Source organism: Staurois parvus, unplaced genomic scaffold (genome assembly GCF_062004578.1).
Source record: "Staurois parvus isolate SC_StPar_1 unplaced genomic scaffold, SC_StPar_1.0 ptg000953l, whole genome shotgun sequence".
Lineage (NCBI taxonomy): Eukaryota > Metazoa > Chordata > Amphibia > Anura > Ranidae > Staurois > Staurois parvus.
Genome location: NW_028318749.1, coordinates 949,987 through 1,022,075, shown reverse-complemented (window position 1 = coordinate 1,022,075; position 72,089 = coordinate 949,987). Strand labels below are relative to the sequence as shown.

Sequence of the window (72,089 nt, the reverse complement as noted above, 5' to 3'; positions counted from 1 at the left end):
AAGGATTACAAAAGGTTTATGAAAGATCTAATCTCAGCAATAAACTCTATTTGATTAGAAAGCTATACTAAAGCTGATGAAAGAACAGGATATGCAGGATTACATAAGGTACACCCTGGAAATGGTTGAATGCCGGAAGATACAGGAGAAGATATCACAGCACTATTACTTAGTGGTTTGCCAGAAAGTCATAAAACACTTGTCACAGCACTTGATGCATGTCCAGATGATGAACTGTCATTGGCATATGTAAAGGGCAAGCTTGTGGATGAATATAAGTGAAACCAGAAAGCATTAATAGTGACAGTGCTGACCTGTATTTCTGATAATGATGATTATCCTTTACTGTGCTTGTAATTTTCTGGAAGCACAGACGTATGATATTGTTTATCCTTTATTTCTGCCCTGTTTTTATTTGCGTTTTCTTTTGCTCATGTGAAAACTGAAAATAAAGATGTTACAAAAAAAATAGGGACAGTGCTTCTATCGCAGAATCTGCTGTAAAGACGAAAAATAGGAATAAAAACAGTAACATGCAACCAGAAACATGTGAATGTTTTGTGTGCAAGAAACAAGGTCATTTAAAAGCAGATTGCAGAATCTGTAAGGCTAGAATGCAAAAACAAATTAAACTACAAAAGGCCAAAAGTATGAAGAAAGAAACTGATTTTTCTTCAGATAATGAATATTTTTTTCAGTCCACAAGTTGCACCTCATCTTTGCAAGCATGGTGTGTTGATTCAGGAGCTACAAGTCACATGACAAATGACAAGAAAACCCTTTCCAAGGCAGAATAACAGCAGAGCTAAAAACAGCTCTCCACCCAAAAGAGGAAGTTCCGCTTTAAGCCTTTGTCCCCTGGATTGGCACCTTTGGGGAGCGGGTACCCGAATTTGACAGGTACACACTCCCACTTCCGCTGCGATCAACTAAGGCAATCGGAAGTGGAAGTTGTCCTCCCCCCCTCCCTTCCCGTAGTCTTCTGGGACACGTGACAGGTTCCAGAAGACAATGGGACTATTCACAAAGTGCAGCGCTATTTGTGCGTGCGCAGTGGGCACCTGGCTATGAAGCCACAACCTGTCACAGCCAGGTGCCCACACTGAAGATGCCGGCACCGGGGAGAGAAGATGACCCAGGAAACCAACCGTGGTGAGGACACCGCTGGACTGAGAGACAGGTAAGTGTCTGTATTTTAAAATTCAGCAGCTACAGTTTTGTTAGCTGCTGACTTTTATTTTTATTTTTTCAACTGGAACTCTGCTTTAATTAATTCAGATCTATGCAGTCCAATGGAAAAATTGACTCCAGGAAAGAGGAGGTATTTTCTCACTTTTATAGATGATTACTTTGGGTATACTACACTATATCTGTTACAAAACTAAAGTGAAGTACCAGAGTAACTTGAAAAGTATTTGGCTCAAGTAAGCATCAATTTTGACAAAATGTCAAGTGTATTGCGTACAAACAATGGAACTCAATATACAGGTGATAACACACAAGTGATATTCAGAAAGTATGGGATAATATTTAAAACTACTCTGCCATACAGCCTAAGAGGGGTTTCAGAAATAATGAACTGTACTCTATGTGAGAGTGGAGGAACCATGCTGTTTGATGCAGATATGCCTACTAAATACTGTGGGGAGGTAACTATGACAGCATGCTATCTCCAAAATTGACTACCAGGAAAATCAACTGAGAAAACTCCATATGAACTGTGGAATGGAAAAGCCCCGAATTTGGACCATCTAACAATTTGTGGAAGCAAAGCCTATGCATACATCCCAAAAGAAATCCATACAAAATGGGATGCTCGCGCAAAGGAAGGTGTACTTGTGGGGTACAGTGAATCTCAAAAGGAATACAGAATTCTACACCAAGACACAAACAAGGTAACCATCAGTAGAAGTGAAGTGTAACACAAACGCTTTAAACTGAGGGAAATTTCACATCAGTGTCACATGAATATACACAACAAAGTGACACAAATATAAATTAATTCAGAAAATCCAAATATTGTAAAAGAAGAACCAGGCCACAAGAGGCTTCAATCAGGAAATCCACCAGAAGCAATAAAGGCATCCCAGCCAAACGTCTGTCCTATGCTACCTACATAGCATTAAAACCAGAGCCAGATTCATGGGTGAGATGCAAAGACTCCCAACCCATGAGAAATAAATGTCGATCAGAGCTGCTGATGAACAGATGACATCTTCTAGTGAACTGAAACAGATTTATAGAACTGAGATCCAAATTGGGACTAATATAAGGAGTAGTTGTTGAGTGACGGTGTTGGAATATATTGTTCATGCATTTTTGTACAACTACATCAGTATAAATATTAATTGGAGGTATATCTTTCAACCAGTAGATGGCAGTGTTCATAGGTTTGTAGCTGCATCCATGGTTAAACGCTATGTCTTGTTAAGTGTTCTTGCATGGCAAGACCACTTACTGTTATCTCACATATATATTCTTATTATTATAGCCAAATTTACCACCCTAACTCCTCCCACAGTTTTTACACTACATAGACAGAAATATACCAAAACGTGTGGAATGTTCCTGATTGGTGAGCTATTACTTTGTGGAACGTTTCGCTGAATGGTTCACGAAATATCGGCGTTTTTGTGGTGAAATTGGTCCCATAGGAATGAATGGCGGAATGTTCAAAACTAGAGTGGGAGTTGACAAAAGCTAGAGTGTGAGCTAAAAAAATCAGGACATGATTTCTAAACTGCCACCACTCCCTCATTTTCAAGCCCACCTACACAAATCTTATATCAAAACGTTCAGCTAACCCTGCTGCCACTAAAAATGCCCACGGCTAAGCCATAGTCCTGATAGTTTTCACAATATGACCATTTGTTTGCAACACACGCCGCCCATTGACATTCATTGAAACTCCACTCTTGCCACCTCAAATTTGAAGGGCAATTTCTAAACTGGGACTGTGCCTTCATTTTTAATATTTCAGAGACATACAGTCATGGCCGAAATTGTTGGCACCCTTGATATTTTTCCTGAAAATCAAGTATTTCACACAAAAAAGGTATTGCATTAACACATGTTTTGCTATACACATGTTTATTCCCTTTGTATGTATTGGAACAAATATAAAACAGAGGCAGAAAAGCAAATATGACATAATGTCACACAAAACCCCAAAAATGGGCTGGACAAAAGTATTGGCACCCTTAACTTAATATTTGGTTGCACACCCTTTGGAAAACATAACTGAAATCAGTCGCTTCCTATAACCATCAATAAGCTTCTGACACCTCTCACCCGGAATTTTGGACCACTCTTCCTTTGCAAACAGCTCCAGGTCTCTCTTATTGGAAGGACACCTTTTCCCAACAGCAATTTTAAGATCTCTCCACAGGTGTTCAATGGGATTTAGATCTGGGCTCATTGCTGGCCACTTCAGAACTCTCCAGCGCTTCTTTGCCATCCATTTCTGAGTGCTTTTTGACGTATGTTTGGGGTCATTGTCCTGCTGGAAGACCCAGGATCTTGGACGCAAACCCAGCTTTCTGACACTGGGCCCTACAGTGCGACCCAAAATCCTTTGGTAATCCTCAGATTTCATGATGCCTTGCACACAGTCAAGGCACCCAGTGCCAGAGGCAGTAAAACAACCCCAAAACATCATTGAACCTCCACCATATTTTACCGTAGGTACTGTGTTTTGTTCTTTGTAGGCCTCATTCCGTTTTCGGTAAACAGTAGAATGATGTGCTTTACCGAAAAGCTCTATCTTGGTCTCATCTGTCCACAAGACGTTTTCCCAGAAGGCTTTTGGCTTACTCAAGTACATTTTGGCAAACTGTAGTCTTGCTTTTTTATGTCTCTGTGTCAGCAGTGGGGTCCTCCTGGGTCTCCTGCCATAGCGTTTCATTTCATTTAAATGTCGACGGATAGTTCGCGCTGACACTGATGCTCCCTGAGCCTGCAGGACAGCTTGAATGTCTTTGGAACATGTTTGGGGCTGCTTATCCACCATCCGGACTATTCTGCGTTGCAATCTTTCATCAATTTTCCTCATCCGTCCACGACCAGGGAGATTAGCTACAGTGCCATGGGTTGCAAACTTCTTGATAATGTTGCGCACTGTGGACAAAGGCAAATCTAGTTCTCTGGAGATGGACTTGTAACCTTGAGATTGTTGATATTTTGCCACAATTTTGGTTCTCAGGTCCTCAGACAGTTCTCGTCTCCTCTTTCTGTTGTCCATGCTTAGTGTGGCACAGACAGACACACAATGCAAAGGTTAAGTGAACGTCTCTCCTTTTTATCTGCTTTCAGGTGTGATTTCTATATTGCCCACACCTGTTACTTGCCCCAGGTGAGTTTACAGGAGCATCACATGCTTGTAACATTCTTATTTATCCGCAGTTGTGAAAGGGTGCCAATACTTTTGTCCAGCCCATTTTTGGAGGTTTGTGTGACATTATGTCGAATTTGCTTTCTTTCCTCCCTTTTTTTGTTTTGTCCCAATACACACAAAGGGAATAAACATGTGTATAGCAAAACATGTGTTAATGCAATACGTTTCGTGAGAAATACATGATTTCCTGGAGAAATATCAAGGGTGCCAACAATTTCGGCCATGACTGTACTTTGCAACAAAATGTAGGTCTGGGTCTTGTGATTCTCACAATATAAAGCTCTTCGGTGTAGGATTTATAATTTTTAAACTACAACCGTTTGAAGATGGCAACCACCAGTGAAGTGAGCAAGTTGGAGCAGTTTGAAGCAGTTTTATAGCCCTTGCTATAGAGTGAGTTGCCATAGGAATCCAGGTGTGTGAGCAGGCAGCAGACTGACAAGCCACTCCACCCAGTTACTCCGCCAACTCCAGTTGTAGACTACTGGTGGAGGCAAGAACACTTCACACAATTTCCCCAGAAATTGTAGCTTTTCTAGTTTAATAATAAAGTTCCTGTTTGCAGAAAAGCATCAGATAAACACATGTCGACTGTGCACAGTCTTTTCTGTAGGGTGATATACAGAATCTCTAACAGTCTCTTCCTAAATTTCACCTGTGCACAAGAAGCCTTGAGCAGGTACCCCTTCACAGAATTCCCTGTGACACCACTGACTATAAGTCCATATTTGGAATCCATTCAAATATTGTCAAAAGTCATTGCATCACTCTGTCACCCAGAACCCTTTTACACATCTGCCACTACACCTTGATGTAGCCCTCCATTCCTAATGTGAGATGGGGAAACAGCTCTCATTGTTTGAACACTGATTGTGTGGAGTAAATTAAACGTTCTGGAGTGACATTCTGCGGTTTAGCCACAAGATGTCACTGTTTTTCTAACACAGCCTCAGACTGCATAGATATTTCTATATTCAATAAGAGGTTGGGTTTTCACATGGAGTTTAGTGAACAGGAAGAGGAGACTGCAGCCATGTTCTGGATGATGCTGAATGAAGGGGCCGTGTGAGCTGAGAATCCGATGACATCCAGGTGTGAGTGCATCCCTCAGTAACCAGAGCTGTGGCTAAGTGAAGCTGATTGTGTCCAAGACCCTGATCCTGTTCAGAGAAAGGAAGATTGCTGCCAGGAATGCTGATGAGAGCAGAAGAACAATGCAACATATACTGCAATATCACATGCTTGTTGGAGAGACATTTGTTCTATTCAGAGTCACCAGCAGATACAAAGCAGACCCGGGTCGGTAAGATTGTGCACGCACCTCATTTCAGTGTTGGCGCCTAGAGACTGAGTCCAGACCTATAGTTAGTTAGTTAGGGTCTCTGTGTCAGGCCACAAGTGTTGTTACTGATCATTGGAAGGACTCCATAACTTAAAGTGACATTTCACATTGGAGAGCTGATAAAATCCTACAAACTCAAGCCAGACTGGCGTTTTGCTCAGAAGGAATACTCAGGCACGTGCTACAGGATCAGTTATGGGAGAGGGAATACTGTAGATTTGTGTAAGATTGTAAGCTGTTGTGCTGCACCGCAGGCTAGCCCATACCATCCACCCATACACTGATTCCTGCTCTGTTAGGGTAATAACGGGTAAGGTGTGGCAGCTTAGTTGTGCCCGCCAGTAGGTAAATTACTACACTTTCTACCTTCATCCATCAGAAAGCGCCGTGCTGTGCAGCACAAGAGTCTCAGCCTTTTGACTGGGTGTATGTAAATTTATTGTATGTTTTCAGCATTTGTGGTTGTGTTTATTTGCCACATTTAAGTAAAATTCTGTTGTGGCAAAAGCTGGTGTGGGGGTTACTTTCCTCGTTCGTGACTTCACTGTATCCTGGGGAGCCCACCCCGGTACACGGCTTACACTAACACCACAGCTCCCTGCCAACAATCCTAAAGCTGCGCTTGTCTATCATCCAGCACCCTTGTTGCATCCCCTGTCATCCATCACCTCTGCTGCTGCATCATACTGTCATCCACAGTGTTAATCTCCTTGGTCCCCCACAGCTCCCACTGATTTATCTCTGTCCATGTCACTACTGTGTCCTTTAATAACATAAAAGTCAGTGGAAGAAACCAGTAAGAATTGCACAGGTATCAGGATGTATGTACACACCTCCTTTACAGGTAGACCTTTTATTTTAAACTTTAGTGTAGCTCCAGGGCCAATATGATCTTGATGTGGAGAAATATTAAAAATAGCATAAAAACTAACCACAATCTGTCTGAAATTCAGTTCTAGTATGATCTTACTTCATGGCAGATAGTAACAAATGCATAGTCAGGACTACAGAGATGTCAATCTGAAATTACAGTTTATAGGGTAAAAAACAGACACATGTTGTAGCAAAAAAAAGTTTGTGCTTAAATTATTTAAAGGATCTCTCTCTCTCTCTCTCTCTCTCTCTCTCTCTCTCTCTCTCTCTCTCTCTCTCTCTCTCTCTCTCTCTCTCTCTCTCTCTCTCTCTCTCTCTCTCTCTCTCTCTCTCTCTCTCTCCTGTATTTGGGGGCATGGCAGGGGTTTAATGTGTTTAGGAAGCTGTGGCTCTGTTACCTCTCTGTTACTTCCCCCTGTCTTCTAGAACTCTCTGGAAGTTTCCAGAACATAGTGGGTTTGGAGACAGAGGCTGCGGCCTGAATATTCATAGAGCTTCCACCAATCCATAGGAAGGCAGGCCTAGAAGGTGGTGAAACAGTTCATAAATATTCTGAAGCGTGGCAGCCTGAGAAGAGAGTGCAGGGTCCATCCATCTGGAGGCTACCCCTGTGCTGGGGGCTTTGTCCCCCTGGAGCAGAAGAGAGAGAGGCAAGCGCAAACTGAGCAAAGCAAACAGGTACTTGTGGTTGGCAGACAGGCAGAGTAGTTAAATGACAGTCCAGGTCAAAAGGCAGGCAGAGTTCAGAGAATAATCGATATCCGTTCCTAGATCATACACAGGGAAATCCATTCAGCAGAGCAGACAAACAGGCAGCTTGAAAAATGTGTTACAAATGCAATATTGCAAGCATCAGACTGCAGGCTTGGCTGCCTTAAATCAGGTTTGGTCTCCACCCAGAGACTGGCCACATCAATCACCTTGCAGGTGGACAGAGAGAGAGGGATGCATCATAGCTAAAACTAGGATGCTGAAATATGACCAGCAGCTGTCAAAGAACAGGAGTGTTTACATGCTCCTGACAGAAAGGTCCAGAAACTCACCCTGCTTAGGTCTCAGCTAGGCCTAGCTGCAGACCCTTAGCCAAGCCAAAAGCAGCCTGTCCAGGAGAAAGGCCAAGACAGCAGCCACTCTGAATCCTGGGAGCTTCTTAAAAGGTGAGTGAGTACACACCAGCCATCACACCCTAAGGCACAGGTGTCAAACACAAGGCCCATGGGCCGAATCCGACCCGTCAGGCCATTTCGTGTGGCCCTCGCACCTCTCCTGCAGCTGTGGCACCTCCCTCGTCTTTGCCCCCACTTTGTCTCAGCAGTCGGCAGCAGAGGACAGAACTTCTCCACCAGATCCTGTGACTCTCTGTGCAGCCGCAGCACCTCTCCACTCCGCCGTCTCTGGTCTTAGCATTCAGCAGATTCCAGCAGCTGACTTCAGACCTCCTCTGTTCCTCCTCCAGATCCTGCACTTTCTGCCTCCCAGTTCCATCCCCAGGTTCTTCCTGGCAGCAGCGCAAGGTAAGGGGGTGCACTGTGATGTAAGCAAGGGTGGGGGACTCTTTACTTCTGATGGTGTGGGGGGGGGGGTTCTTGACATCTGATGTAAGGAAGGGGGGTGTCAGGAATGGACTCAGCACTGGTGGTGGGACTCACCTGCCGTGTGGGCTGCAGTACCAGAGCTGACCAGCGGGTGCTCTCAGCAATGGACTCAGCACTGGTGGTGGGACTCACCTGCCGTGTGGGCTGCAGTACCAGAGCTGACCAGCGGGTGCTCTTAGCAGCCAGAAGCTCACAATCAGCCAAACCTGGGGCTGATTGCAGAAAGGTGTATTTAAGCCATGACCAGGCCTGTGCTCTGGGCCTTGGTGTATGTTTTCCCATGAGCCTCTGTACCTGGTATCCTGTGTTCCTGCTTCGTTGCTGACCCGGCTTGATTCTGACCTCTGCTGACCGTCTCCTGTTGAACCCCTGGCTTGCCTGACCATCCTTCTGCCTGATCCCCTGTACCGCGCTGTCCGTGAGTTACTGAACCCGGCTTGTGACCTTGACTATTCTCTTCCTACTCCTTTGGTACCTTGCTGCCCGCACGTTGCTGACTTGGCCCGTCTGACCACGCTAACTACTCTGCCATCCATCCATCCTGCACGGATCCAGCCGTACCTGCACATACCTCTGGCGGATCCCTCTATTACTAGCAGGTGTACTCAGGGGCCGCGACCTGGTTCCTGTCTGCTCCAAGTCCATCCCCACCATCAGGGGCCCTGGTGAATAAGCAGACTGGGACTTAGACTCCACGCCCTGGGGAATCCTGTCCTGGGGACCACTAGAGGTACCACCAAACGGTCATTACAGAACCCTACGGCCGGCCTGACCGTTCCACCTCTCCAGCCCTGACTACGCCTGTGTTCCTGCACCTACTAAGATTAGTGTAAGGTTGGTTTGTTCACTGTGCGTTTATATATATATATATATATATCTGGGTGGCTAATAATAACCTGTATTACTGTACTATACCTGAAACCTGCGTTTCCCTGTGTCAGTCCACACCTTTCTGGTCATTCCTTGATTCCTGACAGGGGGTGCCCTGGACATCTAGTCTTACAGATACAACTGGCCCTTTGAGGCCAACCACAATGTTAATGCAGCCCGGGATGAAATCGAGTTTGACACCCCTGCCCAAGGGAGGGGGAGGACAGTGAAGTACAATACCTCGCGTGTCTGGGATGAAGTGGAGCTCTAGTGCAATGCAAGACAGCCAGGAGCATGATCTTTCTCTAACCTTGCAACTAGAGCAGCCAAGCACTGTGTCTTTAACATAACCATTTGAAACTGTTATTCCTTTTCATTTTCTGTACTACTACTCCCACAGCTGTGCAGTTCAGCTTGCATCTTGGATTAGAGCAGTCAAAGACTTAGCAGGTCCTCAACTGTGTCATAGTTCTACGGTGTTTCTTCAGTTTGAGTATCCCAGGTATCCCAAGCACCCCCATTCCCCAATCAAGCTCATCATTTCTAAAATAGACACAAAAAAAACAAACCCCCTAGACTGTTTATTGAGCTATCTGGAAGAATGTTAAAATACAGTTTGCCTGGCTGTGGGTGCCGTTAGTGGCATTTTTGTAAATATTTTTTTCTATCTTTTCATGTGACAACACTGAAGAAATGACACTTTGCTACAATGTAAAGTAGTGAGTGTACAGCTTGTATAACAGTGTAAATTTGCTGTTCCCTCAAAATAACTCAACAAACAGCCATTAATGTCTAAACTGCTGGCAACAAAAGTGAGTACACCCCTAAGTTAAAATGTCCAAATTGGGCCCAATTAGCCATTTTCCCTCCCCAGTGTCATGTGACCTGTTACTGTTACAAGGTCTCAGGTGTGAATGGGGAGCAGGTGTGTTAAATTTGGTGTTATCGCTCTCACTCTATTATACTGGTCACTGGAAGTTCAACATGGCACCTCATGGCAAAGAACTCTGAGGATCTGAAAAAAAGAATTGTTGCTCTACATAAAGATGGCGAGTCTAGACCTACTAGCCAGGCACAAACCTTACTCTCCACCAGTTGCTCCACCCAACTTTGCCCAGGTCTGCCTCCATCCCCACCCCTGGCCCGCCCCTAACCCCTCCACCCAACCACACCCCCTTAAAGCTTATGAAATTACATTTTTCTTTAGAATACAGTCTAATAGAAAGCTGGTCTACATAATCAAGTCTTATAGTGGATAAGAGGCCAGACTGAGCCTAGAACCTAATTTATGAAATCTATTTAAACGTGTAATGTGTATTCACAGCATCTCTGTTATTATATTAGAAAGTCACATAACACATTTTCTGCCATTAAAGTATTAAAAAAGGACACAATGTGTTAATAACTGGATGTAAGGTCTATCCATAGACATAGGACCATTGTCACCGAATCCTGGCAGACTGCCAGAGGCATCCCCTGGTGACCATTTGTTGGATATACTATGTGTATGTTCATGTCACTGATGTGTAAAGGTATGACACCATGTCTGGTGAAGACAACTCGGTATTCTAAAAAGCTTGCACTAAAGTATATTAGGTTAACTAGCAAAAAGGTGTTGCTTACATTTTCACATCCTTTCTACTATCTATGGCTAACGTGGCATATTATTATTACCGTATTTCGTACAGACACCAAGAGAAAGCACTATGCAAGTTTTCAGGTACTACTAAAAGCTATACAACGTGTACAATAGGGTGTTTAATAAAAAATTAAACTTTATAAAAACTGTAGGAGTAGAGGATGGACCTCTAACCGTACACAAAGAATGTACAAATAACCATACATAAACTGAACAAAATTTCCACAGACCATACCCAAAAATACTTCAAGGTTCCCCGCGGTGGTGGAGAGCGGGCCTCTCCTTGTGTCCCCCGCGGTGGTGGAGAGCGGACCTCCCCTCGAGTTCCCCGGTGGAGAGGGTGTCTCCTCTCAGCGGAGGAGAGCGGACCTCTCCTGCACCTGTCCCCTCAGCAGCGCTGCCAGTGTAATGGCGGTGCCGAAGAAGCCGGAAGTTGGAAACCGGAACTCGGCTTCACAATGAGGCTTGGAGCGCAGGTGCAGCTGCTCCATCCATCATCTGTGCTCGCCGCTCGCCACACAGGAATTTCTCCTCGCATTTGGCGAGCAGGCGAGCGGCTTTTTCAAACCCTGGCCTAGGCTACAAGAAGATTGCCAAGACCCTGAAACTGAACTGCAGCACGGTAGCCAAGACCATACAGCGTTTTAACAGAACAGGTTCCACTTAGAACAGGTCTCGCCATGGTTCACCAAAAAAGATGAGTGCACGTGCTCAGCGTCATATGCAGAGCTTGTCTTTGGGAAATAGACGTATGAGTGCTGCCAGCATTGCTGCAGAGATTGAATGGGTGGGGGGGTCAGCCTATCAGTGCTCAGACCATACGCCACACACTGCATCAAATTGGTCAGCATGGCTGTCATCCCAGAAGGAAGCCTCTTCTAAAGATGGTGCACAAGAAAGCCCGCAAACATAAACGTTTGCTGAAGACAAGCAGACTAAGAACATGGATTACTGGAACCATGTCCTGTAGTCTGATGAGATCAAGATAAACTTATTTGGTTCAGATGAAGCGTGTGAGGCGGCAACCAGGTGAGGAGTACAAAGACAATTGTGTCTTGCCTACTGTCAAGCATGGTGGTGGGAGTGTCATGGTCTGGGGCTGCATGAATGCTGCCAGCACTGGAGAGCTACAGTTCATTGAGGGAAACATGAATGCCATCATGTACTGTGACATACTGAAGTAGAGCATGATCCCTGCCCTTCAGAGACTGGGCCACAGGGCACTATTCCAACATGATAATGACCCCAAGCACACCTCCAAGATGACCACTGCCTTGCTAAAGAAGCTGAGGGTAAAGGTGATGGATTGGCCAAACATGTCTCCAGACCTAAACCCTATTGAGCATCTGCGGGGCATCCGCAAATGGAAGGTGGAGGAGCGCAAGGTCTCTAACATCCACCAGCTCCGTGATGTCGTCATGGAGGAGTGGAAGAGGACTCCAGTGGCAACCTGTGAAGTTCCGGTGAACTCCATGCCCAAGAGGGTTAAGGCAGTGCTGGAAAATAATGGTGGCCACACAAAATATTGACACTTTGGGCCCAATTTGGATATTTTCACTTAGGGGTGTACTCACTGTTGTTGCCAGCAGTTTAGACATTAATGACTGTGTGTTGTTGTTATGAGGAGACACCAAATTTACACTGTTATACAAACTGTACAGTCACTACTTTACATTGTAGAAAAGTGTAATTTTTTCAGTGTTGTCACATGAAAAGATATAATAAAATATTTACAGAAATGTGAGGGGTGTATATATATATATATATATATAATTGTCCATCTACAACTACCCTGTTTTAGTGTTGTCGCCCTATACAGGAAGTGTAAAAATAATGGATTTACTAGCAGAGTCAACAGGTAATAAAACGAAAGGAACGATATATAGGCGATATATGTGATTTTATTGAAACAATTAAAATTAGTACACTCATGTATAAAGTTCTTGGCAAGCAGCTCAGGTACAGGTACATCATGGGAATAACATCAAGTGAGTTTAGTGCACAACCATTCGAAATCCCTCAGCCGGCATATCGAGGGACTGAATGTTGACAGCTGTCAGAGACTGCTAATGGCTGACACTGCTAACACTGCCTCATGGATCTCCGTACACTGTTGGAATGGAGGAGAGGGAGGGCAGGGAGGGGGCGGTAATGCGTTTCAAAGGACACACCTTCTTTGTCATAAATCTCCATACAATCATTAGCAGCCTCGATTCAGTCCCTCGATATGCCGGCTGAGGGATTTGAAATGGTCATGTATTAAACACACTTGATGTTATTCCCATGCTGAGATCTGTACGTGAGCCACTTGCCAAGAACTTTACATGTGAGTGTACTAATTTTAATTGTTTCAATAAAATCACATATATCGTTGACGGATATCCCGTGCTGCTGTTTCTTTTGTCTTTCCAAGCTATATTGGATGTTCCCAGGTCTACTGGTAACTGGTGTCTATTTCGTGATTTCCTTCCCCCATCCCTGCAGCAAACTGGATATTGGAAAGCTGGGTGTGCTAGATGGGTTTGTGAATTGTTTTAGGTAATAAAACTATGTTATAGAGTGGGCTAAGAAATTGAAAACTACTGTGCTAATGAAATTGAGAGACTGCAGCATATGTCAAGTTAAGTTTTGCCCACAGTTCTACTGTATGGGGAATGGCTTATCACATAGTACAAAGGAGGAATTAAGAATCCACACAGTAAAATAATTTTGAGTAGACAATGTAGTTGTGTAGTATACTTAGCAAATAAGAACAAAATGCAAAATATCAGTTCCAGGAAGCAAGAAAAGTACTACCATGAATGAGAGCTATGCCCAGCATATAAAATAAAAGAAGTTCTTCCATTGCAGCATTCGTAAAAGTTGAGTAAAGAGAGATATTGAGAATTACACCTTGATTTTAGGGGTAGGTTGTTATACATAGAAATAAATGAAAAAAAAAGTGGTGTTACTTGTCTTAGATTCAAAGGAAGAAATTTAAAACACCCCCTTCATTATAGGACAAAATATTTTTTTTTTAAATTGTAGTGTTACTTTACTTTAGTGGACAATGAAAGAGTACCCCCATTCCTTGGTGGTCAAAAGTACATCCTTACATTGTGGTAGTGGAGAAGTGCCCCTTAACATTGGTGGTCAGTGGAAAAGTCTCCCCTTAAGTTGCTGGTCACTGAAGAAGTGCCCCCTTACTTTGACAGTCAAAAGAAAAGTACTTCCTTCAAACACCTATCCCTCAAAGTGGCAGACAATTACCCGCAGAAACCTTCACAACTTGAACCCTGCTCCTTTCCACTCTGCAACTGACCAACTGTATGACAGAATCTCTCCCCTATCCTGCCCTGACCTGGCCACTACTGTCTACAACAGTTCACTTTCATCCACATTAGACTCACTTGCTCCTCTAACAACACGAAGCATCAGGCCCCGACCATTACAACCTTGGCAGACTGATGACACCAGAAATCTTAAACAACATAGTCGTGCGCTGGAGCGATTGTGGTGTAAAACCAAACCTCAACAAGCATTCACCCTATATAAATCTGCTTTCTTAACATACAATTCCTCCCTTCATGCTGCCAAACAAGCCTGCTTTGTCACTCTTATTAATACCTTGTCATCCAGTCCTCGTCGTCTCTTCTTTACTTTTAACTCTCTACTTTCTCCACCTCCACCCAGTACCTCACTCACTGCTCACGAGATTGCAAATCATTTCAAAAACAAGATTGACGCAATTCGTAGGGGCATCGCCACTGCACAGACATCCATCCCACTTAGCATACCTTATACTAAACCTCCCTCAACACTTTCCTCTTTTGACCTTGCTACTACCGAAGAGGTCACTACGGTTTTCTCAGAAGCCCGTCTCACCACCTGCCCCCTGGATCCTGTCCCCTCACAATTACTACGGTCACCCTCTTCTTCCATCCTATGCTCCCTCACTCACATCTTCAATCTTTCCCTCTCTACTGGTACCTTCCCCTCCCCTCTAAAGCATGCACACATCACTCCCATACTTAAAAAGCCCTCCCTGGACCCCACCAACTGGGACAACTTAAGACCCATCTCCCTGCTGCCATTTACCTCTAAACTCCTAGAATGCTTAGTCTACAATCGCCTGAGCTCCCACCTCACCAACAACAACCTTCTTGACCCTCTACAGTCTGGCTTTTGCTCACTACACTCCACTGAAACTGCCCTACTAAAACGCACTAATGATCTACTAACAGATAAAACCAATGGCCACTACTCCGTACTCTTACTTCTTGACCTCTCTGCGGCTTTTGATACGGTTGACCATCCCCTCCTCCTCAAAAAACTCCAGTCTCTTGGTCTCAGAGATTGTGTTCTCTCCTGGTTCTCCTCCTACCTATCACAGCGCTCCTAAGTGTTACCTGTAACGCTGCCTCCTCCTCTTCACTACCTCTTTCTGTAGGGGTCCTTCAAGGCTCGGTCCTTGGACCCCTTCTCTTCTCCATCTATACCTCCTCCCTTGGTCACTTAATAAACTCCCATGGCTTCAAGTACCATCTCTATGCTGATGACACACAAATCTATCTTTCTACCCCTCACCTCACCCCTTCAGTCTCCTCTCGCATTACTATCCTACTAAGTGACATATCAGCATGGATGTCACTCCACTTCCTCAAACTCAATCTTTCCAAAACTGAGCTCTTAGTATTCCCCCCAGCCCACGCCCCTGACTTCTCCATCAAGATCAATAACACAATCTTCAGTCCCTCCCCTCATGCCAGGGTACTAGGTGTAATCCTAGACTCCCACCTGTCCTTTCAGTCCCAAATCCATTCACTGTCCAAATCTTGTAGACTTCACCTCCGCAACATCTCCAAGATACGCCCGTTCCTAACCTCGGAAACCACTAAGCAACTTATTCACTCCCTTGTTATATCTCACCTTGACTTTCGTAACTCCCTCCTCATTGGCCTACCTGATCACAGGCTATCCCCTCTTCAGTCTATCATGAATGCTGCTGCCAGACTTATCCACCTTACTAACCATTCTCTATCTGCCACCCCTCTCTGCCAATCCCTCCACTGGCTTCCCATTGCCCAATGGATAAAATTCAAAACATTAACAATAACGTATAAAGCCATTTATAACTCTGCCCCAAATTACATCACCGATCTTGTCTCTAAATATCACCCAAACCATACTCTCTGTTCCTCGCAAGACCTCCTACTCTCTAGCTCCCTTGTCTCCTCCTCCCATGCTCGGTTCCAGAGCTTCCCCCTTCCTCTGGAACTCTCTACCCCTATTTATCAGACTATCGCCTACTCTGCTCACTTTTAGGCGATCTCTGAAAACCTATCTCTTCAGGGAAGCCTATCCTGCCCTCAGCTAATAATGGAATCTTCTACTCTTCCAAACAGTTCATCCCCCACAGTTACTACCTTTTGTACCACTAGCCCCTCCCTCCTAGATTGTAAGCTCCAAGGAGCAGGGCCCTCCTTTTCCTATTGTATTGAACTGTATTGTCTCCCGTTATATTGTAAAGCACTGAGCAAACTGTTGGCGCTATATAAATCCTGTATTATAATAATAATAATAATAATAATAATACTTCCTTACATTCCTGGTCAGTGAAGAAGTACTCCTTTACGTTGGTGGTCAGTTGAAAAGTACTCCCGTACATTGGTGGTCATTGAAGAAATGCCCCATTACATTGGTGGCCAGTGGAAAAAGCGTCTTTACTTTGATAGTCAAAGAAAAAGTGCCCCCTTACATTGGTGACCAGTGGAAAAGTACTCCCGTACATTGGTGGTCATTGAAGAAATGCCCCCCTTACATTGCTGGCCAGTGGGAAATGCCCCCTTACTTTGATGGTCAAAGGAAAAGTGCCCCCTTACATTGGTGGCCAGTGGAAAAGTGCTTCTTTATCTTAGTGGTCTAAGGAAAAGTACACCATTACATTGCTGGTCAGTGGAAAAGTACCCCTTTACTTTGGTGGGCAGTGGAAAAGTACCCCCTTACATTGGTGGTCAGGGGAGAATTGCCCAAAGTTTTGAATGATCAAAACAAAGAGAAGACAGCACCTTTCAGGTCCCATACAGATTCCCCCTTCATCATGAATCAGGAATTTTGATTTTGCCTTAATAGACCCAGATAAGCAGATACTAGATAGATACTGTATGTGGTTTTCTGCTTGAAAGGCAGGTTATTATTATTATTATTATTATTATTATAATATAGGATTTATATAGCACCAACAGTTTGCTCAGTGCTTTACAATATTAAGCCAGAGTTATTAGGTGGAGCACACTGAAACTGTTTCGAGGAGAAAACTGCAGATACAGTGAACAAAATAAGTATTTGATCCCCTGCTGATTTTGAATGTTTGCCCAAAAGAAATGCATGTCTAACAAATGATGCACTAATGACATGAAAATAGGGTGTGCAGCGCTATACAAATGAAACACACTGTCTAAAGTAAAGTATGGCAAAATATGACAGAAATGGAAAAATCCCGTAAACTAGATGTTAAACAGTCCAAGGTAATATAATATCAGTCCAAAAAGGTATATTCCAGTGATGGAGTATAAATGACTTCAATCCAAATGGGTATATTCCAGCATCCTAACATGAAGGTGTAGAAAAATTGCCCACTCACCGGAAGTGCAATTTAATGTGCACATAGAAATTCCATGAAGCCGGAGGTCCCATGAAGGTATAGCCTGATGATAGAGGTGCCCTCTGGATGGGGTGTCGGCTGCCAGAGAAGTAGATCTGGACCAATTTCCCAAATTGTCCTGCCTGGGTGGACTCCTAGAATGCTGGGCTGAGATGTGGAGGCTCAGTGCCAAGTAGTAGAGATGAGAACGCTCATAGTGTAGTATTATAAAAAGTATTTATTGAGTATATATCATTAAGATAAAACAGTAAACGTACAGGGTTAGAGTACCTATACAGGTATGGTGTAAATGAGCTCTTTAAATACACTGACCAGTGAATATAAATGATGGCCACCGGACCTCCTGATCCGGTGGTGTAACGTCAAGGCGTGCAGAGGCTCCTCCTAGACGCGCTTCGTGTAATAACACGTCTCCTGTAGGGGTGATGCCATGCATGCCTGACGTCTCCTTACTGCTATTTATAACCTAAAATTGCGCCAAAAAGTGTCCTGGCGCCGTTCTGCCGTTTTTCGGCCTATTGCGCATGCGCGGGCGCCATTTTGCCGGCTATTTGGCCTCATGCGTGGGTGCCATGTTATCGGTGATATTGTGAACATCTAAAAATGGTCGGCGCGCGGTGCACTGCGCATGAGTTCCGGCGGCCATTTTATTGGTTTGAAAGCCTGTGTGAGGGACCGCCGAGCGGCACCACTAGCACTCCACTGGTCAGGCGTGCCCAGAGCGCGGAGTCTAAGCCCCAGGGTACTTGTTCACCAGGGCCCCTGATGGTGGGGATGGACTTGTAGTACCCCGAGACCAGGTCGCCTCTACTGAGCACACCTGTCAGTGGTAGGGGTGTTCGCCAGGGGTTCCAACCAGGGAGAGCCAGATGTGAGAAGGTCGGGTGAGCCCGATGGGATGGATGGATGGATGGCTGAGCAAGTGCGTAGTCAGACAGGCCGAGTCGGTAAGGTAGAGGACGGTAAGGTACAAGGGAGCAGGCAGAGAATCGTCGGGTCACACGCCAGGTCAGCAACAGGAGATCAGATCTAATAAGGGGCATCCAGGGAGAGAGGTCAGGCAAGCAGGGGTCTGGGCAGGAGAAATCAGCAAGGTCAAGAGCAATCCGGGTCAATAACTTACTAGGCACAGGTACAGGAACACAGGAAGCAGGTAAGACCAGAAGGCAACGAAATGACAGCTCAGGGACCTTTAAATATCCCGCCCTGCGCTGCCATTGGTGCCCAGCGGGCGGCCGCGGCTTCTACTGCGCATGCGCGAGCTCGAACGCCGCGGCCGGCCCGGACCTAGTGCCCGTGTACTAGGTGGAGCAGTGCGCCTGCGCCGGGACCATCGCGGCAGGGATCGAGGAGATCCCTGACATTGCCCCCCCCCTACGGGCAACCTCCGGATGCCCACCCGCTCTCTCCACCACGGGTGATCACAAAGAAACCTCCGGACCAGCCTAGGTGCATGGACATTATGGGCTGGTTCCCACGAATTGTCCTCAGGGCCGTAGCCCTTCCACTTGATGAGAAATTGGGTCTGGCCCCCCCTTCGTCGGCACTTCAAGATTGCCTCCACCTCGAATTCTTCTTCCTCTTCAACTGTTACGGCCTTCGGGGGCCTGGATTCTCGTTCCGGGAAGGCATCAGGGACTACTGGTTTCAACAGGGACACGTGGAAGACAGGGTGGATCTTGAGTGTCTCGGGGAGAACAAGTTCATAGGCCACCTCATTGACCATCCGTTTGATGCAGAAAGGGCCTATAAATTTAGGTCCCAACTTTTTTGACGGGCAGAGCATCCTCAAGTTAGACGTAGCCAGCCAAACCTTCTCTCCGGGCTGCAAAACCAGATCCCCTCTTCGCTTCCTATTAAAAGCCCTCTTGTAGTCTTCTTGGACTTGACGGATGGCTTCCTGTAGTTTCTTATTATTGGAGGTGAAGAAGGTCAGTGCATCCTGTGTCGCTGGAATCGGGCATTCCGGGACTAAGTCCGGGAGGAAGACAGGATGAAACCCATAGTTGGCGAAGAACGGGGACTGCCCAGTCGCTGAATGGCAAGCGTTGTTGTACGCGAATTCTGCCAAAGGGAGGAGTGGTACCCAGTCGTCCTGAGAGAATGATGTGTAGCATCGCAGGTACTGCTCCAGGGTCTGATTGGTCCTTTCGGTCTGGCCATTGGTCTGAGGGTGAAATGCAGAGGAAAGGGACAGCTTGATATCCAGGGCTTTGCACAACGCCCTCCAGAACCGCGAGGTAAACTGCACCCCTCGGTCTGAGACGATGTCTTCGGGAACCCCATGTAGTCTAACGATCTCTCGAAGATCTGCGCTGTCTCGGCTGCTGATGGAATCTTCCGTAAAGGGATGAAATGGGCCATCTTGGATAAGCGGTCCACGACCACGAGAATTGCTGTGTGGTCCAGTGAAGGTGGAAGCTCGACTATGAAGTCCATAGAGATTTTCTGCCAGGGCCGTTCAGGGATGGGCAAAGGACGTAGCAGGCCCCACGCCTTATTTCTTGAAGGCTTGTTCCGCTGGCAGATGGCACAGGAGCCCACGTAGTTCTTACAATCCTTGGCCATGTCCGGCCACCAGAAGGAACGTCGGAGAAGTTCCAGGGTCTTGACCGGCCCAAAATGTCCTGCCAGTGGATGGTCATGGCAATGTCCCAAGACTAAGGTTCGGGCATCCTCCGGCACCACAATCCGGTCCTCCCTCCATAGGAGTCCCTCCTTGTTCTGGAGGGGGGCCCCATCGGAGGTAGACATCGCTGTGGACGCTCTCAGGATCTCGGAGCGAAGGTTTGTCTGAAGGGCCAAGAAATTTCCTGCAGGAAGAATAGTGTCGGGTACTGGGATCTCCTTGGTGTCCTCGTACATGCGCGACAACGCGTCAGGCTTCGTGTTTTTCGAGCCGGGCCTGTATGTGATGTGGAACTGGAACCTCGAGAAAAACAATGCCCATCTTGCTTGTCGTGGACGTAGACGTTTGGCCGTCCTCAGATATTCCAGGTTCTTGTGGTCCGTGAATATCAGGATGGGATGGGAGGCACCTTCCAGCAGGTACCTCCATTCTTCTAAAGCGGTTTTGATAGCCAGTAGCTTGCGATCCCCAATGTCGTAGTTCCTCTCCGCCGGGGTAAGTTTCCGTGAGAAAAATGCTACTGGGTGAAGTAATTCCTTGGCGCCCTTCCGCTGGGAAAGGATGGAGCCAACTGCGTTTTCTGATGCATCTACTTCTAAGATGTAGGGCAGGGAGGCGTCGGGATGACCCAGAATGGGTGCCGAGGTAAATAACCTTTTTAGTGCTTCAAAAGCTTCCTGTGCCTCGGGCGTCCATCTGAATCGCGTCCCAAGCTTAGTTAACTGAGTGATGGGGGAGACCAGACCCGAGAAGTTCTTGATGAACTTCCGGTAGAAATTTGCGAACCCAATGAAACATTGGACACTTTTCCTGTCCGTGGGTTCAGGCCAATCTAGGATCGCTGAGACCTTCTGAGGGTCCATTGCGACCCCCGTGGTGGAGATAATCAGACCCAGAAATGTAACGCTAGCCTGTTCAAAGCAGCATTTCTCTGCTTTAGCGTACAACCCGTGCTGCCGCAACCGCCCCAACACCTTTGTTACATGTACCCTGTGCTCCCCCAGGGAGGATGAGAAAATCAAAATGTCGTCTAAGTAGACGATGACAAAGATGTCCAGGAAGTCCCTAAAGATGTCGTTTACAAAGTGCTGGAAGGTGGCTGGCGCATTGCACAACCCGAACGGCATGACCAGGTATTCAAAATGGCCGAAACGGGTGCGGAAGGCCGTCTTCCACTCATCCCCCTCCCTTATGCGAACCAAATTGTAGGCTCCCCTTAAGTCCAGCTTGGTAAAAACTACTGCAGCTTTTAAGCTCTGGAATAATTCAGGTACCAGTGGTAATGGGTAACGATTTTTAATGGTGACCCTATTCAGCTCCCGATAGTCAATGCATGGCCTCAAAGTCTTGTCCTTCTTTTCTACAAAGAAGATCCCTGCACCTGCCGGGGAAGTGGAAGGACGGATGAATCCCTTTCGGAGGCTGTCCTCAATATAGTCCTTCAGGGCCCCTAATTCTAGCTCAGAAAGGGGAAAAATTCGCCCGAACGGAATTTCAGAACCAGGCAACAGATCAATAGGACAGTCATAAGGACGGTGGGGGGTAGAGCATCTGCTCCCCGTTCACTGAACACATCAAGAAACTTATGATAGGCTGCAGGAATCACTTGTTTTAGGCTGTCATCCCCTTCAGAGCACAGGAGGACCTGGGGGACCTCCGGGCCCGAAGTTCGACACAGTTCCCGACAATATGGGGAAGGGAACGAGACAACCCCAGTCTCCCAGTCAATTTGGGGGTTATGGGCCCGCAACCAAGGGAGCCCCAGAATGACTGGGAAAAGGGGTGATGCAATAGCATCCAGGCGGAGGAGTTCCCGGTGCTGACCGGCAATGGAAGTCACAATGGAAGGGGTCTCCTGGTTAACAACTCCTGACTTTATCCGGGAACCATCAGCCAAAAAGATGTGAAACCCCTTCTCCTTTGGGCGGAGGGGGATACCCTGCTGGTGAGCAAAATTGATATCCACAAAACAGCTGCATGCCCCCGAATCAACTATGACCGTCACCTCCACGGTCCTTTCTGAAAGCTGAAAGGAGAGGGGAACAACTAAGTACTGGGACGGATTCATATTGCCAACAGATAAAGAAGATGAGGTGAACTTACTCAGCTTCTGCGGGCAGGAACGCACCATGTGACCAGCTTCGCCGCAGTACAGGCACAGGTTCTGGGAGCGTCTGCGCTGGCGTTCCTCAGGCGATAGTTTAGGCCGAGCCAGGCCTAGCTGCATGGGTTCGGGAGCATCTTCAAATGGCAGGTTCTGGATGCTTGGCCTAGTATGTTGACTGGATCCCTGAAATGACCCCCAGGGATTTCCGCGACCCTGACCAGACCTCTCCAATCTGCGCTCCCGTAGCCTACGGTCGATTTTAATGGTGAGTGCAATCAAGTCCTCTAATGTCTCGGGCACCTCCACCCGGGCGAGCTTGTCTTTCAGGGCCTCAGAAAGGCCCATACGGAACTGGTGCACAAGTGCGAACTCGTTCCAACGGGTGTCACCCATCCAGCGCCTAAAGTCAGAGGCGTATTCCTCAGCCGCACGCCGACCTTGTCGGAGTGCGTATAGTGTGGCCTCGGCCGAGGCCGCCCGTTGTGGGTCATCATATAAGATGGCCATGGCGTTAAAGAAGCTGTCGACCGTAACCAGGTGAGGGTCATTGTCTCCCCTTAGTCGGTGGGCCCAGTCTTGGGGTTCACCCTGCAACAGGGAGACAACAAACCCCACTTTCACCGATTCTGTCAAAAAGGTCCGTGACTGCAGTTCAAAATAGAGCAGACAGGAGTCCCGGAATGACCGAAAGCGTGTGCGATCCCCATGGAAGCGCTCGGGTAAGGGTACTCGGGGTTCCGCCATAGGGAGTGAAGTGGGAGGCCCAGGAGCCGGCTCGTGGGCTGCTGCGACCGGTGGTGCGGGAACCGGGGCCTGTGAAACCGGAACAGATATGGTGCAGGCCTGAAACCGATTCTCGATCTGCAGACATCTGTCCTGTAATGTGTTTACTGCTTGCGTCAGGTTGGCCAGGTGCCTGCAAACCTCGTCCAACGGGGAGAGTCCTCCTCGAGGCTCAGTCATGGCCTTCTGGTACTGTGAGGGACCGCCGAGCGGCACCACTAGCACTCCACTGGTCAGGCGTGCCCAGAGCGCGGAGTCTAAGCCCCAGGGCACTTGTTCACCAGGGCCCCTGATGGTGGGGATGGACTTGTAGTACCCCGAGACCAGGTCGCCTCTACTGAGCACACCTGTCAGTGGTAGGGGTGTTCGCCAGGGGTTCCAACCAGGGAGAGCCAGATGTGAGAAGGTCGGGTGAGCCCGATGGGATGGATGGATGGCTGAGCAAGTGCGTAGTCAGACAGGCCGAGTCGGTAAGGTAGAGGACGGTAAGGTACAAGGGAGCAGGCAGAGAATCGTCGGGTCACACGCCAGGTCAGCAACAGGAGATCAGATCTAATAAGGGGCATCCAGGGAGAGAGGTCAGGCAAGCAGGGGTCTGGGCAGGAGAAATCAGCAAGGTCAAGAGCAATCCGGGTCAATAACTTACTAGGCACAGGTACAGGAACACAGGAAGCAGGTAAGACCAGAAGGCAACGAAATGACAGCTCAGGGACCTTTAAATATCCCGCCCTGCGCTGCCATTGGTGCCCAGCGGGCGGCCGCGGCTTCTACTGCACATGCGCGAGCTCGAACGCCGCGGCCGGCCCGGACCTAGTGCCCGTGTACTAGGTGGAGCAGTGCGCCTGCGCCGGGACCATCGCGGCAGGGATCGAGGAGATCCCTGACAGCCTGCTACCGATGTTCAACTGCGCATGCGCGAGCCGAACAGTCTAGGTGGTATCATACTGAGCTGATGGCCAGTATATATCACACCTAGTAAGTGAACAATGACAGGATCACTGCAATGATGGATACAAGCCCCTAGCCGCTGTACCAATATAAAAATATGAAAGTATGAAAAATATGCATATAGGAATATGTATATAAAAATATGTATATAAAAAAGGGGGAAGCTTATGCAATTAGCAGGCATAAAGTCTCCCCACACATAAATAGCAGATATGTGAATGGAAAGACTATATCCTGGTGATGATCAGTAAATAATTGGCATATTGTCTTAAAAAATATATCCATATACCCCTAGTAATAATAATAGTAATATACTAAATCGATATAGCTATAACATTCAATGGATCATATAAAAAATCATATTAAAAAAATATATATAGCCAATAATAATAGTGAATGGATATTACCATAATCAAATATTTAAAAATAATAAAAATATGCTAAAGAAATCATGTAGACATAATAACTTAAACAGGTATAGTTATGATCGCATGGTTAAACGCTAAATAAATCATGTAGACATCTAACTAGTATGCGTCCCTTTCGCCAAAATTGGGTCGTTACTACATATGTACGTGCAGTGTGTCAGAAAGAAGACCTTTCTCATAGTGCAGGGTATATATACTATGCCAGATCAGCTATTATCTATATAACAGTTGATGTCCACTTCAACATTATGTCCAAAAGGGACCATGGATTTCATTTCGAAAATCCATTTCGTTTCTAGACCTGAGACTTGTCTTGATTTATTAATGCCACGCCAGTGATGTTGTGCAATATCAATCCCCATAAATTTAAGGGAAGAGGGATCTTTATGATGAAATTCCTTATAATGTTTTGAAAGTGAGTGCTCACGGAACCCTCTTTTAATATTGTATACATGGTCGCGAAACCGGTCTCGCAGTCTTCTGGTCGTCCTGCCAATATACTGTTTCCGGCAAGGACATTCCAGAAGATAAACCGCGTGCCGGGTGTTACAAGAAATAAAGTTGGAGATGGTGTAATTTTTGCCTGTTGTAGTCGAGGTGAAGGATTCGATTTTCTTCTTTGACATTCTGCTATGTTGACAGATCTGACACTTTCTGCATGGGAAAAAAGCCTTTCAGATTACTAAATAGGCTCGGACGAGGTGGGGGGTCAGTTATGTTAGGTGCAATCGTATTGCGTAAAGACGGTACTCTCCTGAAAACAACTTCTGGATTGGTAGGTAAAGCCCCAGCAAGGATAGGATCTGCTCTGAGTACCTCCCAATTTTTCTTCATTATATTGCGTATAGTTTTATGTTGAATAGAATATGGGGTAATGAACGGGCAGAACAGACTCTTTTTGCCAGGACACTTTTTGGAGCAATTTTAGGTCATAAATAGCAGTAAGGAGACGTCAGGCATGCATGGCATCACCCCTACAGGAGACGTGTTATTACACGAAGCGCGTCTAGGAGGAGCCTCTGCACGCCTTGACGTTACACCACCGGATCAGGAGGTCCGGTGGCCATCATTTATATTCACTGGTCAGTGTATTTAAAGAGCTCATTTACACCATACCTGTATAGGTACTCTAACCCTGTACGTTTACTGTTTTATCCTAATGATATATACTCAATAAATACTTTTTATAATACTACACTATGAGCGTTCTCATCTCTACTACCTGGCACTGAGCCTCCACATCTCAGCCCAGCATTCTAGGAGTCCACCCAGGCAGGACAATTTGGGAAATTGGTCCAGATCTACTTCTCTGGCAGCCGACACCCCATCCAGAGGGCACCTCTATCATCAGGCTATACCTTCATGGGACCTCCGGCTTCATGGAATTTCTATGTGCACATTAAATTGCACTTCCGGTGAGTGGGCAATTTTTCTACACCTTCATGTTAGGATGCTGGAATATACCCATTTGGATTGAAGTCATTTATACTCCATCACTGGAATATACCTTTTTGGACTGATATTATATTACCTTGGACTGTTTAACATCTAGTTTACGGGATTTTTCCATTTCTGTCATATTTTGCCATACTTTAGACAGTGTGTTTCATTTGTATAGCGCTGCACACCCTATTTTCATGTCATATTCTTAGAAAGGCTTTGTGGTTCCTTTTTGTGCATCAGCAGCTTTTTATTGGTGCGCTCGCTAACTCACACATTTATAAATGATGCACTAATATGCATGTTCATGAGGGAAATAAGTATTTGATCCCCTTCACAAAACACGACTTAGTACTTGGTGGCAAATACCTTGTTGGCAATCACAGAGGTCAGATGTTTCCTGTAATTGGCCACGAGGTTTGCACACATCTCAGGAGGGGTTTTGGTCCACTCCTCTCAGCAGATCCTGTCCAAGTCATTAAGATTTGTTGGCAACTCGAACTTTCAGCTTCCTCCACAGATTTTCAATCGGATTAAGGTCTGAAGACCGGCTAGGCCACACCAGGACCTTAATGTGCTTCTTCTTGAGCCACTCCTTTGTTGCCTTGGCTTTGTGTTTTGGATCATTGTCATGCTGGAACACCCATCCATGACCCATCTTCAATGCCCTGGTTGAGGGAAGAAGGTTCTCACCCAATATTTGATGGTATATTGCCCCATCCATCATAACTTTGATGCGGTCCAGTTGTCCTGTCCCCTTAGCAGGAAAACACCCCCAAAGCAGAATGTTTCCAACACCATGTTTGACAGTTGGGATGGTGTTCTTGGGATCAAAGGCAGCATTCCTCCTCCTCCAAACATGGCGAGTTGATTTGATGCCATAGATCTCGATTTTGGTCTCATCTGACCACAACACTTTCAACCAGTACTCCTCTGCATCATTCAGATGTTCAGTGGCAAACTTCAGATGGGCCTGGACATGTGCTTTCTTAAGCAGAGGGACCTTGTGAGCAGTAGTGTGTTACCAATTGTTTTCTTGGTGACTGTGGTCCCAGCTGCCTGGAGATCATTCACAAGATCCTCATGTGTAGTTCTGGGATGATTCCTCACTGTTTTCATGATCATTGACACTCCACGAGGTGAGATCTTGCATGGTGCACCAGACCTAGGGAGACTGACAGTTTTGTGTTTCTTCCATTTGCGAATGATTGCACCAACTGTTGTCACCTTCTCACCAAGCTACTTGGTGATAGTTTTGTAGCCCAGTACAGCCTTCTATAGGTATACAATCTTGTCTCTGACATCCTTGAACAGGTCTTTGGTCTTTGCCATGGTGGAGAGTTTGGAAACTGATTGTTTGATTGCTACTGTGGACATGTGTCTTTTATACAGGTAACAAAATGAGATTAGCAGCACTCCCTTTAAGAGACTGCTTCTAATCTCAGCTTGTTACCTGTATGAAAGACACCTGGTAGCCAGAAATCCTGCTAAATGATAGTGGATCAAATACTTAGTTCCCTCATGAACATGCAAATCACTGCATAATTTGTTAGACATGCATTTCTTTTGAATTTTTTGTTGCTATTCTATCTCTCAGTGTTTCAATACACCTACCATTTGATTTTTAGACTGATCATTTCTTTGTGAGTGGGCAAATATTCAAAATCAGCAGGAGATCAAATACTTATTTCCTTCACTGTATATTGGGTTTCTGTATATCTGTGTCCATTTAGGCACAGAAAAAAAAATTCCTGAGCCCTAATGAAGGGGTAATGTATTTGACCCCCCATACACTTTCTGGCTTTTTTCTGCTATAAAATGATTTAATCATTCAAAAACATATGTAAATATGTGGTGGGACAGTGATGGGCCCTAGCCACTGTGGAAAAAGAGTTAAAAGGTACACACAGTTCTCAAGGATGCAGTTTGAGGGACTTTAAGAATTCTGTTCAGAGTGGAGAAAACTAAGTTTTGGTCTTTTTTTTGGGTTTTGTAGTTCCTAGATCAGGGTCTGGAGCTCAATGGTATCAAAGAGATTTGGGTGGTGAGAAGCCTCCAATCCTGTGTCCAGGTCTTACCAGAGACCAGAATGCTGAGTATGCAGGTGTTCACATCTGGTATAATCTTGGACCTGACAGTAGTTTGGTGCTCCACCCTCCTGAGGAATCCATGTGGTTGCAAGAAAGCAGCCGGAGTTGTGTACGCTGGCCGAATCCAGCTGTAGTGTGCATAGATGTAGGCCCTAAACCTGAGGGAAAGAGTATTCAGAGTATGTGTGCAGAGAGAGCTTCAGGAATGCAGAGATTGCCCACAGCACAGGGTTGTTGTGTAGCCGCCAGAGGGACCTTTCAAGAGGTCAAAGCTTAAGGCCTGAGCAGCGGTGCTGTGAAAACAAGTTAGGAGGCTTACTGACATTTATTTTCATTTCTACTTGGAAGTAGTGGTAGAAACCAATGTGTGGGCACCCGTTTGTTTTGACCTTTTATTTCTCTGCAAATAAAAGTGGGTCAACAAGTCCTGAACAGTATTTCTAGGTCTGAGCTCACAGGAAAATGCACAAGCCCCAACAAGGTTGTAGGCAGGTACTGTCTACTTTCTCCACAGCAGGTGGCGCTCAACTGCAGCAGCATTGCAGAGGGAGAGAAATTCAAGAGGAACATAGTTCCTCTATGGTTTCCTGGGTCTCTGGGGAACCTATCCAGTTGGATGCTGCTACCCCATATGACTCTGGTAACCATCTTGGGTTTAAGAGTCTACCCAAATAGCTGTGTCATTCATTCATAGCTCCTATGAATGAATAGCCTACAAGCCATTGCAGCTGAAGACTTATATTTCTCAATGAACTGTGAGGGTGCTGGTGAGTGCTGTGGTAGTTCATTGATCTTCCTGCTCCCAGGTAACTGTCTGCCCATATGAGGTATGGGCAGACCACTATGCTGAGAGTCTGCAGGGGCCTGACATTGCACCTGCAATCTGCTGACTGTGGGTGCAATGCTTTGTGGGCTGCTTAGAAAGAAAATAATAAATTGCACATTTTGTTTAACTGCAATACGTCAATCACAGCTAGTGAGGAGGGGACGGGGTCAAGCTGTGCTGTTTGTGTCTTATGGACATATAGGGTTGGCTCAGGAGCGAGTGCGTAGGAGTGCACCCAGAGCAAGGCACTCAGCGTGGGGGGAGCCAGAAGCGCTGGCAGGGGAACCAAGAAGTAGAGAGCAGGTAAGTATGACATGTTTGTTATTTTCATTGAAAAAAAAAAAAAACAAGCTTTACAACATCAGCTCTGTGTATACAAAGGAGCACGGGGGAGCTCTTGTCCATAATGGGTATGGTATTGACACAGCCCCAGATGATCCACATTGGCTCACAATTGATATGATCCAAAAATATTTAGACAGAATAAAGGTAAATAAAGCACCTGGACTGGATGGCATACACCCACGGGTCCTTAAAGAATTGAGCTCTGTCATTTCAAAGCCATTGTTTCTAATTTTTAGGGACTCTTTAATGACTGGCATAGTACCACTGGATTGGTGTAAGGCCAATGTGGTACCAATATTTAAAAATGGGTCAAAATCTTTACCAAGTAATTATAGATCTGTTAGTTTAACTTCTATAGTTGGGAAGTTACTGGAGAATTTAATAAAAGACCACATAGGTGAGTTCTTGCTGGAAAAAAATATTTTAAGCAACAGACAGCATGGATTCATGAAAGACAGAAGTTGTCAAACAAATCTGATTTCTTTTTATGAGGAGGTGAGCAAAACCTTGGACAGAGGGGTGGCGGTGGACGTGGTATACTTGGACAGCGGGGTGATGGTGGATGTGGTATACTTGGATTTTGCAAAAGCGTTTGACACAGTTCCCCACACACGGCTAATGTGTAAGGTAATGTCTACGGGCTTGGAAAAATCTGTATGTAACTGGATAGAAAACTGGCTAAAATATCATATTCAAAGAGTAGTGGTTAATGATTCATACTCTGAATGGTCTAGGGTTGTCAGTGGTGTACCCCAAGGTTCAGTGTTGGGTCCCTTACTTTTTAATATATTTATAAACTATATAGGGTCTGGGATTAAAAATACAATTTCAGTCATTGCAGATGACACCAAGCTGTGCCGTGGAATAACGTCCTTACAGGATGTCTCCAGCTTACAAGCCGACCTCAATGCACTGTTTAATTGGGCAACTATGTGGCAAATGAGGTTTAATGTTGATAAATGTAAGGTTATGCACTTGGGGGCTAAGAACATGCATGCATCATACATACTAGGGGGGGTACAACTGGGGGAATCAATGGTGGGGAAGGATCTGGGAGTTCTGGTAGATCACAAGCTTAATAATGGCATGCAATGCCAACCTGCAGTTTCTAAAGTGAGCAAAATCCTCTCTTGTATTAAAGAGGTATAGACTCCAGAGAGAGAGATATCATATTACCCCGGTACAAATCATTAGTAACACCTCATCTGGAATATGCAGTTCAGTTTTGGGTACCAATTCACAAAAAGAACATTGGGGAACTGGAGAAAGTACAGAGAAGGGCAACCAAACTGATAAGAGGCATGGAGGAGCTCAGCTATGAGGAAAGATTAGAACTGAATGTATTCTCTCTTGAGAAGAGGAGATTAAGGGGGGATATGATCAACATATATAAATACATCAGTGGTCCATATAGTGAACTCGGTGTAGAGCTATTCACCCTGAGGTCATCACAGAGGACAAGGGGGCACTCTTTACGTCTGGAGGAACAGAAATGTAATCTCCAAAAACCAAAAGGTTTCTTCACAGTGAGAGCTGTGAAAATGTGAATTAGACTCCCTCAAGAGTTGGTTCTGGCCAGCTCAGTGGATTGCTTTAAAAAAGTCCTGGATTCTTTCCTAGATACACAAAATATGACTCAATACTAACATTTATAGGTAAAGTTGATCCAGGGAATATCCGATTGCCTACGGGGGATCAGGAAGGAATTTTTTTCCCTGCAGGAGCAAATTGGATCATGCTTTGCTGGGATTTTTTTCCCCTCCCTCTGGATCAACTGTGGGTATAGGATTATAACCTTTTTTTTTTTTCTATGGTTGAACTGGATGGACTTTTGTCTTCTTTCAGCCAGACTAACTATGTAACCACTTTAAAGCGGAGTCCCAGCTGAAAAAAAAAAGTCAGCAGTTACACCGCTGTCCCTCGGTCCAGCGGTGTCCTCACCACCGCTGGTTTCGCCAGCCGTCTTCTCTCCCTGCAGCCTCGCTGCCGGCCGCGTGCCCACTGTGCATGTGCGAGAAGCACTGCGCTTCCTGAATGGCCCCGTAGTCTTCTGGGACCTGTCCCTCCCCCCCCCCCAGCTCCCCAAAGGTGCCAATCCTTAATTGGGATCAGGGGACAAAGCTTTAAAGTGGAATTTCCCCTTCTGGGTGGAGCTCCGCATTAATGTGTTGGGATTTTTTTTTTTTTTTTACCAGAGACATGTAGCAGAATACATTTTGGCCTTAATTTATGAAATTTGATTTTTTGATTGGATGTTTTCTGACAGAAAGTATTGTCTTTTTTTTCAAACTTTTCGGTATTTTTTCTTTAATAGAAATAAAATTAAATCTCAGTGGTGATCAAATACCACCAATTTGTGTGTTTGTGTCTATTCGTGTGGAAAAAAAATTATATAAATTTAATTTCTGTAGTGTTGCATGACCAAGATATTGCTGATTAAAGTAGTGCAGTGCTGAATAGCAAAAAAAAATGTCATGCTCATTAAGGGGGTAAAACCTTCTGGAGGGCAAATAGTTCATTGCAGGGGCAGACTGACAACTCATGGGGGCCCCTGGGCAATAGGGGATCATGGGGCCCCTGTGTCCTTGCCCAAACTCAAAAAAGCCTATGAAAAAGGTACCAGGGGCATCTCATGGGGCCCTCTACTGACCCCGGGCCCTCGGGCAGTGCCCGAGTTTCCAAGTGGTCAGTCCACCCCTGGTTCATTGAAAAAACCATCAACTGGCCATCTTGAGCCACAAATCCACCATATCTGAGTCTGACCCTGGAAATCAAATTTACTAAGACTGAAGCAGACAGGATCTGGAGCGGAGCATACCAACCAATCACCTTCTAGCTTTCATTTTTAAAGCTTAACAGAACACTTTGCAGCAAGAAGCTGATTGGTTCCTATGCACAGCTATCCCAGTGTTGGTTATAGAATGTACGGGGTGTAGAGGTCAGCACCGAGCTCCCTTCCCCCATCCTGGACAGCCAGCATGCCTCCAGCCTGTGTGTACATCCTCCCCGCCTGCCCGCCCTAGGACACAGACTGATCGGGAACCGAAGTACGGCTTCTTCTTTCCACTTGGCTTGTGTTTCCATCAGGACAGATTCCAGTGAGGCACCCTTCTCTTCCTATGTAGGATACACACTCCCCCGACCACTCTCCAGACACAGCGAGCCCGGGGAGGTGGCGGCGGCGGCCAGGTAAGAGGCGAGGGGCGGCCAATACGTGTGTGTGAAGGCGATATGAGACGGAGGGCACCCCGGGAACGTACCGAGGAGAAGGCCGGGTACACCGCATGGATTATACCGCGGGAAAGGAGTCTACTACATCTCATAGAGATCACACTGTACCCCCATATATAATCGGTGTCCTCATAGAGATCACACCGCACCCCCATATATAATCCGTGTCCTCATGGAGATCACACCGCACCCCCATATATAATCCGTGTCCTCATGGAGATCACACCGTACCCCCATATATAATCCGTGTCCTCATGGAGATCACACCGTACCCCCATATATAATCCGTGTCCTCATGGAGATCACACCGTACCCCCATATATAATCCGTGTCCTCATGGAGATCACACCGTACCCCCATATATAATCCGTGTCCTCATGGAGATCACACCGTACCCCCATATATAATCCGTGTCCTCATGGAGATCACACCGTACCCCCATATATAATCCGTGTCCTCATGGAGATCACACCGTACCCCCATATATAATCCGTGTCCTCATGGAGATCACACCGTACCCCCATATATAATCCGTGTCCTCATGGAGATCACACCGCACCCACATATATAATCCGTCCTCATGGAGATCACACCGCACCCACATATATAATCCGTCCTCATGGAGATCACACCGCACCCCCATATATAATCCGTGTCCTCATGGAGATCACACCGCACCCCCATATAAAATCCGTGTCCTCATGGAGATCACACCGCACCCCCATATATAATCCGTGTCCTCATGGAGATCACACCGTACCCCCATATATAATCCGTGTCCTCATGCAGATCACACCATACCCCCATATATAATCCGTGTCCTCATGGAGATCACACCGTACCCCCATATATAATCCGTGTCCTCATGGAGATCACACCGTACCCCCATATATAATCCGTGTCCTCATGGAGATCACACCGTACCCCCATATATAATCCGTGTCCTCATGGAGATCACACCGTACCCCCATATATAATCCGTGTCCTCATGGAGATCACACCGTACCCCCATATATAATCCGTGTCCTCATGGAGATCACACCGTACCCCCATATATAATCCGTGTCCTCATGGAGATCACACCGTACCCCCATATATAATCCGTGTCCTCATGGAGATCACACCGTACCCCCATATATAATCCGTGTCCTCATGGAGATCACACCGTACCCCCATATATAATCCGTGTCCTCATGGAGATCACACCGTACCCCCATATATAATCCGTGTCCTTATAGAGATCACACCGCACCCCCATATATAATCCGTGTCCTCATAGAGATCACACCGTACCCCCATATATATTCCGTGTTCTCATAGAGCTCACACCATCTCCATGGGGTGCGGAGATTTTTGAATAAATGACTGGTCCAGGGTCTAGTCTAGAACCATTCTACTTGTCCCTCATGACAATCTACTTCTGATTAAAAAAAAAAAAAAAATTTAACCAAAACCGTATTTAAACCCGCTTGAACCGCTTCCCGACCACCTTATAGAAGAAATACTGCTACAGGGCAGCACGGGTGCGCAAAATCACGTGTATATATATATATGTGATTTTGCATTTCCATGTAGGGGGCGTGCACGAGCCCTACCCTAGCCACCATTCGCGGTCGTGGCTGTCAATCTTCGGGTCCCGGCCAGTGATTACCGAGGATCTCCGATGGGGAGGAGCACTGTTTTGTTTACTAACAGTTCTCCCTGTCAGCTTGGACACACTGCTTTGCCATCCGGAGCAGTGTGCTTACAGTGAATCACCCCCCCCCCACCTAATAAAACACTCCCAGCACACAGTTAACCCTTTGATCGCCCTTCATGTTAATATCGTCCTGCCCAGTGCCATTAGTACAGTGTCAGTGCTTTTTTTTTTTTTTTTAGCACTGATCACTGTATTGTTGTCACTGGGGATGTCCGTGCGCCCCAGTGTCAGAATGTCTGCCGCAGTCCCGCTATAAGTCGCTGATTGCCACCATTACTATTAAAATAAAATTTAAAAAAAATTCCAGTATCTATACCACCATTTGTAAACGCTATAACTTTCACGTAAACCAATTAATTTACACATATTGGGTTTTTTTGATCAGAGTAATGAAGCAGAATACATTTTGGTTTAAATTTATGATGAAATTTGATTTTTTTTTTTTTTTTTTTAATTTTACTGGACATGTTTTTTTTTTTTTTTTATAGCACAAAAAATAAAAACGCACAGGATCAATCACCACCAAAAGAAAGCTCATTTTGTGGGGAAAAAAGTATGCAAATTTCATTTGGGTGCAGCATTCCATGACCACGCAATTGTCAGTTAAAGTAATGCTGCGCCGTAATGCAAAAAATGACCTGGTCAGGAAGGGGGTAAATCCTCAGGAGGGCAAGTGGTTAAGTAATGTCTGGGGCTGTTAAAAACAAAAGAGGCTTTATGGCGACTTAAACGTTTAATATTTTTAACATTGCGCTGTTTGTCTCCTCCTCCCCTCCCTGCCTGTCTCCAGCACCACCCCCGGGGACTAGCAGGGAGGAGAGAGACCTTGCAGTGTAATGAGCACCGATTGGGTGCTTGTCAGGAAAGTGACGTGTCAGACTTATCCTTTATCCCTTTCGCTGCCAGAGCCAATGTTGCATTTTTTTTTTGCACACGTTTTAAAAATCATATAAGGCTTGAAGATTACACACAACCCCCAAACATGATATATTTTCTGAAATCAGGGATCGTAGAGAATAAAATAGCTGTAGTTTAAATTTTTTATGTCACACAATATTATCACAAAGGTCTAGGAAATGCAAAATTTCAGTAAACAATACACTTAAGTTAATTTTAGGGCACAAAAAGCAATATATTATCCAATTTGTTTGTAAAATATAAAAGATGAGGTTGCATCGAGTAAATAATACCCAACATGTCAAACCTTAAAGCGCTGGTGAAACGGCAACAAACATTAGTACCCTATATTTTCTATAGGTTAAAGCCCCTTATACAGTTGCAAGAAAAAGTATGTGAACCCCTTGGGATTAAGTGGAGTTTTGCATGAATTGGGCATAAAATGTGCTCTGAACGTTATCTAAGTCACAACAATAGAAGAACACAGTCTGTTGAACATAATACTACACAAACATTAGATGTTGCCATGGTTTAATTGCACATAACATGTAAATATTCACAGTGCAGGGAGGAAAAAGTATGTGAACCTTTGGACTTAATAACTGGTTGACCCTCCTTTGGCAGCAATAACCTCAACCAAACGTTTCCTGTAGTTGCAGATCAGACCTGCACAACGATCTGGAGTAATTTTGGACCACTCCTCTTCACAAAACTGTTTCAGTGTAGCAATATTCTTGGGATGTCTGGTGTGAATCACTCTCTTAAGGTCATGCCACAGCATTTCAATCGGGTTGAGGTCAGGACTCTGACTAGGCCACTCCAGAAGGCGTATTCTGTGCTGTTGCAGCCATTGTTTTGTTGAATTACTTGTATGCTTTGGGTCATTGTCCTGTTGCATCACCCATCCTCTGCGGAGCTTCAGTTGGCGGACAGATGGTCGTACGTTTTCCTGCAAAATGTCTTGATAAACTCTGGAATTCATTTTCCCATCAATGACAACAATCCGTCCAGGCCCTGAGGCAGCAAAGCAGCCCCAAACCATGGTGCTCCCTCCGCCATGTTTTACAGTGGGGATGAGGTTTTGATGTTGGTGTGCTGTGCCTTTTTTCTCCACATATAGTGTTGTGTGTTCTTCCCAAACAACTCAATCTTGGTTTCATCTGTCCACAGTATATTTTGCCAGTAGTGCTGTGGAACATCCAGGTGCTCTTTTGCAAACTTCAAACGTGCTGCAATATTCTTTTTGGACAGCAATGGCTTCCTCCGTGGTGTCCTCCCATGTACTTCATTCTTGTTTAATGTTTTCCTTATTGTAGATGCGTCAACAACAATGTTAGCATGTGCCAGAGATTTCTGTAGGTCTTTAGCTGACACTCTGGGATTCTTCTTTACCTCATGCAGCATTCTGCGCTGTGCTCTTGCAGTCATTTTTACAGGACAACCACGCCTAGGGAGAGTAGCAACAGTGCTAAACTTTCTCCATTTGTAGACAGTCTGTCTTACCGTGGACACATGAACATCAAGGCTTTTGGAGATACTTTTGTAACCCTTTCCAGCTTCATGCAAGTCAACAATTCTTGATCGTAGGTCTTCTGAGAGCTCTTTTCTGCGAGGCATGGTTCACATCCGACAGTGCTTCTTGAAACCAGTAAACCCAAAACAGGTGTGTGTTTTTTAAGGGCAGGACAGCTGTCAGCAACACATCCAATATCATCACACTGATTGGAGTCAAGGTTGGCTCACTCCTGGCTCCAATTCGCTCTGGGAGAAGTCATTAAACTAGGGCCTCACATACTTTTTCCTTCCTGCACTGTGAATGTTTACATGTTATGTGCAATTAAACCATGGCAACATCTAATGTTTGTGTAGTATTATGTTCAGCAGACTGTGTTCTTCTATTGTTGTGACTTAGATGACGTTCAGAGCACATTTTATGCCCAATTCATGCAAAACTCCACGTAATCCCAAGGGGTTCACATACTTTCTTGCAACTGTATGTCATCCGTTTAGAGTTACGGAGGAGGTCTGGTGCTAGAATTATTGCTCACATTATGGCGTGCAAGGCGATATGTAACATGTATCGCAGTCGACGTTTTCAGTGTAGGCGCCCCAGGGCATGCTTTTATATTTGTACGTACATTCATATGTGGGGGGCCTTGAAATATTTGGGGGGTTATATGCCTGGGTGTAACTTAGATTTAAAAAATAAAAAAAATTTTTTTACTTAACTTTTTTTTTTTTTTATCACATAGGAGAAAAAAAGTCCCCTATGTGATGATTTTTATGGTGACGGGTTCTCTCTTTTTTTTTGAGACATCCAGGGTCTAAAAGACCATACATGTCTCCCCTGTACTACACTGGATGTAATGCAGTGCACATCGCACCGCATTACATTCTTTCCCGACCTTGATGGCTGGGAATCTGTCAACAGTGACCCGGAAGTGACATCACGTCACTTCCGGGTCAGGATAAGAAGGGGAGGGGAGCAGAGCAGATGTGTTTGCTCTCCTCTATACTTTATCCCTGCATACTGTACAGTCCCGGGCCTGCAGATAAGTATATAGCGTGCAGGGGCGGAGGCTGGCATTGTGGGCTGTGTGGAAGCAATCAGGCTAGCGCCTGAATGCTTCCACCTGATAAGTGAGCCCTGCTGCTTCCCCGCAGCAGGGCTAAAGGCAAATAAAAACTACATGTCCCGGGCGTCAGGCGATATGAGTTGCACATCCCTGCACCATCTCCCCATATATAATCCATGTTCTAGAGATCACACAATCTCCCCATATATAATCAAGGGTGTGGAAATTTGTTCAAAAACTACTTGTCCAAGGGACTTAATTGAGGTCCCAATCTACTTGTCCCTCATGACAATCTACTTGTCCTGATAAATCCCCAAGAATGGAAAATACAAAGGGTTTATTTTTGTTTATTTTAGGCAGGGGTGCTTTCAGGAATGTCTAGGGCTTTTAGAAACGAAAGGGGCTGTATGGCGAATTAAACTTTTTAATGTTTTTTATTTTTTGCTAGAAAATTTCTTAGAACTCCAAAGAATTGGTGGGTTTTGCATTTTTGTTACATCACAGGGCATTTGTACAGCTGTTTTTCAAACACCGTTTTTTTATTTATTTATTTTTTATTAAATACACTTTTTGGAATTTTAATGCAAAAAGACACAAAACATAACCCAATTTTTTGGTAAAATATAAAAGTTTGTTACGCCAAGTAAGTAGATACCAAACGTGTCATGCTTTAAAATTGCACACGCCCATGCAATGGCAACAAATGGCGTAAATTTTACTCTCCCTATGTGACACTTCAAAAACTTTTACAGGTGACCACTTTAGATTTACACAAGAGGTCTGGTGCTGGAATTACTGCTCATGATCTGACATGCACAGTGATACCTCATGTGTGTGACAATCACTGTTTGCATGCATGCGGAACTAACGCATGCATTCGGTTTTGCACGCAATCATGGAGGCACAGGAGTGCTTTAACATTGTTTTTTGTTTTTTGTTTTTTTTTTTTAATTAGTAATTTATTTTGACACTGTCGCTTACATTTTTTTTAAATTGTTGTTATTGCTGTCACAAGGAATGTAAACATCCCTTGTGATAGCAATAGGCAGTGATAGGTACTCTTTATGGAGAGATATCCTTCCTCTGCCCTGAAAAGCATTTCATCACACCAAGATCAGTGTGATCAAATGCTTTCCATTTTTAAAAATGGTGCCGTTTCCATCTGGGAAAGTGATGTATGCTCATCGCTTCTTGTTTCCTATATAACAGAGACAGACAATGTGGTGCTGGTCTTTGTCCGCCTCTATGATCAGCCAGCGGAAGCACCAGCTGGTTGTTAGGGTGTCCCAGATTGGACAGGCTCTGTCTCAGCTCCCAGTAGTTGGGACTCAGACAAAACAAGGCTGCAGATAACAATAACTGTATTATAACAACAAAAATAAATAAAATGAAAAATATATAATAATCAAATAATATTACCAACAAAAATAATATATATAAAAAAATTTAAATAAAATAAAAATGTAACTTAAATAATAAAAATAAACAAATCTGCAGATAACAGATTACAACAAAAATAAACAGAAATAGAAAATAATAAAAATATGAAAATAAATGCAAATATAAATAAAAATAGTTATAGTTTATAAAATTAAAATAATCAATAAAAATAATTTAATACATAAAACAATCTGCAGATAATAAACAACAAGATTAATAAAAAAACTAAATACCAATAAATTAATAAAAGATACATACATTCTACAGATAACTGTAATCAGATAATGACTATAAATAGGAATATAAATTGAAAATCTTAATAAATTAATATAGTTATTTAAAAAAAAAAAGTCCCGCCTCCTGACGGGCCAGTCCCGCAAACCCCCCCGCACTGCCCGTTGGCGGAGAGCGCCTTCAGTCAGAGCCAGGTATTCTCCTTATGGCTGCCCGACCCTCATTGGGTTCTTATGGAGAGCTGCTGGACAAAGAACACCTGGCTCTGACTGGCGTCGCTGTGGGGGGGGGCGACCTAAAGTTGAGCTTTAAATAAAGAGTAAAAGACAACTTGATTTATTGTTGTAGATGCAACCTGCCTGCTTTAGGAATAAATCATATGAATTAAATTGGGCTTTAAACCTTATCTGTTGTGTTCATAAATATCAAGGGAGCTGCCCAGTTGCATAGCTTGCACCTTTTGTTGAACAGTCTGCCATTGCAGACTCCTAAAAACAAAAACCCCAATTTTTTGGGTTTGAGCTAAACATGTACACCCTTTCCCATCCTACAATGCAGTTCTTGGTTCCTTAGTGATCTGTTACCATAAAGGGTTGTTATTAGCCGTATGCAAATATTTTCCACAAAATCTGTATTCACATAGAGATCTTGGGGAGCTAATGCAGTGGGCAGGAACTCTGAAGGGAATATGTGGCACTGAAGGGTGTCAGGCCATGCAGTGGTGGAGTTATTTTAATAATTCCCTGTGCCTTACAAATGTAATATCTTGAATAGCTCCTTTGACTATACCATATTCATACTCTGCATTTGGTTTGCAGTAACTAGCTTATAGTAAACATTTGGGGGAAAAACTACTCAACTCAAAGTGTTACTAAACCCAGGACCCTGCATTCACTAGATCTGGTCTCCACAGTACACAGAACATGGAAATGCAATTATTTTAGTAAATATCTGCTAAATACTTTTTCTCATCAGCAGTTAGAGCAGTATTGTGACTTCTATCAGTGTCCGGCCCAGCACTAGCTAAAGCTTAAAGGAGGAGTTTTCTTTCTGCTCTAGGAGGATGGAAATCCCCTGACCTCTGTCTGGACAGTGCTGATTGGCATTCACTCTCCCAAGAAAAAAAAAAAAACCCTGTGTAGCAATACGCTCTAAACTGAGCATGGCCATGTGACCACGGATCAGTCTTTATCGGGTGGTCAATTCATCAAGAAGAGTGGCAGAGAAGAAAGGATTAAACAGCCTTTTTACACAATGCAGAGGAGTAGCCCCTTAGGTTTCACAGTGAGTATATGAAGCATGCTTTACTGCATATACAGACTGATTTGACAGTTGTGGGTTTAGTAACACTTTAAGGGCTATAGCAGGTTGCTAATGATTTACACACTGCGAAAGCAGCTATGCATGGAGAGAGGCACACATCCCACTTCCCTTGTGTTCATGCCAGGGACTGCTAACGTCACCTAAGGCATCAAGCATTACAAGTGTGGGCTTTGCAAAGTGCTCTGTGCTGGTGTGCTGTATAAACATCTGCCCCACTCATCAGTTCATGATAGATGACGGTAGAGGAGATAAATCATTTCGGACAATCCTCACTGCTCTGCACTTTTTCTACCAATTCAGCAACTAGTGAAATACTCTGATTTATTGAAAATATCAGCAGGTATGTATGGAATGATGGAAATTTTAAGAAAGCTTGTAATTAATATATGCTATTAAAACGGTGTTTGAGTACTAAAGGTAGGCATCAGGAGGTAGCTGCACATACATCATCTAGTGTAGTGAGCCAACTTGGTGTCAGTGGCAGCAGTAACCGCAAGTTACTGTTAACTGGTTTGCTTCTTCAGTGGTTTTAGATTTTTTTTGTCAGATGTTACTATGGTATACTGAAGTATAATTACAAGCACTTCATAAGTGTCAAAGGCTTTTATTGACAATTACATTAGGTTTATGCAAACGGTCAATATTTGCAGTGTTGACCCTTCTTTTTCAAGAACTTTGCAATTCACCCTGGCATGCTGTTAATCAATGTTTGGGCCACATCTTGACTGATGGCAGCCCATTCTTGCATAATCAATGCTTGGAGTTTGTCAGAATTTGTGGGTTTTGTTTGTTCACTCGCATCTTGAGGATTGCCTGCAAGTTCTCAATGGGATTAAGGTCTTGGGAGTTTCCTGGCCATGAACCCAAAATTCCAACGTTTTGTTCCCTAAGCCACTTCGCTATAATTTTTGCCTTATGGCAAGGTGCTCCATCATGCTGGAAAAGGCATTGTTCATCACCAAACTGTTCTTGGATGGTTGGGAGGAGCTGCTCTCCACGGATGTTTTTGTACCGTTCTTTATTCATGGTTGTGTTCTTAGGGAAAATTGTGAGTGAGTCCACTCCCTTGGCTGAGAAGTAACCCCACACATGAATGGTCTCACAATGCTTTACTGTTGGCATGACACAGGATCTGATGGTAGCGCTCGCCTTGTCTTCTCTGGACAAAGTTTTTTTCTGGATGCCCAAAACAATCGGAAAGGGGGTTCATCAGAGAAAATGACTTTACCCCAGTCCTCAGCAGTCCAATCCCTGTACCTTTTGCAGAATATCAGTCTGTCCCTGATGTTTTTCCTGGAGAGAAGTGGCTTCTTTGCTGCCCTTCTTGACACCAGGCCATCGTCTAACAATCTCCTCGCAGATGCACATAACTGCTGCCATTCCTGAGCAAGCTCAGCACTGGTGGTGCCACGATCCCACAGCTGAATCAACTTTAGGAGATAGTCCTGGCTCTTGCTGGACTTTCATGGGTGCCCTGAATCCTTCTTCACAACAATTGAACCTCTCTCCTTGAAGTTCTTGATGATCCCATAAATGGTTGATTTGGGTGCAATCTTAGTAGCAGCAATGTCCTTGCCTGTGAATCCCTTTTTGTGGAAAGCAATGATGACTACGCGTTTCCTTGCAGGTAAATTAATATTTGTCATTCTTAAAACCAGGACTGTAATGATAATCTCCAACACTGATATCTTTGGAAGCAATAATAGCTCTCAGCATTGGTGTCATTGAACACAGTGATAGCCACCAGCATTGGTATCAGTGGATGCAATAATAGCTCCCAGCATTGGTTTTATTGAACACCGTAATAACCCCCAACATAGGTGTTCGTGGCAGCAGTAATAACCCCCATAAACATCACTGGGCACAACACTAATGACTCCCCATTGCCCCCCCCCCACCATTGATGTTTAGTGGCAGTTCTTTTTATCCTTCCTCCTTCACATTGATGGTCAGTGACCGTGAAATATAACTCCCAAACATTGGTGGTCTGGAACCTTACTTGTACTATCCGACAGAGAACACTCCACTTGAAAGTATATTCTGAAACACAAAAAACATTTCAGCGCTTGACACCCTGCTGCGCTAACATGTGGCGAACTAAGCCCAGCACCTGGTGGTTCACATGTTGGGCACACAGGTCTAGGGTTTTATTCTCTAAAAGATAAATACAACCACTTCTAATTTTAAAACTTAGGTTTAATTGCCTTGTTTCACTAGATACTTTTTTTTTTTTTTATATTGGAAAGGATTGCATTTAACTACACAGTTTAAAAAATACCTTCACAAATTATTCATTATGCATGTGAAATAAATTATAATATATAAAATGGTCTGCAGTTTCTCATATATTTTCTCGGTCACCTTCAGGACAGCATACCTGATGTGCTTATCACTGGACAGGAACTCAAAGATTAGTGTGTGAGGTAAATCGTAACCCTATTACTTCAGTTATGTTTCCTTTTCCCCATTTTTGATGAACACTTTCCCTAAATCCTGACCAGGTTGCCATTCCTTCTATCCTCTCTCTAGTAGCTTATTCCCAGGGTTGTGGTGGTTCATCTTGGCTCCATGGGGCAATGCAGAGATGATCTGTGCTGTATAAACTGCTTTTCAAGTGACCTTGGGAGTAGGTGATCTGAGTGTTCCTGTAGCTGTTCAGACAGACTTTTTAAACAACATAAAGAACATCCTTTTAACACATCTGTTGACCACAACCAGAAGTGACATAAGCAGGCTTCAGAATTGGTACCACTGATACAACCGTGCTCCTCAGATGTCAGCAGGTTGCAGGAGCCTCAGATAGGAACTGAACAAGAAGTTTGGCCTGAAGGACACCATGGACTGATTAGAGTGCCTGTATGCAGGGTGGTGTTATTAAATCTGAATGTATGCTTTTTTTTTTTTTTTTTTTTATATATTCATATTTGGCCTGAGAAACGTTTTGGATAGAAAAATGTATCCAAGAAAAACGCATTTCAATTCCGGATGAATTTTGTTTACAAAGCATGATTTCTCAAGAGTATAAAGACAAAAGGGTTCATGCTAGAAGTTGCAGAGTCAAATCCAGTTAATGTTCAGTTGTTTTGAATAAACCAAATTCCGGGTGATGCCAGAACCAGGGTAGTAGGGAGGTTAAAACACTTTCCTGTAGCTTGGCAGAATTATTTTTTCTAAACCACTGGCTTCTAAACCTCATCCAAGCATCTTATGCTCTGGTATTATTTTTCTGTCTTCTGATCTACAGTAATCATTTTAAAAACACTGGAATCATCTATTTGTCACCTTTTTTTAGTGAAAATTCTCTTTCCACAGAGTGGTACCTAAAACTGTATATACCCATTCAATAGCTTCTCAAGATCTCACTGTATTAAAACAGGAATTGAAACATTTCAGTTTGCAGACTTGCCTCTCCCATTAGCACCCAGTGTATTAAAAACATAGTAGGCCAAAGTGATGGCATTATTGAGAGATCAGTTAATAAAATCCAAAATATAGATTATTTTCTGGTTTAGACAAATTCATCTCAACTGTGTAATTTTTTTACAGTTGTGTTGGATAGGCAGATGCAAAAAGTCTTTCCGAACTCCTTCTTGTCATGTTTTCCAATGTTGTAAAATCAACATAGGTGTTTTTCCCTCCAACAAGTAAACCCCGGAATTTACAGTTACACAAGTTCAGGCCAAGTAAACAGTTTCTTTAAGATTAGCATTGTTTCTTCTAACAATGGCTCTGCTGGCAGTTCTTCTCCAGTATTCCATTCTCACAGTATACGCCACCTCTCTCCCAGCTCAAATTCTTCCCATCATACGAAGATCTGCATTCAGGGTATGTTCTGAAAGGTCTGCAGGGGTGTGGACATTTTTTTGAAAGACTTCTTGCCCAGGGGACTAAATCAGGTCCCCTCCCGCTGCATGTAAAAGCGATGCAGCAGCTAATTAGCCACTTGGATTGCATTTACAAGAGAGCTGCCCATCGGCTCTAAACCTTGCTGTTTGCCCACAGCAGGGCTAAATGTAGAAAAAAGCCTTCTTGCCTGGTGCCTAGAACTGTGTATGCAATAGGAATTGAACATCCCTGGATCTTTACTATGAGAATCCATAGACAATGAAAAGCCTTAAAGTGTTACTAAATCCATGACCCTGCATTCACTACAGTATATCTGATCTCCCACAGTACACACAACATGGAAATGCAATTATTATAGTAAATATAAACAGATAAATACCTTTTCTCATCAGCAGTATATAGCAGTATTGTGACTTCTCTCAGTGTCCTGCTGAGCACTTGTTAAAGCTTGTAGGAGTTTTCATTCTGCTCTGACTGTCCCACTGTCTGCCTGCATAACTCTTGACCCTCTGTCTGGACAGTGCTGATTGACCCTGTGCTAATCACATGGACCCTCCCAAAGAAAAGGAAAAACTCTGTAGTCCTAGTCACTAAATTGAGCATGTGCAAAGTGACTCCTAGACCTAGATCAGCAGATGGACTGGGGACAGAAGGGGAGGATCAGAGAGGACAGGATCAAACTGTGTTTTTACACAATACAGAGGATTAACCCCTTAGGTTCCACCGTGAATATAACAAGCATGCTTTACTGCATATACAGATCAATTTTATTTTTTTGGGTTTAGTAACACTTTAAGAGTGTATTTGGTTACAAGTCTTGGGCTTGAGAAAAAGCAAGTAATGCTCTAGATTTTAAGCATTAGTCAATTACAGTAGATGGCCATTTCTCATGTATCACTGACATTTTCCTGGAAATGGAATTATTATTGAAAAATCTCCCTGCAGGCAGGGCTGATCCTTTACTCTTCTATGAAGGAGAGGGAAGGGGGTCGTTGCCACATGTGAGGGGACATGAATTCCATAGCTCCTGTGGATTATCCTGTAGATCTCTTACTAAAGCGTTTCCACTGGATCTCTGCATATTACGCCTTAGCTCCATGACCCCTTCTCCACTGAAAATTATTCTCCCCCAGCACCAATGATGAGGAGAAATAATGAAAGTGGTGGGACATTGGACTATGGGCAACAAGATGGTGGTGCAACACCTCATGGTGTCAAGGCCTAGTGAGCCAGAGCTAAGGAGGCAAGAAGAGTGTTGCTGAGATGGATCTTCTTTTTGCAAGGGGAAAGCTAATCTGCCTTTGGAACCAGCTTCTCACACTGCACAATGGGAGGAGGGTGCCATTGAGTGAGCACAACACCTGGATACTTCTATCACCCCTCCCACAGCCCATACAATGCTTACATGACAAAGACCTAGAATCCACACTGCAACATGTTTATAAAGTAGTTCAGCTCTGCAGCAATTTAGGGAATAAGGGAAGTCATTTTATTTCTCTTCAAAAGGTTAGAGAGTGGACTTCCATGCTGGAGAGCAGGTTCATCAATGATGTTCTTCACACTATTAAACTAAAATCTTAGGATTTTGAAAATAGGCCGAAGAAGAGTGAGGGATCCAAGCAGCCAAAATGGTAAGAAACAGGTGAGATTCGTAGGGGGTTATTAAGGCCATAAAGGAGGGGCACATATCTCCAAGGAGCTGTAACAGCAATCTGTGGCAACCATTGTGCAAGATAAGAAAGAACACGCTTAGCGTCATCCTAACAGCATCTAGCCAAAAGGGCATAGTTAGCCATCTTATGTAGCCTATATAAGGAAGGGAACGTATCTCATACTCCAGTTCCTGTACTTGCCTAATACTTTATCTCAACCACAAGGACTTTGCTTCATTAGACAGCTTGGCTCTTGAATCGGCAGAAGGAAAGGTTTATCTGTCAGAGTAGTATCTACTTGGCTCAACTACTTGCCCTCCTGAGGATTTACACCCCCCACCCCCCCATCATGACACAGCCATTTTTTGCATTCTGGCACTGCGTTACTTTAACAATTGCACAATCCTTTTTTTCCCACAAAGAGCTTTCTTTCAGTAGTATTTGATCGCCTGTGCGGTTTTTATTTTTTGAGTTGTAAAAAGAAAAAAAGATTGAAAATGTTGAGAAAAAAAACTGTATTTTTGACTTGTTGCTATTAAACGTGCAGTAAAAAAATCAAATTTCATCATAAATTTAGGCCAAAATGTATTCTTCTTCATGTCTGCTAAATAATAATTTTAAAAAATCCAAATATGTGTAAATTAATTGGTTTACATGAAAGTTATAGTGTTTACAAATGGCAGTGTATATATACTGGAATTTTTATTTTTACTAGTAATGGTGGCGATCAGCAACCTATAGCGGGACTGTGGCGGGCATTCTGCCACTGTGGGGAACTGACTTGGTGTCCCAGTGACACCAATACCAGTGCTAATAAAAAGCACTGACACTGTACTAATGGCACTGGGCAGGAAGGGGTTAACATGTGGGACGATCAAAGGGTTAACTGCGCTGTGTGCCATTTTACATTTTGTCCTGTGTTTGTGCTTCACTGTAAGCACACTGCTTTGCTTGGCTGTGCTGTGCACAACCATGCAAAGTAGTGTGCAGGAGCTGATGGGGAGAACTGTTTTGTTTACAAACTGTTCTCCCATCGGAGATGCTCGGCAATCACCGGCCAAGACCCAGTGATTGACAGCCAATGCCACAAATAGCGGCACGGGTAGGGCTCGCGCGCCCCCTACCCAGAAATGCAAAATCACGTGTGTATACACGTGATTTTGCGTACCCGTGCCACCCTGTAGCAGTACTTCTGCTATAGGGCGGATGGGAAGTGGTTAAAGAATTACCAGATAAATCTATTCAGAACCATGAACAGTTGTTTATGTATGCTGCACACAGCCTGGCTCGGGATTGAGCCTGCACAAATGCCCCTATAGCATGTGGCTTGCTTGCACTCAGAAAAGAGGAAGAGCACCATCAGGGGACACCAGAAGAGGAGGTTAGGGGCTGTTTGATGCAAGATCATTGCACAGAGCAGACAAGGATAACGTGTTTTTTTGTTTTTTTTTCTAAGGGAAAAAAAAGCTAGATTTAGAACCACTTTAATGCCCCAAAGCAGTATTCTGTTGCTTAGATGGTAGACACTATCTTTTTGGATACTTTGATGAGTCTTCCTGGAAGAAACTGAGATCTGTTCTGGCCTTATTTGAAGTAAACCAATAAAGGCATTAAAGCCTAGAGGAAACCAGCAGCCAGACATGTTTCTTTTCCATGAAGCAGGCAGTTTAGCAGAAAAATATTATTTTACGTTCATTGCATATATCTGGATGGTATCCTGGAGGGAGAGAGAAAGATGTGATCATGCATATCTGGAGATTTGCTACCTGGTCCAGTTGCAACATCAACAAATGTTACAGCATTGGATGTGCAAGCTAGTCAGAATCTTTCTTTTAAAAATCTTTTGGAAGTTTTTGGGGGTTTTTTGCTGTATTGTCATGGAGATCATGGAGTAAAGAGGCAGGCAGATCTATAGGCAAGATTTTTTTTTAAGTATCTTCTGGGATGCCAATACTATACTGCGCTCATTAATTAAGTACTGATGTTTTTGCTGGTTGTTTTTTTTTTTATTATTATTATAACCAAGGACCATTATTTTAGTTCATTTTTATAATAATCTTTTGTGTACCTGTCCATTGATTGGGATCATCCCGAAAGATCACTGGAAAAGGTGTTGGCAGTAAATCGGACTTCTCTTTTAGGTGCGGTTTTCTTAAAGGATGAATTCACCTTTCATTACATGTTAAACCCATATTCAGGGTGTAACATGTTACTGTAGGGACTGGCCCCTGTCCTTCTCCTGATCCCCTGTTGTGACAAATAGCAGGGGATCTTCTACCCCCCACTAGCTGTCACAGTTTTAAATAACCCCTGTCCTGTGGTTCTCCACCCTGCTGGCTGCATCATTCATTCACAGAGTTCTGTGAATGGTAATGTACAAGTCCCGACAGCCTTCGCCAGTTCTCAATGACCTACCACAGCACTATTGAGGGTAGTTCATTGATTCTTCCAGTCGTCGTAAAACTACCTGCCCATACGAGCGCACAGATTACACTGACAGTCTGCAGAAGACTTGCATGGCACTAATGATCTGCTAATCCACTGGTGCAATGCTTTCCAGGCTCCTAAAACAAAAAATAGTTATAAACATTTTTTTAACCTGCAAAAAAAGTGCATTTATTATTTTTTATTAAAAGGTGAACGTATCCTTTTAAATTTGAAAGTACTACTTGGAGAACTAAATAATAAAGTGTTCAGCCCTTAATTTATTCTTCTCTCCAGGTGACCGTGCTTTTAAAGGTTCCCCCAAGGGAAGTATGCTCTCTGCTGTGGACACAGGTGTCAGCATACTGCATGTCTCCAAAAATAAAACCTGCTGTTTCTGAGAAGAATCAAATACATAAAAAAATTAAACCTGCATACAGAGTAGCAAAGTCGTCTTATTGACCCAACTATCTACTCCAACATTATTAGAATCACCACATTGGTAAACTTGAACATATGGTACTGTAGTAATATACAGTATATAATGGCAGTGCTAGGCCCTTCTACAGTGTGAGTTTAGGTAATGAATATAGGAATGACACAGGATTTGCACTAAGGAGTGTGACATTCCAGATTGTTTTGGTTTTCTCTGGATTTTGTATTCCTGGATCAGGGCCTGGAGCTTGAAGGCTCCAAAGTGTCTTGCAGGGAACAGAGCATTCAATCCCCTTTCCAGGTCTGACTTGACACCAATAGACTGTGTGAGTGCACAAGGTATGCACATTTGTTGTAAGACAGACCCGATCGTAGCTCTGGGCTACCATTTGCAGACAGAGCCCTTGTTGGAAGATAGAGGTGTGCTCCAGCCAGGAGAAATGATCTTTACATAAGATGAGACTCCATGCTGGAGAGAATTCCTTACCTGCAGGACTGGGATAGTCGGGACAGCTGCACAATTCAGCAGGATGAAGAGAGCTGAGGAAAGTAGCAAGTCCAGGGGCTGGGAGGGGGAACTGTAAATCTCTGGAAGAGTGAGAGAGCCTGGGGTATTAGAAGAAACCCTAACTAGAGGCCAGGCTTGGGCCCGTGCAGCAAGATTCTGTAGTAACATGCTAAGTGAGCCAAAAGATCCAGGAAGCAGGGTCTAAAGTAACCTGACAAGCGTAGCGGTGATGTTGAAGCATAGCCATGTGGCTTTGCATTGTTCATTGTTTTGCTTTGTGAGGCTGAAACCCCTACTTTTAAATACAGTTCAGACTGGCACAACTCATTGAAAACCACCACCTGAGCTAACCAACCCCCATATCAATATATATTCATTTTTATTAAAGCATAGGAAGTACATTAAATGTTTTGAGACTGAAGTTATAAGGGGTCTATTAAATGTTTCCTTTTAAGCAGGATTACCACATTTTCCAGTTGAATCAAATTAAAAGGTTATGTAAATCGGAAATCATTGATGAAAGTTGTGTAAATCTAGTGTGAAAACATTTATAAATAGACCCATTATGTGTGTAATAGCACTTCATATATTGTCTGTTCTAAATTTGTTAGCACTTAATTTACATATGCTTTTTAAATGAATATTTGGTTGCAAATGTTCCATGTTTAAAAGAAAGGAAGAACTTTACTTGCACTCTGGTATTTTTGGCCACATTAAAGAAAATGGTATTGGCACTACCCAGATTTTCCTTTTATTGGAGCTCATCCATGACCGCATACCTGTTGTTTAAAGCGGAGCTCCAGTCATCTTGGCAGTTTTCTACAAAATACACCCCTGTGATTCTCTTTAGTTGCACAATATAAAAAGGATACTGTTATAAGTGTATTTCTTCTTACTTGGAAATATGACATTCATCGCAGGATTCCTGCAGACAGGCAGCGGCCATTACTAGTGTGGGCATCTGAAGCCTGCTCATACTTCTGGGATTCCATGCAGCTGCTACCCAGCATGCACCTCCCGATTTTGCACCTGTGCAGTAAGGACGCAGCGCACTGTGTTGCTTTCAGGTTGCCATAACAATGGCGGCAGCGGCGGCAGAAGTTCCCACCTCGTTGTTATGGCAACCTGTCAATCAACACAGAACCCGGAAGGAAGGCAAGTGCGGTCTGAAGGTTCCTGAGATAGATGACGGCGATATCCCAGGAGCCCTAGGGAATCGCCTATGATGTAATCGCCTAGGCGGCCAGGACTGGAAGTGCAGACTACAATAGAAAAATAAGGTATTTAGAAGGAAAACAAAATGTAAATAATTGCCATTACAGACTGTTCTGTGGATGAGCATTTTGTTGCAAGGTACATGAAAAAATGGGTGGAACTCCACTTTAAGCTCCACTCCTTCCTCAACCCACAGAACCATTGAATCTATATAAGCATTTTGATATAGCCCATGTCCCTTTACTCCCATAAGTAGATTATGCAATGAGAATTGGTCTGTATGCTTCTATGGGTAGGCAGTAGGAAAGTAAAATTGCAGTAGATGTTGATACAATTTTAGCATACAGGGAAAATAAATGATATCTCCTTGGCTCCTAAAGCCTTGTACAGACGATGAGAATATCAGATGCTGGATTGTCTGTTTTGTTTTTGTCTTTTCATGCTAGTCTTATATCGAAACCTAATAGGTTGCTAAAGTTATGAAAATTCACTTAAGACAGAATACAATTTCCAATGATGTAATGCCTTGTGTTGTAATGTATTCTTTCATTTCCAAGAATGCACAATCATGGTCACTTGATTTTTTTCGTATAAATATTATACTACTTACACAAAAATTGTACGTTCTGACATCTTACGAGAAATGTTTTTTGTGCTTGTCTCTTTATGAACTATTGTGGTCAGCTCTCGAAAGCTGTGTACTAACGATCAGATTATCGGATGATTGCTCCGAAAGCATTTTTTCAAAGAATTTTCTCATTGTGTGTACTAGGCATATATTGAAGTGAATTATATTTCTTCAGAATGTAACACCAGGCTACCCAATTGCATTAATAATCACTATATACATTTGTAACTTTTCAGGCAATGGCTACTAGTGTAAAAACATCACTATATTTTAGTAGTACTTCATTCACATAGTTTCGGGTACTAGCTAGGTTTCTTAAATAGCAAAAATGGCCACCTTGCATATGCATACACAGGTGTTTTTATATTTTAATCCAACCAGAAAAGTGTGGTTCTTAAATGATTACACCTTCACTGCAATGCTGTGCAATACTGAATCACTGTAGGAGAGTGAATGTGCTAGAAATAGAGTTTGCCTCTACAACTGGCCAAGTCTGCTCCCAAGGGTGTCCCTTCTCCATAAGTGCACTGATGGGTGCAGTGGTTCCACAGAAAAAAATTCTGTTTACACTGGAGCTGGTGATCTGTTAGCAGATGAATGGCTGACCACAGAAAGTGTTCAATAGTGCAGTATAACAATATGCCGGTATCAAGAGGGGTTTCATGCCCACAGTATATTATCTCTTAGATCACGTGTTGTTGATGTGAACCCCTTGATAATACCTGTATAATGACAAATATTTTTAACTCTTTTTATACAAAACGTGTTTTTTTTTTTTTGTTGTTTTTTTTTTTTTTTTTTTTTTTATACATTTTATCAGATGATATATTTTGAGTAGTGAATAAATATGCAGATGTTTAGTAATGGTATTTTGTTGCTCTGTAGGTACACAGAATCCTTGCATCTCTTTTAGTGTGATCTACATCGTCTTAGTGAATGGATCCTGAAAGCTGGAGAATGGCTGCAGCTAACTTTAAAATCCTGAACCAACAAAAAGAAATGACTCTACCAAGGACCTTACAAGTAAATCATAGCAAATACTTATCTACGGAAAGACTAAAAAAAACAGCCATTGTAATGGCAAAGAAAGAGCCTGCACAGCTGGAAAGCAGGTTGATTCATGTTGAAGGCAGAACCAGTTATAGATGTGGCCGCATATCATTAGATAAAGGCGACATGAACAAAGGTTATGGAGAAGAAAGCAGGAAGATAATGGTCAGTAAACATTCAGTAAACAAGTGGGTCAACCTAGTACCAGATTCTTTGGACCACAGAGAAAATGTAGCACTTATTACTTATGGAAGCAGTGTACAAAACTTTAAGGCACCTTATGAAATGCAGCTTAAAAAGTTGCCTACACTGAACAAGGAAATTACTTGTTCCTTTGTTACAAAACAGGAGAAGACATATTCACCGATGTTCAGAGAAGATGTAAAGATCAGTTCTTCCAACTATAGCAATGCCAAAGATCCTGCTTATAAAGTTTCTAAGGATAAAATCAGTTTGAAAACAGAACCAATTTTAATTGAAGATGATGATCCTAATGAAGACTCTAGCTTTTACCATGGAATTCCATTCCAACCTTCCCAAAAGAGAGTAGTGAGGCTTAATAATGTCCCTTATCAGGGTGGTACAAGTGCACCATTGAGGAGAGTGAAATTAAGTGGTCAGGAGTCTTTTGTGCGCACAACTGAGAAATTAAACCAGAAAATGCTCAATCAGCAACATATTCAATGTAAAGAATTACCTGCTGCAAGTGGCACCTTTATGCAAAATGATAACCGAGTAAGTAGCATTCAAAGAGATAAATATATTCGTTTACCACCTGATGAAACAAAAGGGGAACGTGCTGTTTCCATACCAAAAGACAAATCTGGAAGCTCCACCTTTAGGAGATTTTTACTTATTGACAGCCAAGGTCTGCCTTATACTGTGGTTGTAGAAGAGTCTAAAACTGCAAAAGATAATATTCCAACCAATGAGTCCAACTCAGACATTGCACATGTTGATGTCTCAAAGTCTGCAGCACCAAGAAAGGTCTATAAATGTCCAGTGTGTTTTCGGATATTTGAGTATCTCTCCTACCTCCAAAGACACAGCATTGCCCATTCCCAGCAGAAACCACACGTATGCAAGATTTGTGGCAAAGCTTTTAAGAGGACATCACATCTTACACGTCATAAGTATACTCATTTTGGTGGGAAACCTTGCCAATGCCAAATTTGCCATCGCAGGTTTCGGGACATTGGTGAGCTGACACGTCATCAGCAGAGCCATACTGGGGAACGACCTCACCAATGTGAAGTCTGCCACATGCGTTTTGGAGAACGCAGCACGTTGCAGCGTCACATGCTTGCAAAACATTAGGAAGAGACAAAGGACACATTGGAAAGCTGTGACCAGTTCATAGCGCACCAGCCACCTAACTGCAAAATGAATAGCTTTACAAAATTGTTATACTGGTCCGTATTTTGTAGTAGACTTTGGTGGACCAAACTGGTACCCTATGTTGTATGGACCAAACGACACCTTAACTTTATAGCACTTGCTTCCTGTAAGGGAAGCCCCTTTTTTCTTTTTTTTTTTTTTAAAGTTGCACATAGAGTTATATTACTGTAGCAATCCTTTTAATTACTAACCATGTATTCCTCAGTGTAGAGTGTGCAGTTAGAACGGTGCTTCCTTTTGTCTTTACTTATGAAGCATATTTGTACATTTAAACTAGAGAAACACCTTAAACACTTTGTGAGTGGGAGATACTAGATATGCATTACACTGGAGCTGTCAGATAAGCTTGATGCCTATATTTAAATGGCTAAGACACCACAAAATGAATTACATTAAGCACTTATCCAAAATGTTTTGCATTCAGAAACCTGTACATTAAAAATGTACTGTTGCCTATCATTTACAATACAAAATTTGACTGAATGTCAAAAGCACTATTTAGAAGGGTTTTTCTTTTTTGTTCAGGATGGGTTAAAACAAAAAGATCTTCTCTCTGCGATCCTGGTATGAAACGATAGGCTCATTTTTCCTGTTGCTCTGTAGAAAGCTATATCTTAAAGTAGTATTACAATCCTCATCACTAAACTAACATTCCCCTTCAGATCCAAATCACGAACTGCCATTTTTTTGGTTTTATGTTTTTAAATCTCTCTTGAAAAAGTGCGCACTGCAGTCACACAAGGGACAACTGACCTCCTGACATAGTGCAAACACACGGGGGGGGGGGGATTTATGAAAACTGGTGCAGCTGTGCATAGTAGCCAATCAGCTTCTACCTTCAGCTTGTTCAATTAAGCTTTCACAATAAAACCTGGAGTTTGATTGGCTATCATGCACAGCTGCACCAGAGTCTGTGTGTGCCAGGTTTAGCAAATCTCCCCTTATAGGGTCAGAGATTGGTCATTCCAAATGTCAGGCTAGAGCTCTTGGGCAGAGGAAGAGGTGGGCAAAGTTACGAAGCAACGTGTTACTGAGAATCTGTGTTCTTTTGCGGCTGTAGATACGTTCAGGAGCATACACATAGGGGCAGCTCCAGGGAGACCTTGCAAGGCATCAGAGCTACCCCATAGATAGTAATCTGCTTTGCCAGATTTTTAAGTTCATCTCCTAAAGACTATGTGGTCCTGACAACATGTAAATGTTGCTAACACTTTATAATTTTTCTTATGGGTTTAATAATTGAACCACAATGCAGAACAGTACAATTTTCAGCTCTTTAATCCCAGAAAAGCAGGGCAGTCATGGAGTCGGATCAGGGGTCCAATTTGTATTCATCCTGAACAACGCGTTCTTATATATGTACATATATAAACAGTATATGTTTTTGTTTTGTTTTTTATTTTTATTTTTTTTTGCTTGTCTTATTCTTCTGCTATGCTTGTTTACAAAACAAAGTAAGATTGATATTTTACCTAAACTCTGATTAATCACTTATCAAATATATACAGTCATACTGCTGCATGCATTCCAGAAAACATTTTTTAAAATAATATGTTTAGACATTAAGCAAAAAATACAGATTACAATGGACTCTTGACTGTAATGATTTTGAGTTGAAAATTTTGGTACTCTAGACAACTGCATGAATTTGGTTCTTTTCTACTATTGTTCTGTTTGAGGATATTTTCTTTACTCTCATAAAGGTAATTGGAAATGTTTTCTCCAACCAAGTAAGACAAGGGATCAAAAAATAGTACAGACTAAGTGCACTGCTGTACTTGTCAAGACAAATCAACTTTGCAGCTTCGTGTGAATAATCCACCTGTATCGCTTTTAAAGCTAATATATGCCCTTGCCACAGTTAAAAACTTTTCAGTGCAAATAAATGCAAAAAGAAATTGATTGCCCTTGTACGCAAAAAGTTAATACAAAATATCCAGAAATGCAAACAATTTAAAATATTACAAAACGTTTTATAAATAGGTTGGACTTGCACTTTTGGAGTCTGTTCTTCCATGTGCATTGCTTAGTAATTTCATCTGGTGAGTTAGTGCCTTGTTTGACATGTTATGGTCTCATAAGTTTTTATTTATTTAACAATTTTAGAAAATAGGTTGAAAATGTTAAAAATGTGACATCAAAATACACTGTAAAATAGTTAGATAGTAACAGACTTTGGTCACTTAGAGGATTCTCCAAAAGTGAATGGAAAGCCAAATACAAAAGGAATCTGTACAGCTAAACAGGTTAAAGTGGTTCTAAAGGAAGAAAGTTTTTTACCTTCATGCATTCTATGTATTATGTATGAAGGTACAAAACCTGTGTGCAGCAGCCCCCTTATACTTACCTGAGCCCAATTGCAATCCAGCCATGTGTAAGAGAGCCTCAGCTCTCCAAGGATTCTCCCTCCACATTGGCTGAGACAACAGCGGGAGCCATTGGCTCCTGCTGCTGTCCATCACAGCCAGTAAGAAGAGAGAGGGGGCGAGGGTCCGAGCTGCGGTTCTGTGTGTGAATGGACATGCAGAGCAGTGGCTCAGGAGCGAGCCTGCTTGGGTGTCCCCATCGCAAGCTCTGGGGGCAGTTGGCAGGAGGAAGGGACCAGGAGTGCTGGCAGGGACCCGAGAAGAGGAGGATCTTGGCTGCACAGAACAGGTAAGTATAAAGTTTTTTGTTTTTTCTCCAAATTGCCTTTAATGTCATTTAAATGGTAGGCCTCTAGGACTCATAAGGAAACCTCAGAAGGTAAAATATGAACAAAGAACAAAACAACATCTATAATAAAGGGGCATGAGGGTGACATCCATGTAAGCAGGAAAAATCCAGACACTGTTTTTTGACAAATTTTAGTTATGTACCACGGCCTTTGCCACCTGTAATCAAACTTATGTGGAAACTTTGTTGGCTATATGTGCCAACTCCTCATCTACTCTGTAGCAGCTGCAAATCTGAGCACTGTTGGCTAATACTACCACTTCACTCTTTGTGTACTGTCTTCTCCCTGCCATCATTGGTCACTGATTACTCTGCTATTGTCCACACTTGCTTTTCTAGGGAGCATTTAATCAAGATACTTCTGTCTACAAGGTGGCAACAGAGTCTACAGGAACAAATATATCCAATTGACTAAATCATCATATGACCTTTTTGGTTACCATCATTAGATTGAGATTACTTTACCAGAGCAAACTTGTTCTGGTGGAAATATGGGAGTAGTGCCTGGACCTAGAAGAAGGTGGTATTTCTCTGAAACGATTGGTGCAAAAATGTATCACAGAAAGTACTCAGTTTTATTGTTCCAAATACAATAATATGGCTGCACTCCCCTTAAGGGCCTGTCTCCCTGGGTTTTGACCTACTTCAAGCAGGTTTTGCATAACCCTACAAGACTGTGAGAATGCAAAACCTGTTAAAAGCAAGTCAATTCCTGGTTAGAAGGAGTTCAACTGCAGTTCTGATGTACATGCAAATGAATTCTGAGTGATCTCAGGAGTGTTTCAAACTGATGTAATCAATCAAAGCCCGTAGACAACAGGTCCTAAGCCGGACTGTCTTGGTTATGTTATGGTTTCAATATTTAGGTTGTCATTGACCTGAAACAAGCATATAACTAGTGAAGTTAGAAAGCATGACCTGGGTGCTCATTTCAGATCAGTGACTCAATAAAGTAGCAAAGTCGTTGCCATTGTCCTTGTGTACCACCAGTAGTATGCTTCACAAAACTCTGCGAGGGTTAGCAGGGTTTATTTACTAAAGGCAAATAAGCTGGTGACTTGAATTTCCTTTTTTCATAGGGAATCCATTAACTTAGACAATGAGGTGGGGCTCTGCTGACTTCCAACATCCAATCAATGTGAAAGCAAAAATATTTGTTTTATTTTTCTTTCACATGATTGCGTATTCTTTGCCAAGTGAATTTTTACCTAATGCAAGAAGGGAAAATTTTCTTGTGAAGTGAACAGCCTATTTGCCTTTAGTAAATTAACCCCACTGTATTGCAAAAGTGATTTTTAGAAATCCTTCATGTCAATACCGAGTGAAGGACTGAAAGGACAGACCCAGACTTTTTTTTTGTTTTTTTTAGTGTAAGCAAATTTGTTTTGGTTTACTTACAAGCTACAGCAAAAGCAACTGTACCCTAATATATACTGTCATTACTACATACCACATTTTATAAATTTCTTTTAAAAACTGCACTTAGTTTTTTAAAAATGTACCATAAACACATTGTTATCATTAGTTAATTGTAGAATACACAATACATGATTACAGAACCACAATTACTATTTCAGTAAAATAAAAGCTATTTAACTTTGTTTAACTGTTATTTGTAATTCTAGGAAACCCCATCTTGAACCTTTTGCAGTGTTGTAACCTTTTCTTGTACAATATTCCTATGGAACAAAGTCCCTTCTCTAAGAAATAAAAACCTTTTTTCTAGCAAAAATGTTTTTTCCCATTCCTCCAACTGAGGTTTAGTTATAAAAAATGTTGCACCAGACCCCAAAAATTTTTTTTACTGTCAATAAATTGACAGATGTAAAACACTAGTACGGTCTCACACATGGAGCAACGGTACTGGCAATCTCATAAAGCACAATTGCAGAACTCTGAAGCAAGTGTAGCACCATTCATTCCAATGAGTGAAAACAAAGCCAGAGGGAGGCAAGTCTGGTCATGTGACCTGTCCAATTCATCATACTGTCCTGAAAATGTCTACAGTGTTATGCTGAGAGAACTGTGTGGGACCCCATGCAGATTCTATGCCATGTTCTGCACTTTTTTAATGACTGGTGTGTCCAACACAAAGCAGGTAGAAGTATCCATCTTTCACTATAAATAGGCCAGTTAGGGTTCATACACACAGGCATCACTAGGGACCCTGTTTCAGACACTATGCAAGTATTTCGGAAAGCACTAACTATGCTGGATGCTCCTTGTTCTTCCTTCAACAGGGATAATGATTATGCAATATTAAATTTGGCCACTAGATGGAGCCCAGAATAAATGTACTGTTTTACAAACACTACAGACTGTTTAGCCTTGATAAGAAAAAAACTCCTTCATTCTAAGGGAACAGGTGCATCCTGGGAGCTCAGACAACATTTTAAGAACTGGGGGAAAGGAACCAGCCATAATTCTCTGCAGCACGTCAACTGAACTTCTTTCCCCTACATGCAGCATCGCTGGTGAGCATAGACTTTTATTGTCTTTTGCAGCCTAATTATTGTGTTTTCTGTATGCTTCGTACATTGTATGTATTTCTTATCTGTTTTTTCAATATTTTCATCTACCCTGTTTTGTTAATAAAGCTTCAAGATTACATTCAGTCTGGCTTGTTGCAGAATAGGAAGGTTTAGCTGCATGTTGAGCTGCACACACGGAAATGTGTAGCGAGGACAGAACAGTGAAACAGCGGCTACCCAGCAAGTGGGATACATAGTGATTACACAGAGACCTGCTACACTATCAGCGTAGCCACAAATCAAGGTCATACATGACTAGGTTAGCACATACAAAAGGGGAGAAAGCAGTCTCCTGCCTCCTGGGTGGCAAGGTAAGCTGTGTTTTGGTATCCCTGGGCTTGAAATATAATTATGAATATTAATCTGCCAGTGGCTAGAATACCACCTGCATGTATTGGAAGTTATTAATATTTATCTAAAACTGTATTTGGGAATTGGTTGTAAACTTGTTGGCCTCCTAGCACCCATCCCTTAAACCGGGTTATTGGTCAGTTGCTCTCTGTCCACACCCCCTTGATATCATAGAAAAGGGACTGACAAGACTTAAGATTGAGCTCTCATTTAACATCAACCAAGGAACATCTTAACGGACTTGAGAGCCAAGGCAATGTTTTTGCTTGGACAACTGGACTCTGCCAAAACCAGGACTTTGCAAGTATTCTGCTTTCTTAACTCCTTCCTTTTATTTCTCTGTTGCATTATTGTTTTCTTTATTTCTTTGTAACATCCCGTTCTGTAAATATTTAAAATTGCACCATTTAAACTTTTAAGTAATAAACCCTATTTTGAAAGTGTTAAAATTATCTCTTAAGGCTTTTAATGCAAACTAAAGAAGCCCTGTCTCTTGAAGAGTGCTACTGTATATAATAATCCTCTGAAAATACTGTACCTGTCTGTGGTGACAGTGTGTTACAGACGTTTATTGTTCACATTTGTTCTTGCTAACATTGTGAAGGGTTGATAGTCCCAAAGTTTTCTGGTGGCAGTTTGGAGGGTTAATTGTGTAATTAACCCAGTGACAATCACTCTCAGGCTGCTGGCACATAGATTGTGGTCCCGAGAACTGGAAAATCCTTGTGCAGGGTGCAGCTGAGAGTGGCAGTGTTACGCAAGTAACAGCGCAGTGTGAGATTAGCTGGTCCTGTGTCATGAGTTGGTGAGAAGGGCAGGAGTCAGGTACTGTGTTTGTCACATATTGGCTGGCAGCGTACGTGGGATAGTTATGCATTAGAGCATTCAGTGCAGCGTTAGGAATTAGCTCTGCACTGAAGGATTGTAACCTTTATGGAAACAGTCCTTAGAAACAAGTGTGCATTTTTTTTTCCCAAGAGACATATAGCAACAGCTCCTTCCTATTTCTGCTTTCTGTTCTATCTTTTCTTCTTGCAATTATGCCTGGTTTATCAAATTACAAAAGGATGAGTAAAAATTATGCACTGAGTGTAAAGCAAGAGAAATTGACATTGGTGACAAGAATCGTGAAAGTTTGATTCATGCCCTACAGGAGTATGATATCTGGGCAGACCAGAACCCGGGGGAACCTGAAACTGAAGGGGCTCTTGCTATCTCCGAGCCCAGTGGTTCAGATACGGCCTCACAGGATGGGCAAACAGAGGCTGACATTGGAGTGTAACCTAATGTCGCCTCCACGCCACAGCATGAGCAGGCCACCATCAAAGTGCCTGTAACTAGCAGAGACTTTCCTAAAATGCAGGAAGCCCTGAAGCGCATTATAGAAACAGATCCTCTGGTGTACCTGCAGTTTCTGGAACGCCAGGCTGAGGAGCGCTAAGCAGCGGCCGAGAGAGAGGAGTGCAGGGTGGATGGAAAGACTGCACAGAGGGAGGCTGATCGTCAGCATGAACTGAAGATAGCTGGGCTCCAGCAGCAGCGACAGGCTCAGAACCTTGGGTCCCTAGAGCACAGGGATGCCTTTCTGCCCGTGGGCTCAGCAGCCAAATTTCCAGTAATGGAAAAGGACAGTAACATTTGACGTGTATTTACTGTCGTCTAACAAAACTTGCCGTCAGTACCATCTGCCCCAAGCACAATGGGCTCGGTACCTGACACCAGGGCTACGAGGCAAGGCCCTGGATGCCTATGTCGAATTGCCAGCGGTGCAGGACAATGATTATGAAATCCTAAAGGACGCAATTGTCTGGAAGTATCGGCTAACCCCGGAAGTGTACCGGAAGCGATTTAGGTCCTTACAAAAGGGACCTGGAGACTCTTCTACGGATGTGGTAAGTTGCTTATGTACCACTTTCTGGCAGTGAACCAGAGGCCTGAAAGCTGACTCGAAGATCAACTGCTGCACATCTTTCCAGCAGACGTCAAGACAGTTTGTGTTGGAGAGAGGACCAGCATCTGCCAAAGTAGCAGTAGAACTGGCAGAAACTTATGTCAACACTTGGGTATCTGACCACCGCAAGACTCCTCCAAGCGGCTGGAAAGGAGGGAAATCACTTATAGCAACTCTCCTTCATTGTTGAGTCAAGTTTCCCAGCAGCCAGCACCTGCATTCCCGGGTGTTCCACCAATCTCCACTGACACCCACAGATGTCACACCTGTGGGAAACCTGGACATCTCAAGACACAGTGCCCTAAGCAGAAGAAGATGACATCATCTGGTCAGCCGGCCAGCAACTCTTCTTCCGTGCTGTTCGCAGGAAGCTTGCGTAACCACTGCAAATGTGTGCGGCCAGTCACCGTGGGCAAACGGACCGTAACTGGTTTCTGTGACATGGGCAGAAGTCACCTTGATCAGCCCAGAGGTGATTGAAAGAAAGGACATCATCTCAAGAAAGTTCTTTACCCTCCCCAGAGTTAGGGGGTTTACGCATACACTGTGCGAAAGTGTTCATCGATTGGGGTGCAAGAAGTGGGATTAGAGGTGGGAGTCTCAGATGAAATCCCCACACCCATTCCATTGGGTGCTGATTTAGGTACTCTTGTTTCCTATTATGCCCCTGCTAAGAACACCCTGGATGCCTCCACTGAACTCTTTGGACATACCAAGGTACTGTGTGCAGATGTTGGGTCAATATCTGGGCAACCTGTGGATGGACAGAGGGAGGACAAGGAGAGTGTCAAGGTACAGAGTTCTCTATCCCTTAGGGCAGGAGAGGAGGCCCTTTTGCATGTGCAAGTATCAAATGCATGTGTAGTTGATGTTAATAATGTAATTACTGAATGTAATGATGTTTTTTCATTGTTGGGGGTCACCCACAGTGCTGTGAAGTGAGCAGAGGTACAGTCTCTGGGTGCTGAGCAAAGGGATGGTCTGACTAGGTCTTTTCCCCTTGTTTCAGCCCAGAGGATTCTGCTTCGATAACCCCCCAGCAGGGTGTACCCTTTGTGCGTGTCTTCAGCCCTCCTCGTCTCACAGGAGCTGCAGACAGAATGGGCCAAAGAGACAGGGAATGCCGCCGTTAGGCTCAGAAGTCCCGCGGAGTCTGGGCATCATCACTAGTCCCGGTCCCTAAGAGGGATCAGATGACCAGGCTTTGTGAGGACCTTGGAAAACTGAACGCCAGCCCTGTGGTTGTGGCCTACCCCATGCATGGGAACCATAAGGTAGTGGAGCAGCTGGCAGGTGCCTGCTGTCTAACCGTCATGGATTTGAACAGAGGGTATGGTCCAACCTTTTTAACATGGGAGGCTCATGACAAGTCAGCCTTCACCACCCCATGTGGCTTGCCTGAATTTATGGGAAAGCTAGTTGGGGTTGAGAACACACCAGCCACCTCTCCGGGGGTCATGAATGATCTACGGTATGGAGTGGAACTGTGTGCAGTTGCCTACTTTTGGAGGCCTTGCAGTATTCGGCCCTGTCTGGGGCGAACAACTTGGACTCCTGTCACCAGTCATGAACAAACTGCCAGGGCCTAGCCTGACAGTCAAACACTGTAACTGTCAGAGGGGTTTGTCAGATGTTCAGCACTGGGAACCACAGGTAGGAAGAGACCCCCAGAGGTCTGGATCTGGGGAGGCTGAGGTGATCATGGCCTGGCCTATCCCCCAGGCCAAAAAGCAGGTTACATCATTCTTGGGTACAGCTGGCTACAGTAGGATGCCTGGGTGCAACTATCATGGCTCAGCTGAACCTGTGACTGACCGAACAAACGGGGAACGGATGGACATGGCATTATTGATGCCAGCATGTAAAGGATTGTTCAATCTGGACAAAGGTACCCGTCGGCACACCTGAGAGGCGAGCCCCAGAACTCCAGTTACGGCGCATACAGGTGCCACTACCTTTGAGTCAGATGTAATCCTAGGCCTGAGGAATGAGACCGGAGAAGGACATCTCATACTTTGCCTAGACAAGAAGCTACATCTCAGTAAGTTAGAATATGACACCACTGAACAGAAGTGTATTGTAATCAGGTGGGCACCATGGAAGATGCTGCGATATCCAGGTGGTTACAGCAGATTGGTACTCACTCCTCATAACCCACTTTGTTGGCACAACGGTGTTGCTAGGAAGAACAGCACCCTTCTCACAAGGAACCTGGTTCTCCAGCAGTGCAGTTGCACCAGACCACACAAAGGTGAATGTCTGGGCAAAGCGGTCCTGTGTCCTGAGAAGCCAAACCGGCAACAGGAGTCGGTTGCATCAGGAGGGAAATTGCAGTTGCCTCCTATGCAACCATCTGAGGGGGGAGGTGTAACATTTGTGCACAATAGAGACATGGAACCTGTACGCGTCAACCGTTTTTGTTTTTCATGAGCAATGATCTTCCTCCCCTCCCTCCTGAAAACTGGAATTTGTAACTAACTTAACAAACTTCAAAAGAACCTCTTATCTTTATTAAAACACAGAACTGTAAACAGCTAATTAGTCTTGGCAGGATGTCTGTTTCCACTAACTATTGATAACACTTTCCCCTGCCCTATCGTAAAGTAATAATAACTCAGTCAAGCCGTCACATATGACCTGTAAGGCCATTAAGGCTCTAGGAATGCAGAACGTGCCATAAAATGTCTATTTCACAACTTATCAATTCCACATACAATATTCATAAATATTCAACAGGATACATTGATATTAGGTATATATTTGAATAGGGAATATCATACCGAAAAAATCAAGGTCATACAGGACTATGTTAGCATATACAAAAGGGGAGGAAGCTTCCTGGGTGACAAGGTATGTTGTGTTTGGTATCCCTGGGCTTGAAATATAATTCTGAATAATAACCTGCTAGTGGCAAGAATACCACCTGCATGTACTGGATGTTATTAATATTCGTGTAAAACTGTATTTGGGAATTTGGTTGTAAACTTAGTGGCCTCCTAGCACCCATCCCTTAAACCAGATTATTGGTCAGTTGGTCTCTGTCCACGCCCCCTTGATATCATAGAAAAGGGACTGACAGGACTTAAGATTGAGCTCTCGTTTAATATCAACCAAGGAACATCTTAACGGACTCGAGAGCCAAGGCCTTAACTCCTTCCTTTTTATTTCTTTTGCGTTATTCTCTTTATTTCTTTGTAACATCCAGTTCTGTAAATATTTTAAATTGCACCATTTTAACCTTTTCTTTAATAAACCCTATTTTGAAAGTGTTAAAATCCTCTCTAAGGCTTTTAATGCAAACTAATGAAGCCCTGTCTCTTGAAGAGTGCTACTGTACAGTATATATAATCCTCTGAATATACTTGCCTGTGGTGACAGTGTGTGTTACAGACGTTTATTGTTAACATTTGTTCTTGCTAACATTGTGAGGAGTTCATAGTCCCAAAGCTATCTGGTGCAGTTTGAAGGGTTAATTGTGTAACCCAATGACAATCGCTCTCAGGCTGCTGCCACTTAGATTGTGGTTCCAGGAGCTGGAAAATCTTTGTGCAGGGTGCAGCTGAGAGTGGCATTGTTACACAAGTGACAGCGCAGTGTGAGATTGGCTGGTCCTGAGAGATTGGTTGTCATGAGTTGGTGAGAAGGGCATTGCGTTCGTCACACACAGCACCCCTGCAAGTCTGCAACAAGCCTCAAATCTGCAAACCAGAACTCCAAGCAAAGTGAAACCTCTTATGACACCTTACGTGCAAGGTAGCAGAATCTACAAATTATCCTCCAGGTCATGCCTTCACATAACGATATGACAGGGACTAGGTTAAACCAGAGACTCTTAAAAGTTATGAATACTCATCACCTTTTCACTATAACAATACAGAGCCAGCTATCCAAGCCACAGTAGACTTTGCCAAGTTCTTTCAGCTATGTGAGTTGGTCACAAAAAAGTTGAAAAGTTTAATGACTGCCCTGAATGCTACAGGGCATGGTGATCCTCTTTCTAAAATACCATCAAAGTTTTAGACCTGTCATATAGTGAAGAAATAGACCTCCTGATCAAATGGCTTGGAAACAAGTCAGCTGAACATGCCACGCGAATCAGGACAGCAAATATAAACTACCCAAACCAGGCGTTAATATGACCTGAGATAGACTTGATGAATGTTATGGCCCAGCAAAAGCAATAGAAAGTGCACTATTTAAAAGTCTTGACAGCTTTCCTAAGATACCTTACAAGGCCTATCCGAAACTTAGGGGAATAAGTGACTTACTATTGGAACTTCAGGTAACCAAAGCCGAAGGGAGCTTACAAGGACTTGCTTTCCTAGACAACCCCATTGTACAAAAGCTACCCTATAGCTTACAAGAGCAGTTAATCACAAATGGCTCCAAATATAAAAGTATAATTTTCCATTCATTCCTTTTCTCTGTTTATGTGGATTTTGTAAACTAGTAAGCTTGAACAAGAAATTATCCTTGTTTTGACTTCACATTGTCATCTGCTGCTCCTACACGACTGAACTCTCCCAAACCTCCAGTAGCTGTACACAAAACTAATGTGACACCTCCAGATTCTTTTCACAGGTCTGAGAGCTCCTCTAACTTGGAGACAAAGATCCTGGTAAGCAGTGTTCTTTGCACCAGAAGCCACATCCTCTTCTAAAATGCAGAGCCTTTAGAGAGAAGTCCACAGAGGATTGCAAAGCCATCCTGAAGGAGAACATCTGCTACAAGTGCTGCTCATTGACATCTCGCTTTGCCAAGGATTGTAAGGTCAGTGTAAGTGTAAAATGCACAGAACGTGACGACTCAGACCACAACACAGCTTTACACCCCAGGCTAGTCCCATGGACTTTACAATGCACCCACAGCACTAGTGAGTATGAGGGAAGGACGTACAATGCACCCACAGCACTAATGAGAATGAGGGGAGAAAGGATACAACTACACAAAAGATCACTTCACAATGCAGAGCTCTGCAAAGGACTCATAGATGTTAGGTCCTCTCCGAAATCTGTCTAGTCAGAGTTTACCCAGCAGGCCAAAGGAACAAAGCCATTAAGCCTTAGGAAGTTCTTGATGATCAAAGTAGAAAGTCTTTAACCAGCTCAACCTTCTTTGACATATTTGGCATTAAAGGTTCCAACATTCCCGACTCCTTGTACAGGAGCAGCGAAGATGGCTGGGAAGAGAGCATTTACTGCTTCCTTGAGTCTATTGATGAATATACATACCATACTAACTTTTATTGAATGCAGTCATATCCCTGATCATAGATCGGAAATTCCTACACCAGATGCAGCAGTTCATCACCCACACTTGAAACACAGTGCACCTGATACCAGAATTGATCTTCAAGCTCAGATAATCCTACTCCTTGGGAGAGATCTTATAAGTCTATAAAGTGAGAGCTTAAATAAATGGCCCACACAATGCTCCATATGCCCAGAAGATAAAACATACACAAACCTACCTCTGTTAACAGTATGCTTACAAATACATTTGAGAACAGACATGCCTCCCTTTTCCAGCCATGCCACAACCATTCTACATGAAGGAATTGCCATACATTGCCTATTTTCCCTTCATAGGCCCCTCTAGTGACAAGCTTGCCTGTGACTGTGACCAAGACCATTTAGTCTTTCAAAGAAGAAGAGGACAATCAGGTGATAATGTCAATTTAGGACAAACTCCTCTTGGAAATAATGGAGCAGGGACTAGCCAAAGATGACACAAAAAACCATGTTACACCTCTTCCCTTCAGACCACAGAGGTGAATCCTACCTAATAACAGAGGAAAAGTACAAAGGTGTTTCTCCTCTTCAACATAACTTTCAAAGAAAGCCAGAGATGAGACCACTTCTTTTCTTTCATGGAGAAAATCTTTAAGAATGGTCATGCAGAATTAGCTCCCACTCTTAAAGACTCTGAGGAGTCCTAGTACCTACCAATATTTGGAGTATACCACACCAGGAAGCCAGGTCGGAGCAGGGTACTATTTGACCCTAATGCCAAATTCGAGTGTTTCTTCCTAAACAATGTCCTCTTGACAGGTCCTCAATAACAAAGTTCTGTGGGTCCTCCTATGCTTTAGCAGATATTTCTTGTCCATGAGAAAGACAGAACTTTCTTGATTTTTTTTTGGTTTACAGATAATGACCCCTTCAAACACATTGAGTATCACATAAGAGTACAGATCTTTGGCAACAGCCCTGCAGTTGCTATCTATAGACTCAGATGTTCCGCTCCGAAGGGTGAATCGGATTATGGCTCAGATGCTAGATCATTCATAAAAAAGGACTTTTATGTAGATGACTGTTTAAAATCTCTACCTTCCCATGAGTCTTCAATTATTCTCCTAAAAAGAGCACAGCAGCTTCCAACATTAAAGAAGTAATGGAAGCTTTCTCTTCTCGTGACTACCCTAATGATCTAATATACTTCGATTTCGGGACAGACTCTGTACCTGTACAATGCAGTCTTGGTCTGTTATGGTACTTGAAATCAAATTATTTTACCTTCCAAGCACAGAGGAAAATCCTTTCACTCGCAGAGGTGTCTTGTCCACGATTAATAACCTGTACGATCCAATTTGCAGCCCTGTCACCATTCAAGGTAAAGCACTGGTTAGAGACTTAACTTGTCAAACCTCTGACGGGGATGCCCCACTGCCCCTTGACCCTTTGAGTATTAGCTGTTGAGCTAGCTGAACTTATTGCATCAGAAATGGACATTGACCTTAAAAATGCCAATTTTTACACTGACAGCAAGGTGGTGTTAGGTTACATTTATAATGAAACTAGATAATTCTATGTTTATGTCAACAACAGCATGGTAAGCATTAGGAGGTCCACCTGTCCAACACAATGGCACTATGTAACTACTGACCATAACCCTGCAGCCCATGGTACAAGAGCTGTTGCTACATATCACCTTAAGGACACAATATGTTTTACAGGACCTGCATTCTTGTACAGCACAGAACAGATCGATTCTGATAGTGGCACAGCTAGGCTAGTAGATCCACACGTAAATGTTGAAATCCACCCTGAAATTTCCACACTTCCAACAGTAACTTCAGACTGTAAGCTTAAATCTGACAGATTTGACAAATTCTGAATTGGAAATTGAATTCTGGAGATTCACCTCATCCCTATATTCCTTTAAGCGTGCCCCCCTACAAACGAGTATGGCTGTAAAGACTGACACCACTGTCAAAGGATTAGTTCAACAGTACAACTAGTGTATCCTAAGCAAAAAATCAATTCCCACTGACAGTGCTCTGCAAAAACATGACCCATTTCTTGATCACAATGACCTTGTCACTAAAGCTCTTCCAAGTGAAGATGGGAGAGTTAGAAATGTTAAAGTTCACAGGAACAAGGAAGCAAAATTGTTCCTCAAAACCAGTTTGATCTGGAATTGTTGTTTTCCTTATGAGGACCCAACTAGTGGTATGCCTTGATACCTGGCAGGAAATGTTCTGCCTTCAGCAGGAAAAATCATTATGCAATATTACATTTGGTCAATAGATGGAGTCCAGAGTAAATTTACTGTTTAACAGAAACTAGAAACTGTTAGCCTTGATGAAAAAAACTCACCTACATTCTAAGGAAAGGAAAAAAGGTGCATCCTGGGAGCTCAGATTCCATGTTGAGAATTGAGGGAAAGGAACTAGCCATAATTTTCTGCACCACATGTAGACTGAACTTATATCCCCTACAAGTAGCATCATTGGTGAGCATGGACTTACTGTCATATACAGCCTAAATATTCATTGTGCATTCTGTGTGCCTCATATTGTATGTATTTTCTATCTGTTTTGTTTTTTTATAGTTTCATCTGTGACGAACGTGGCGTCAGACCCCTGAACTTCTCACCAAACCCACGACCGAAGGACTAGCCAATCTGAAACCGCAATGTCACGTGCGTAACAATGCCACGCCCAGCTGCACCCTGCACAACGATTTTCCAGATATTTGGACCACAATTGATGTACCAGCAGCCTGGGAGCGATAGTTACTGGGTCAGGTTAATTACACAATTAACCCTTCACACTGCCACCACCTCCTTTTTGTACAGAGAAAGAGAAAACTCAGCGATATCAGCTATAATGGTTGAGATAATCAACCTATCAGATTATCACCTACTCTGCTCTCCTTTAGGTGCACCCTGAAAACCCACCTCTTCAGGGAAGCCTACCCCACCCCCTGCTAACTTGCCAACCTCCTCTCTTCCTACCACCCCATCCCCCACAGCTATCTCCTCCTGTGCCACCATCCCCTCCCTCCTAGATTGTAAGCTCGAAAGAGCAGGGCCCTCGATCCCCTCATGTTTTGCATTGTATTGTTATTGTTCTGTCCCCCTTTGTAATGTACAGCGCTGAGCGAACTATTGGCACTTTATAAATACTGTATAATAATAATAATCGTCTGTATCTGTCACCAGTTATACAGAGGGTTAAACAAACACAGTAGCGCTCTTTTAGAGGCAGGAATTCGTAAATTGCAATAAAGAGCTATAGAAACAGTTCAACACTTTCAGAAAGAAAGATTTATTAGTAAAAGGTCAAAAGGGTGCAATAAAAATATTTACAGAAAAAGATGTAACCAATATATATATATATATATATATATATATATAAATACACAGAGAACAACAGCACAGCAAAGAGGTAACAGGAGGTTAAAGGGTTAAAGTACTTGCCAATCAGCCTTGGGTTTGCAGATCTAGTTTCAAAGCAAAAGGGCACGTCTCCCAGGTTGGTTCTGATGGTAAAAGGGAGAATTCTTCAACTTAACTCTGTTAGGCCTGACAGCCCAATTTGTAGTTCCCTAGCAGGGAGAGTCTCTGAAGCCAAGGACCAATGCCCCGTTTAGGGAGGGAAGGTCTGGGCGTAGACCTAAACTAGAGCCAAAATCTCTTATAGTTCATATTTTGGCTCATAACTTTCCCTATGCACAAGTGACATTGCACCCGCGGGTAGATTATTATGCAGACACATCTGAGGAATGATTAGATATGAAATTATACACTGGTTCAAGAGATCTACTTTTCTGCTTTCCTATGTATTCCAGCCAAGGAGAGTGACCTATCAAACTGTTTCTCTTCTCGTGGCCAATCTGAAGATATGCCTGTTTTTTATGTAAGTGTCTCATATTCCAAGATATGAGACATAGGGGAAAAATGGATTTTAAAAGTGTTATCTGGTTTGTGCTTCTCTGGAATGTCTTTGAACTCCTGGGAAGGCTTGTGTTATCTTTTACAATGTGCTAGATTGCACAGCTCTCTTAGACAACCAGGCGCTTCAGCTCAAAAATGTTTTATAGCTCTGGGGCTCCCTGCTGTGCCCCGGCCAGCCTGTGACACTCCTAACACACAGGCTATATGTAAATGTGTATGAACAGAGAGGAAGGGGAGAGAATGAGGGGGAAATATGTTTGGCAAGATGGTTGACCCTTTGCCAAGATGGAGGTTGAAGCCAAAATGGTTGAACCGCGTCCATCTCTGGGTGTACGCTTGCTACATCATCCACCCTGTTTTGTTAATAAAGCTTCACGATAATATTCAGTCTGGCATTTTGAGGAATAGGAGGGTTTAGCTGCATATTGAATTACACAGGGAAACTTGTAGCAAGAACAGAATACTCCTTCCTTTTGAAAGAAAGATTGAGAGAATGAAAAAAAAGATTAAGGACTCACTTAAAAAGAAAGGTCTAATAGACAAATATATAAATCTAAATGTGGTAAAAACAAAGTGAGCGCTCTCTATTATAGCAGCTGACACGTCAAGGTAACAAAATGAAACCCACAAAGAACAATGTATATGATAAAGTGCAGCGCTAAATAATCAGTCAATAATAAGATCACAATGAAATCCCAATATAAATAAGTCTGTAGGAGTATGGTGTGCTAAGATCCAAAATGAGCAGAAGTCAAAATGGTGATGCTCTGGAGGAATGATAAAATTGCGCACTTACCAGATGGGCATAGGATATGCGCATTAATAAATCCATCTCAGGACATTTAGGGTATGAGGTATGGTAGGTGTGTGAAGATCATCCTTCAAGGAATGGGCAGCACAGCGGTGTATGGATGAAGACTGCTAATCCAGAGGTCCCCTTTAGGATGGATCGGGTCAGCAACCTGCTTACAGGGATTCTCTTCCTCTGGATACCATGTCAATCAGGAGATGTCCACTGGCTCTGAAACTTAATGGCTCCATATAGAAGCCATAAGAAAGGTGCCCATAATGTAGTATTTTCCTTAGTAACTTTTATTCAGAATAGGATAAGTAGTACAGGTAATGAGTATAAGGTGCACTGACCCTTCTCAAAGATGGCCGCCAGACCAACACGTGGCTCCGGCGGCGTGACGTCACAGCGTGTTGAACCTCCTTCCCCCTCTGAAGGGGGATTCCATTATATGGAAATGTGTTGATTTTTTTTCAACAGATTTGAACAAGCAAACATTAGATCTTTATTTAAACAACACCTACAGAATACAGTGATATACAGTACTTTAACAAATGCACAGTACATCTTTGCCCTATGAATTTTGTTTTCCACAAAAATATCAATAGATGTAATGGTGCCCCCATCAGCAAAAATGAATTCTTGTAGGCATTTTGTTTAACTACCAACCAGTCTCTGACATTGACTTAGTGAACTTTGTGAGGACTCTATGCACCAAAAGCACAATGGGTATGTGAGCATCAAAACTGGACCGTGGAACAAGGTAGCCTGGGCTGATGAATCACGCTTTCTTTTACATCATGGATGGACGGGGGGGGGGTGTCCTTCACCTGGGGAACTGATAGAATTGCAGTGATGGTCTGTTTTTCTTTCTGCTCTGCACAAATACCTAGTTTCTTTGTAATCTGCATCCAGATACAGTTACACTTTCCACATTTGCTGCCACAGGATCTATGCATTCTGTACAGTGTAGCCCTTTGCAATTAGACAATGAACAGCCTTCTTTTCCTCAAGATAAAGCTGACTGGCAAAGGTAGAGATACATTCTAGACCCAAATGCACAA

General features: G+C 43.4%; 1 protein-coding gene across 1 annotated transcript; it reads left to right on the top strand.

The window, feature by feature from the left end:
- The first annotated feature begins 31,846 nt into the window (after window positions 1–31,846).
- LOC149441728 (uncharacterized) lies at window positions 31,847–58,830 on the top strand. Its single transcript, XM_089656985.1, has 2 exons — window positions 31,847–32,140; window positions 51,945–58,830. The coding sequence occupies exon 2, from the start codon at window positions 51,996–51,998 to the stop codon at window positions 53,424–53,426; it is 1,431 nt and encodes a 476-aa protein (XP_089513111.1). The 5' UTR covers window positions 31,847–32,140; window positions 51,945–51,995; the 3' UTR covers window positions 53,427–58,830.
- The last annotated feature ends 13,259 nt before the right edge of the window (window positions 58,831–72,089 follow it).

Bases quoted from the DNA above. Each gene is read 5' to 3' on its own strand.
- LOC149441728 (XM_089656985.1), top strand. From the start codon at position 51,996: ATGGATCCTGAAAGCTGGAGAATGGCTGCAGCTAACTTTAAAATCCTG.